Here is a 72,089-nt window from a genome sequence, read left to right as displayed (position 1 = left end):
TATTTGAATAGTATATAGTTTTTTTTTACAGAATATTGCTTGGGCACTAAAACCCTTATCTTAATTATAACAGGAACAGAACGTATAGGCTATGCAATGTATAACTATACATTTATGTCTCGAAATCTTTGAGCCATGAGGGAGGTTTGCGCATTCTTGACGGACGTTCCTCAGCCTGCGAAAAGTTATCAGCTTTATAGAAGGAGGTTTCCTCCGCAAGATCAGGTGCAGGATCAGGCATCTGAACAGCTCGTGCCAATTGTGAAGAATACCATTTCCTTCCATCCTCTAGTAAGTAGGTATTCGGACCCACTTGTTTCTCAATTTCAACAGGATCAGAAAATTTGCAGTGTCCCTTCGGCACATGAAAGGGCTTGCGCACTCGCACCCTGTCCCCCTTTTTGAGGATAACCACTTGTGCGCCACGTTTTGCGTCAGTGTAGCGCTTCATCTGGGATTGCTTAAGAACAACTCTTTGCGAACAGCCGCTGGCTGGAGAATGCTGGCAGGGGAATGAAGGGCAACGTTCAGTTTTGTTCTCATCTTCCGGCCATGGAGCAATTCAAATGGTGAAGCTCCTGTGTTGGCATGTGGAGTAGAGCGGTAAACTTGAAGAAAGTCTGTAACAGTACGCTTCCACGGCTTAGATTGTACTATAGCCGACTGTACACAGTCCTTAAGAACTCTGTTAAAACGTTCTATGGCACCATTCGCTGCTGGATGATACACAGCCGTGCGAACTGCCGCAATACCTCTTTCTCGCAGAAAGGTTGTGAACGCATCCGACGTGAATTGTGGCCCATTGTCCGTAACTAACTCTACCGGGTAACCATGGCGACTGAAAATGCCATTGAGAAAGTCAATCACAACCCCCGTCGTCACAGACGATGTAAAGGCAACTTCTGGCCATTTGGAATAGTAATCGGTTAAGGTGATAGCGTACTTACAGTCCCAAACAGCAGTGTCAAACGGACCAACAATGTCCATGCCCAGTTTACTCCACGGTGTATCTGGAAAAGGTACCGGTTGGAGGGGGGCGGTAACAGTGCGAGCAGATTTATCCAGCCTTTGACACAACTCGCACGAGGAGACCTGAGTCTGGATCATCTTATCCATTCCAGGGAACCAGTACAGTTCGCAGTACAGTACCAGTTGTCCGCACGATTCCCTGGTGACTTTCGTGCGCGAGAGCTATTACTGTATATCGCAATGTCACTGGAACTACTAGACGGGTGTCCCTGAACACCACATTTTCCTTGACACTCAGTTCATTCCTCACATTATAGTAGGGTTGAAGGTCGGTATGCACAGCTTTTACAGAAACAGGCCATCTTTTTTCGATTTGAGTGCACACAGCGGTCAGTTCAGGACACGAGGCTGCAGCAGTTTTGAACTCGGATGGTGAAATCGCAGTCAGGGCAGTAGACAGTAAAGCGACAAGCTCTGGCTCATCATCAGTGTTAGAAGCAGAAGTGAGAGGAAGAGGTAACCGTGACAGGCAGTCAGCAACATGATTTGATGAGTCCGCTCAATACACAACGTCATAAGTGAAGCACAGAAGGCGAGCTGACCACCGAGCAATGCGCATCCCGGTACGTCCAGCTCCCCGCGTAGACAGCAGTGTTGTCAGCGCCTGATGATCAGTGCGCAGAGTAAAACGTCTGCCCCAGAGGTATGTGCGCCACTTCTCGACGGCCCAAACACACGCTAAAGCCTCTTTCTCCACAGTTGAATAACGCCTTTCGGCTGAGGTTAAGGTTCGTGACGCAAATGCTACTGTGCGTTCACTGTGATCTGGGTGCATCTGCGATAATATCGCTCCCAGACCATAATCTGATGCATCAGTGGACACAATGATTGGTAGTTCTGGGTTAAATAGAGCAAGTGCTGAACTGTCCAATAAGCATTTCTTAACATCCATGAAGCTCTGTTGGGCATCATCAGTCCATTCAAATTCAGTATCCTGGCGCAGGCATGCATGCAACGGCTCAACGAGAGTGGTAAATTAGGTATAAACTTATTATACCAGGACAACATACCCAGAAAGGAGCGCAAACTGGTGACATCAGTTGGGGCTGGGGCCTGCATTATTGCTTGCAAATGTTCTCCATCAGGTTGGATACCATCTCCATTCACCATGTGTCCGAGAAAGCGCAAACAGGACTGGCGGAAATTACATTTTTTCTCATTCATTCGTAGACCAGCCTCGCTTAGACGTTTGAGCACACCCTCCAAAGCAACGTCATGTTCTTGCTGTGTACGTCCGAAACAGATGATGTCATTTAAGTAATTCTGTACATTGGGAACACCTTTGAGTATTATTGACATCATTTTCTGGAATGCGGCCGGAGCCGATGCGAGACCATACGGAACACGGCAGAAACGAAACAGCCCGTCATGCGTTATAAACGCTGTAAGGTCACGGCTATCTGGATGAAGCGGAACCTGATGGTAAGCGTTTTCCAGATCAATGGTAGAAAAAACAGTTGCACCTGACAAGGCAGCTAAGGTCTCATCCATGTGTGGCAGAGGGTAAGCATCCACTATAATAGCCTTATTGGGCTCCCGCAAATCAACACACATTCTAATTCCTCCCGTCTTCTTTTGTACTACAACAATCGGTGAGATCCACGGTGAAGCATCAATTTTCTCTATTACACCTGCGCTGAGAAGGCGGTTCAGTTCATCAGGCACAGCAGCACGTACTGAGAAAGGAAGACGTCGCAGTTTTTGTCGCACCGGTACAGCGGAGGGTAACACCTTCACTTTATGCATGAACCCTTTCACACAGCCTGTCGCAGGTGCAGAAGAAGAAAGCTGCATCACCGGTGTCAGGGGAAGTAAAGCAGGTAAGTCGGAGACTCATGCAGGAATGATTGTATTCCCTTCTATGCAGAGGTGTAGAGCAGATATCAAGTCCATCCCCATTAGAGCAGTTCCTGATTCCACAATAAAGAAGGTGGCAGAGCATGCGGCATTGTCTTTAATAACAGTAGCTGGCATACAGCCGAGCACATTAATAGGCGAGCGTGAGTACGTAACTAGTCGTGCGGTCGATGGCTGCAAATGTGTACCTTTGAAGTTTTTTTCATACACAGATCGAGGCAGGACTGATACTGAAGCGCCAGTATCCACGATCAGTTCCATATTTGCAAAGGACTTGGGCGTCTGAATGCCCACAGCACACTGGATTTTATTCTGCATGCTGGATCCTTGAATTAACAGTAACGTGTACTCGGGTAATTCAACTTCTCTAACTGTGTGCGTAGGAGCCGAACGACACACGCGTGCAAAGTGTCCTTCTTTTTTACAGTTTTTACATATTGCTCTTGTAGCCGGGCACTCCTTTGCATTAGCCAAGTGACCACTAGAACCACAACGAAAACATGAGCGTGTATTGGCTTTTGAAAAAGTATTCGCGCTGAATGTGGTTCTTTGCTGTTTGCGCTGAATGGCATTTTGTTGAACTTGGACAGCTTGCACAGGAAAACGCCGTTCTCCGATGGCCTTTGCTTGTTCTGATGCAGACTCAATTTGGGTCGCAGTTGCAATAGCTTCTGCCAGTGTAAGGTCAGATCTTAAGAGCAGTCTCTTGCGGATTCGGGGATCTGACACATGCTCAATGAGTTGATCTCGAATCATGTCATTTGTATTAGGAAAATCACAAGTTGCAGCTAACTGTCTCAGTGCAGCAATATAATTCACTATAGACTCGTGAGCCCCTTGCACTCGTTTCCGGAAATTATGACGTTCTACCACGACATTTATGGCAGGGGTGAAATGTGTGCTCAATGCAGTGATAGCAGACTCCAGTGTATCTCCAGTCTCTGGTAAAGTAAAAAAAATCCTTTGCCCTTCGGTTCCTAAGCAATGAAGCAGCAAGGCTCTTTTCCTTTCCTCTGGCCAAGCATCACCTGTAGCTCCCACGACAAGGAGATAGTTGCGGAACATCCTGGTCCACGTTGTGAATGGAATGCTGGGCTCACCCGGGCAAGGCAGAAATAATTCTGGAAATGGAGCGTTCAGTGCAGCCATCGTCACGCAATATAGATGCAGACCACCTCGTCGCCAATTTGTTATACTGTCAGTTAACTTTTCAAAACAATAAAGAAACGATGGCACAAGAATTCTTGGATGCTCACTTTTTAATCCAGATCAACTGACTCCCTGTGTCTCTACTGTGTCTCCTTTTTCATCCCCTTAACCTCTATTCCCCTCTAGTGTTCAGTTCTTGTAACAGCCGTCTATGTAGACACAACACAGTGGCCCTCCAGGACTGAAGTTGCCCATCCCTGCCCTACTATAATACACCTTGCACGCTACTCTGCAGTGCAGTCAAAAACTGCTTCCCAATTACCAACCCACACACTTGTTACTCAGGTGCTCCAATTATACTGAGTCACAGCGCCAGTCAATGGACAACAAAAACTTTTCAATACAACAAATGACTCCTACAAAGAGAATAGCCTTTAAAGGCACACTATGTAATTTCTCGCCGCTAGAGGTTGCTTATTCAAAACAAAGGCGTAGCTTAATGACGCTTTGATTTCGCTGAATCATGGGAGTTGTTGTCTTCAGCTCTACAGCCAGTGGAGAATACGGCGGGACTCGGGTAGAAATCTTATTCATGGATGACTGGTAATCGTATTAACATTTTGAAAGCCGTTGGGTTGGAGCGGAACGAGGCGCTGGAGTGATTGCTAATAAGAGACAAGCGCGACACACACGGCTCAAGAGCAGAGAAGCTTTTATCAAGCGCAGACGCCGCTTCTGCTTCTTCCGGTCATGAGTAAGTGGGGTAACGCAGCGCTGTTTTATCATATTAGATAGATTTGAGTGTGATGATTTTTATTATTTTTTTTTTTTTTTGTGATGAAAGTTGTTATAATGCAACTCTGTGTGTTTGCTCGGCAGCTACTATACCGCGAGACACTTGTTGCACACTGCAGTGAGCTAGATGGATATTAGGCATGGTAAATCTAGTATTCGCGGTAAATCAAGAAAACCAGATTTAAACAGAAAGACTACCTTTGTTGAGCTGTATAATAATGATTAGTTTTCTGTCGATAAATGTATCCAAACGGTTGCTCATCTGTCTAATAAAACACAGAATATATTAAAATGTATATAAAAGTCTTTGGTGTTTTCACGTAAATCGAGGGTAACACGGGTATGATGTCATTGATAGGCGACGCATGGACACGCGCCGTGTCCTGGTTAAAACTGCTTGTTTATCTGGATTTAAACATTCTTTGAAACATCTGGGATAATGTAAGGACACAAATCAACAAAATATATTACATTGTTCTAGTGGTTTTTGGATATTTTAATCCAAAAATCTTACATAGTGTGGCTTTAATGTGCATTCTAGGATAACTGTGATAGACATGTTGTTGCTCTCATGGAAGTATCATCATCATCATCATCACACAGAAGCAGCAGCTCTTCTCTTCTCTGAGCAGATCCTCACATGATCAACCAGAAAGAAAACAATGGCGATTCCCACCAGACCAGACAGAACCAGTCGAATCAGAGATTCACTTCACTTAAGAAGGTACAAGCATTGGCTTATACTTGTGTACAAGGCCATAGTTGGCCAGCTTCCTCTGTATATGATTAGTCTATTACTGGGTATAATCTGCGTTCAAGTAGATATATTCTTTTAAATGTTCCCTTAATGAAGACAGAGTTTGGGAAAACTACTTTTATTTATAGTCCACCAACTGCTTGGAATGAGATTCAAAGATCATTGAAACGTACTGTATTTATTTCAATCAATGAGTTTAAGTTATATCTCAACCAAACATTCCAAACTGTCTGCACCAGTTCTTAACTTTTAATTTTGTTTTATTGTTGTGTGTGTGAGTGTGTATGTGTGTGGTTAGTGTATGTGTGTGTTGTGACTATTGTTTTATGTACTTAATTTTACTTTGTCTGTTTTTATTATGTTTACTCACTGTGTGCTGCTACCTTGGCCAGGGCTCACTTGTAAATGAGATACCTATCTCAATGTGATTTTCTTCCCTGGTTAAATAAAGGTATAAAAAGATAAATAAAATACATATAAATCAATGAATAAATGAGAAAACAGTGGGACTCACCATGATCATGGATTGAACTGACCGATGAGGCAGTGCTGATGACCGGCACAGAAACTGGTGCTTCAGGGAAAGAGAACACACATAAATCACACAGGAGAGGGCAGTTTCAGGTCATAATAGAAAAATGTGGCCTAATATAAAATTTGCTCTTAAGAAGGGTTTTCAAAAAAAAAAAAAAATGTTACAAAAATCCTTAGGACCTGCTTTATTTAAAGAAGATGAAAGTAATTTTAAATGCTAAGGTGACAATAAATGTCAAAATCATTCTTAGATTCTTAACACTAATATTTTACTCTAAGTCTCTCTATACTGGCCCAGAACGTGACACTCTAGTATTTAGTCTTGTATTGGCTGCAGCTAAAACTTACCATATACATCAACTCTGAATGTTCTCCTAGAGATGAAGTCATTGATGGTGAGTTCAAGCTTATAAAGTCCAGATTCACTGGCGCTGATGTTCCAGATGGTCAGTGATCCGGTCTGTTGGTTGAGCTGCGATCTGTCAGCGAGTCTCTTATGAAGCGATACTTTACTCTGATACATCTGTGCTATTCGGGTGGTTTGGCTGCCAGTTGTAAAAAGCCACATTGTTTCATCCTCTCCTTTTAGTTCAGGAACTCCTGTTTGCAGAGTCAGATCGTCTCCCTCCATCACTGTCTTTAACTCATGCCACTCACCATTCACCAGACCTGAAACAATATGAATGAGGGTTAAACATGAGTTACACTGAGAGATAGTAAATGAGAAAACTTTCTTCAACAAAACATCTTACAAGGTTCCAATGATCACCTTGCAATGATTGGGTGAACATTTTTTGGTCCTGAGACTTCCCAAAAGATATAGGCACATGTTTTAATATTTAGACCACTTATGTGAAGAGAGTTTTAACCAGTTGTAGCGTTTATACGCCCACGTATAAATATTATTAATTATTATTCATAACGGAATATGACCAATAATTAATATTTTAATTATTTTTAATTATCTTCAGAATTTACTGTAGCAGAATCAATAGTATGATCATTTTATCAGTTCATCCAATGAACAGAAAGCATAAACAAGTATTAACTCTAGGAAATATAATATCTTCCTGGTCAAGAAAGAATTAATCCCCAGCTAACAATAAATTACGAAGTAAATTAAGGGTAACAGCATAGGTAACTTAAATCGAAGTTCAAGACAATAAATCTGATAAGCACATACACGAGTAATCTCTTTTCAAATACAAACAATACTTTATTGATTATATAGACTACTAACACATAAAGCTAATATCTAACACAAACACACGCACACACACAAATACACATTCATACGCGTTGCAGAAAGGGATAGAGTGAGGAAAGAGTGGGTTTAAGAGTGAAAGGATGAAATCTCACGATTCCATATACACTAGACATGACCTGAACAAACCATCAATCATTAATTTAACCCTTCTATCGTTTTAGGCAGGTTATTAAAGTTATATAAATACACCAGTTAAGATTTTAGCCTGCATGGAGGTACTTGCGTATTTGCTTTTGGGGATTCCCTTTTTGTTGCGTGAAAGGGGTTTTCCCGGTCCGTTCGGTCTCCTCGTGCCTGATGTCTGGATCACGTGGTCAGTCACGTGGTGTGCTGGCGGAATGAAAGTCTTTGTTTGAAGCTGGCTTTGCAGAAGAAACGTGGCTCGAAATCTTGTCGCAAAACTTAACTTAGAACCGACACTCACAACGAAAAGAAATGAAACTAAGAAAAGAAAGGAAATTGAGAGTAGATGATGATGGCTTGAATGAAGCTATTTAACCCATGTTCTTCAGATCTTGATTTGGGTTATTTCGTTTGCGCGTTTACATGGTTCCTATAGAGAGAGAGAGAGCTTCGAGAGCAGCGAGAGAGAGAGCGAGAGAGAGCAGCGAGAGAGAGCTTCGAGAGAGAGCATTGTTTTTGGGTCTAAGGTTTTAAACTAAAACTTTGTCCAACCTCCAGGATGAGTTCTGGCCAATTAGACACTGGCTGAATTTAGGAGGTGACGTTCTTTTCAGTTCTGATCGTAAATCATGCTTATCTGTGCTCTCCTTACTAACAGAGAGAACAGGGGCCACAGTTTAGACATGATTTCTAATTAAAAGAAGATCAAAACATATTACACCGATATCATTCAAGCCATCTTGCTAGTTGTGTTCGTAAGATAGCATTGATATGAAACAGTACACACTTTCATTCATTCACTCCTTCTAATAGTTAATATAATAACTATTACCTGAATTAAATGGGATCAAAACATATTATCTTATTAAAATATACATATAAGTGGTGGAAACAACCCAGGATTAGGTAGTTGCATGATTGTTTGATCATGAGTCCATTGAAAATTGTTCTTGAATGATTTTATGTATAGTTATTGATAAGAATCAGTTCTCTGGTGAAGAGACAGAACTCTGTTTGTTCAGAGGTCTTAATGAGGCGGTGGTTCAGGAATGTTGTCGGGGGTTTCAGTAACATCTGCTGGTGTCGATTCTTCTTCTAAAGGGTCTTTTGCAGACTCTCTGGCACCGGCATGGGTGACTTATGGCTCTGGTCTTGGTGATTTGACTCTGGAATGTGCGGACACTGTCTTTATCTTAACCAGTCCTGGTAGGCCATAACGCTAGCCATTGACCAGTGATGTGTTAGTGCCGGGGGCTCCTTCAATTAGTCAGACCGGTGATGATCATGAGACGTTCTGAACAAATCTTCCCCCCTCAGTCATCGAGAAGTGGAGAATTTGAATTAATATTCAAAAAGAAGATTAGTTGGTGGTTGCTTTCTACCCATTGTCGCTACATATCCCCCCTCGGTCAATGATGTGTTGAGTAGAAGACATCGGTGAACGCTGGAGAAATGGGTAGAGGAAGCAAACACACACAGCAAACAACAAGACAACACCTCCATGACTGGTCACTTTACTGGTGCAGGACATTAGATTACCTAGGCATAAACAGGTTCACTCTCTCAATGTAGTTAATCACGTTGAATAAAGTTTAGTTCAATCTTAGGACCGTTATCCTAGTTCGTTTTGGGACGGTGATTAATCAATTTTGTGATTAAATTTGATTTGTTTGTTTTATTCTCTTCTAAATTGTTCTAGGTTTGGACCAATTTACCTTTCAATTTGTGATACGAATGATGCAAGGAGTTCTCTGGCTCACATTCGTTTTAAGGTGACTTACAAATATTAGGCGTGGTGTGTCAATCCTATTATTGCGACCTTGACCCTTATAGGGTGGACAGGCATTTTACCTAATAAAAGAAGAAGGAAAGGAAGGAAGAGGTAAAACAAAACAAAGCAGTTGAGTGTTCCTGGTATGACTTATAACTACTGTTGCGCAGCTAAGGTGTCAGGTATCACGATGTAATGAGAGGTGTTCTCAGGTGTACTTGTTGGATGGGTAGTTACCATGTTTCCTATGGTAAGTGTAGCTACGTTGTTAAGCTAGTTCCTGAAGTTAGTTTTTACCTGTGGGAGAAAACATGTTTGTTGCGTGTTTTGCACGGTAGAGGTGGTTAACTTCTATATGTTAGTGAGTATGTTAGGGGTGTTGTGTAGTGTATGCATGTATGCATGCATGTATGTATGTATGCATGTATGGTCAGATCTGTTTCAGTCTGTTTTGCTCCCCCCTTTGCTTGATGGCTTAGCTTTGATGAGCTTGTTGCCTCTTTGCCTTGGAGAAAGGATCTTCTGTGATCTGCTGGGGGTCAAACCAGTAAGGCAGGAAGTTCTCTGGCAGACATGGGGAGGTAGTTTGGCATGGATGCGTGAAGCTGTAGTGCGAAACTTGGTCTCCGTTGTTGCATTCCTCCGATGATGCCTTCTGGTTGTGACAGCCTTTCTGATCTTCTGTGCTTACTGTTGTTGCTGTAGCACACACATGGTTCTTGAGTTGGAGCTCGTTTGGTGGTTTCTTTATGAGTGATGGGTAACCAGGATGGTGTTTTCTGGTACCTCTGGGTGTTTGTCAGTGGTTGACTGTGAGAGACCACTTTGTTCTGTGTTGTTGTAGAACAAGTGGTTGTCATCTTCATTATGAAGGTGTATCAGATGAGTCGTGGGTCTTCCGTTCCATCGCTAGTCATAGCAAATTTGACTCATCTTGTTGGTCATCCGTGTTCAGCCTGCTTCCTAGGAACACTTCCAGTTGCCTCATTAGTGGCTCCATGTCTTTTGAGGGTAAACTGTCTTGTTATTGGGCATACTCAGTGCTGTGCTTAACTGAGTGGTGCCGAGGTGGGTTTCCTGAGAAGCGTGGCTGGTTCCATGTCTTTTCCATGCGGTTGGTGTGGTAGCTGTCATCGGCATGGGAGTCACGTTCTCTGTGCTTCTTACGAAGAACTGTGGTGTTGTCATGCCACTGGTTGTCTTCCAGTGCAAGGCTTGTGTCTTGGCTGAAGGAGTTTGAAATTGTGGATGTTTTCAAACCTTTCTTTGAGGACATCTTCTGTTTGATGTGGGCCTTGTGTGTCAGGTCACGCAGCTGTTGAATTGTCATTGTGTCTGCGCAGGCCTCGAGACCAAGATAATAACTCAATCCGGGGTGCAGATTTCTCAGGAAGAGGTTTTTGAAATTCACATCCTCTTCATGTTCAGGTGAGTTATGTGCACCAAAGAAGGCTTGTCGAAAACGGTGGTAGTAGGCTTGAGGAGTCTCTTGCCGACCTTGTTTAGTTTCCAAAGCGATTAACACACCATGTTCCGACTCTGGGCCTGTGAATTCTTTAATCAGTGTCTCACATAGCAGCTGGTAGTTTGACTTGACATGAGCAGGTTGTCGGTCTAGGAAGCTTCGTACCTTTGGAGTGGATGTCGATCTGAGGATGTAAAACCTGTCTCTGTCAGTCACATGTGGTCTCACCTCTAGGTGGAAGTTGATATCTCGGATGTGGGCCTGGATGTCTGGGCCCTCCGTGGAGTTCAGGTTGAACTGAGTGATACTCTTAACCAGCTGGTTGAGATCTTTACAGGTCATCCCCTGTGCAGCTTTGGAGTCTGCCTGAATGAGCTCTCTTTGTTTGTTGGCAGTGAACAGTTCTGTGGTGAAGGCTGGTGACCTTTCGGGTTGTGGCCATTCACTTCTTTCACTGTATGCCAGTTCTTGGATGGAGGACTCTGTTCTGCTCAGCAGTGGTGATGCTGAGGGAGGTCTCTCCCTTCTTGGCTCTGGTTTCTGTTTGAAAATGTGCTGGAGTTCATCTCTGACCGTGTAGAGCTCGTCGTTGACGTCATCTCGCTGTTGGGTCAGATGGTCGATTTCAGCACTGCACCTTTCCAGGTGGTCTTTCAGAGCAATGATCTTAGAGTTCTTGACTTTAATGTCAGCTTTAGCTTTCTCTAGCTGGTGTTCAGCAGACTGGAGTTGGTTTACCAGGTGCTTCTGGACAGTCTTTAATTCTTGTTTGTCACGTTCAGTGACTGCAAGGGCTTCTTGGAGCTTGTAAACTTGCTTCTTTGTTTCTTGCTTCACTTTGTCGGGCACTTCGAGTTCGACTTGAGCTTTCACTTTGAGCTGGTCAGTGCAGAGTTGAGTGTGCATCAGCTCTCTCAGGAACTCAGTGGTCTGAAGCTTGAAGTCGTCCTGGACTTTCACTTCCAGCTTGTCTATGCGGCTCTGGGCACGTGTCAGCTCCTCCTGAAGGTGGGTGATGTGCTTGTCGCTTAGTGTCAGCTGGGCTGTGAAGGCATTGCTTAGGGAACAGATAATCTTGGTTAGTTCCGCGTGGTTGTGGTTCTGATTCTGGCTTGAATCATGTGTCAGGAATCTTCTCAGCGTTATGATTATTATTAAAAATAATAACAGTTCAAATGTCTTTGGTGTGAGGCAGTCTGCAATGCCTCCGAGCCAGGCGTCCACGTCAGTGGGGTTTGTTGTCCACGACATGTTGGCACGCTGGGGTGAAGAGACTGACACAGATCTGTGTGGGGTGTAAGCCTATATGTGGTTGAACAGCTAAGTGTCGTTTCAGTGACTGTACAACAATAGTGAAGTGTTGTAATGTCTAAGTGTTGGTCTCAGTGTAGACAGGTAGGTTAGTGATGTGGAAACTTTGTCACTCAACTAAGTGAGGGAAAGAGAGAAAAAGGTTAAAACAAATCTCAATTGAAAGGATTTTTTTTTTTGAAAAGCTGGTTTAAACTCGTGATGTGTCACTCAACTGAGTAAGGGGAAAAAAGAGAGAGAGGTTAAAACCAATTTCAATAAAACAAGAAAGAAAATTCTTAAGTAGGAGAAATATTATTTTTCTCGTAAATGCTTCCTATCGGTGAGAATCTGTTTCCAGAAAGGTAAACAATATTATTGCTTATGTTTACAAGGAAAAATAATACAATAATAATGCTGATACCTTTTTCCGAGTTTTACAGGATTGACACCACACACCGTCAGTTGGACCGCTTACAGCTGGGATGCTATGAAGGCGACGGTTGCTCAACACTGGTCTCTGTTAATTGATCTTGGATAAGATGTTAAATTGTAAATTGCGTTTACAAAGACAGAGAGAGTATGGAGAACAAGAGAGGGTTTGATTACAAATCAAATACCTAATAATTGTTTTCTTTGGAAAAATTATCTTTCTCTTTCTTTAGACTCGATTGATGGTTCTTCCAGGTTTGTTTCCTACAAATGTGAAGGATGGGAAATCAGGACAGAACAGGAAGGATGTAAGAAGGAAAGGAGGGAAGGAGATTGGATCCACAAATGGCTCTGGAGCCTTTGTCGAACTACAAGTATAGAATTGATAGTTGCCAACCAACTAAACATTCAAAAATAAAGCTTTGTAAAGAGAGGGTTATCTCTGATTTATTTGAAACTTGTAGTGAGATACCAATGTCTCCTATTGAGGCTCAGGTGTGTCGCTCCACAGCGACAAAAAGAGGTAAATGGGTAAAATAGAATGGTTAAGTTTATAACCACAACTTGAGAAGGAGGTTACAACGCAATAACAATAAATGAGCAAGTAGGAGTCTAACAATATTTGAAATAGGGAAATGTGGGTTGAATAAGTTTACTTAACTTTCAAAGTTCAAAACGTATTCACCTTAAGTGATTAAATCTAAAAGAGTAATTTAGAAATTATGAAAATTATGAAATTAGATTTATTAAAAATAAATCTAGAAATCATTAGAAATTACCTGTTTAGAAAAATAGATTTTCAATTTTAATTTCCTTTTTTAAATCAAATTAGAATTTGACAATTAATAATCATAAACCAGTATTTTCTTTTTCAAGTAAAATGCAGGTAAACGAAATTAATAATTGCAAACGAAATTTCCTTTTCACTGAAAATATGGGTAATTAAAATATTAGACAGGTAAAATAAGAAAGAAGAAAAGACCAACAGGTGTAAAAATCAAGGTGTTTAAATGGTTAAATCACTTTAACGTTGTTCAAACAGACACTGTATTTAACCACTGATGTTAATACAAACGACAAACGTAAATAATGCTTAAGGCTTTAGCATATAGGCCTCACTGTAAACAACTGCCTAGGTTAGGTTAGCTTAGCCAAGGGTTAGCAGCTAGCTTAGCCACCAAAGGGTTTGTTTACACTGTGGTCAGGGCTTTGCTGTGGCTCTGATCATGCGAGGGTCAGAGTTCCCCCGGAAGCGTTGGTTAAGACTTCCGTGTCACGATTGTAACTATGGCGACAAAACAACGCTAGTGGGCAAACATGTGAATTGCAGTTTGTAAACAGTAATGCATGTTACATGAAATGTCGGCACATTTCAACAATGTTCAAAGAATATGCACGTCGATCATATTACGTGAAATGTCGGCGCATTTCAAAAATACAAATAAAGGACACCACTTGTAGTTTTTACGACGTGGGGCTTCACTCAGTTGTTTAAGAGTGAGATTAACTTTAAAGGGCAGCTTTGCGCTGTAATAGATGGAACAATAGCGATCTCGGCGGATCGTCTCTGTGCAATGTTATCTGAGCACACAAAAACAACAGGGTTCCTAACTGTTGGTTAAGTTTCAACGTCAAGCTTTACTTGAACACAACTTTAAATAATTCCTATTCAACTACACTCGGACATACGCAGTGTTTACGCGAGAATTAATTGAACTGACACAGATAAGCTTATAGTTTATCACGGGGATTGCCGTGGGACACAAACGGACAACCTGAGAAATAAAGATCTGTGAGGAGAATATTCGTCCTTGCAGTGGAACACGCACTGAGTGACAATCAGATAAATAAGGAACGTTAGACGAGGAACACGCTCATCCGTCCTTTACATGGTTATTTTAATTACTGCAGTTTTAATTTCATTCAGCTCTCTGACTGATACAAACACACATAACGTTATAGCTATTTGAAAGACTCTGGAACACGCAGACATCTTAAGCTATAAGTATTTCAGAAATTGAGGGACACGCTCAATCCTTACCTTATCATTGTGTGAGATCTTATATCTTGGGTTATTTTACTGCAGTTTAAAATAAAATAAAAATAGGCAGGCAGCCTAGACTAGAGTAACAGCTCTCTCTGTGTATTCACATTCATTCAAACAGGGCGCGCGGCGCTCGCTGCATACGTCATACACACAGACTCGGAGGTTCGGATCTCTCCCTTCGCATACTATGAAAATATAATTACTTCGTATATATGCTTACAATTTAGGTTAAACTTCCCGCATTCTTCTCCACCATTTAAATGTAGCGTTTATACGCCCACGTATAAATATTATTAATTATTATTCATAACGGAATATGACCAATAATTAATATTTTAATTATTTTTAATTATCTTCAGAATTTACTGTAGCAGAATCAATAGTATGATCATTTTATCAGTTCATCCAATGAACAGAAAGCATAAACAAGTATTAACTCTAGGAAATATAATATCTTCCTGGTCAAGAAAGAATTAATCCCCAGCTAACAATAAATTACGAAGTAAATTAAGGGTAACAGCATAGGTAACTTAAATCGAAGTTCAAGACAATAAATCTGATAAGCACATACACGAGTAATCTCTTTTCAAATACAAACAATACTTTATTGATTATATAGACTACTAACACATAAAGCTAATATCTAACACAAACACACGCACACACACACATACACATTCATACGCGTTGCAGAAAGGGATAGAGTGAGGAAAGAGTGGGTTTAAGAGTGAAAGGATGAAATCTCACGATTCCATATACACTAGACATGACCTGAACAAACCATCAATCATTAATTTAACCCTTCTATCGTTTTAGGCAGGTTATTAAAGTTATATAAATACACCAGTTAAGATTTTAGCCTGCATGGAGGTACTTGCGTATTTGCTTTTGGGGATTCCCTTTTTGTTGCGTGAAAGGGGTTTTCCCGGTCCGTTCGGTCTCCTCGTGCCTGATGTCTGGATCACGTGGTCAGTCACGTGGTGTGCTGGCGGAATGAAAGTCTTTGTTTGAAGCTGGCTTTGCAGAAGAAACGTGGCTCGAAATCTTGTCGCAAAACTTAACTTAGAACCGACACTCACAACGAAAAGAAATGAAACTAAGAAAAGAAAGGAAATTGAGAGTAGATGATGATGGCTTGAATGAAGCTATTTAACCCATGTTCTTCAGATCTTGATTTGGGTTATTTCGTTTGCGCGTTTACATGGTTCCTATAGAGAGAGAGAGAGCTTCGAGAGCAGCGAGAGAGAGAGCGAGAGAGAGCAGCGAGAGAGAGCTTCGAGAGAGAGCATTGTTTTTGGGTCTAAGGTTTTAAACTAAAACTTTGTCCAACCTCCAGGATGAGTTCTGGCCAATTAGACACTGGCTGAATTTAGGAGGTGACGTTCTTTTCAGTTCTGATCGTAAATCATGCTTATCTGTGCTCTCCTTACTAACAGAGAGAACAGGGGCCACAGTTTAGACATGATTTCTAATTAAAAGAAGATCAAAACATATTACACCGATATCATTCAAGCCATCTTGCTAGTTGTGTTCGTAAGATAGCATTGATATGAAACAGTACACACTTTCATTCATTCACTCCTTCTAATAGTTAATATAATAACTATTACCTGAATTAAATGGGATCAAAACATATTATCTTATTAAAATATACATATAAGTGGTGGAAACAACCCAGGATTAGGTAGTTGCATGATTGTTTGATCATGAGTCCATTGAAAATTGTTCTTGAATGATTTTATGTATAGTTATTGATAAGAATCAGTTCTCTGGTGAAGAGACAGAACTCTGTTTGTTCAGAGGTCTTAATGAGGCGGTGGTTCAGGAATGTTGTCGGGGGTTTCAGTAACATCTGCTGGTGTCGATTCTTCTTCTAAAGGGTCTTTTGCAGACTCTCTGGCACCGGCATGGGTGACTTATGGCTCTGGTCTTGGTGATTTGACTCTGGAATGTGCGGACACTGTCTTTATCTTAACCAGTCCTGGTAGGCCATAACGCTAGCCATTGACCAGTGATGTGTTAGTGCCGGGGGCTCCTTCAATTAGTCAGACCGGTGATGATCATGAGACGTTCTGAACAAATCTTCCCCCCTCAGTCATCGAGAAGTGGAGAATTTGAATTAATATTCAAAAAGAAGATTAGTTGGTGGTTGCTTTCTACCCATTGTCGCTACACAGTGTTTATAAAACAAATTGCCGACCATCCCTTTAAATGATATACTGCTAAACACTGATGCTGGCTAAACGATCAACTTCACGTCGTTTCTCTTAGTAGGATGAAAATAATCTTACTTAAACTGTGATTAATATATATACAGAAAGCGATCAAAGAACAATCCCTTTCCAATCGCCCAAGCTGTCAATCGCACAGCGCGCGTTTATCTGGACACTTGCCAAAATTCGTTATGAAATCAATGACGCTGTTACGCTGCACAACGAATCTCTTACTGTACTTACCTCATGTTTGCATTGGTGAAATCATTAGTGAGAGTGCAGAAACCAGGGGCCAATGTTTCAGAAAACATTGAAGCTTCCCCGGTCGCCGCCATTAATTAGCAGACCATCACCTGCTGTTAGCATTCCATTGACTCCCATTCATTTTGGCGTCACTTTGACAGCGAATAACTTTACATCTGAGGCGTTTAAAGACTCCATTTGTCCATCATTTATTTCTAAAGAAACATGAAAATGTATAAAAGGCTCCATTACCTTGTATCTTACGTTATGGCCCGTAGAAGCAGTTTTTGTAAAAATAGGCTAACGATTGCGTCATAACCTGCGACTCTCTGTCGCACAGTAGAGAAATTACCGTATGGACAGGAGGAGAAGCTCGCGGGCAATCGGGGGGGACGTGGAGGCAAAATGACAAAATAATTAATAAGAATACTTAGCAAAAGTTGTTCCTGCTCCTAGCTCATGGACACCTCCTACTCATACTCTCTGTCTCTGCAAGTTTCGGAAGGGAATGATTCAGATTTCTCTTGGCACAGCTACTAGAAGACAGACGGGTTGCTCACGTCACATCTACGTCGTCAAGCTCAGTTTGAGTCTGCGCAGTACGGTCAGCCATCAGGAAGTGAGTGCTTCTAATTGACTTCACTTTTCTCCGTTGAAACCTATGGGGTCGCTGTGTCCATTTATTTTACTGTCTATGGCAAAAACTGCGTTACAATGATAAGATCTTCACTCACGAGATCAACAGGCTGTCATCTGCTCAGTGCTCATCACTGCAACCTTTTATGTTATGGGAATAGATCTAAATACTTAAAAAACATCTCACGATTCGTTAATATCGATAGCTGTAATAGTAAAAACGTATAATAGCTGTAATAGTAAAAAAATTCGAGAGAGTTCCACATGTAATGCTAGCTATTTCCTATGCAAGCATGTCAGCCAATCACAGCAGTGGGCGTTTACACTGAAGTCTCACAGCCAATCACAGCAGTGGGTGTTTACACTGAAGTCTCACAGCAGCCAATCACAGCAGTGGGCGTTTAAACTGAAGTCTCACAGCAGCCAATCACAGCAGTGGGCGTTTAAACTGAAGTCTCACAGCAGCCAATCACAGCAGTGGGCGTTTAAACTGAAGTCTCACAGCAGCCAATCACAGCAGTGGGCATTTACACTGAAGTCTCACACAGACACGCCCCTTCAAACAGAGCGTTCAAATCAGAGGTTAAAATCAGGCTAGGAAATATGCCTTTTATTTCTAAATTATACCAACTTTTGATCTAAAAACATACTAACATTATAACTGTCACTTTTTTATATGATTTTCAGTGTGGCAAATAAACGGGGAGTAATAACAACTGATTTCTAGACTTCTTTATAGAGATTTTTACATATACAAAGGAATTTCTACAAAAAATTACATTAAAAATGATAGATGCTTCTTTATATTTAAAAGATGATACTTGCTAAATTAAACATATAATATAGTGAGGTCGTGTGACAATGAGGATTGAAATGTTATTGTTGCATAATGAATATTTCACATATTTGTTTAAAAAATGACTGTACAGAATTATGTTGAAACATTTTATACAGCCTAAAAACAAACAAACAATAACAAAAATTAACCTTTTTTTTTAATGCACTGCCTTAATTACACATGACAAATGTCACTAGTTAACACTATAGAATCATTAACACTATTTAAATAATATTCATTAATTCTAAAAATTACATTCAAGGAGTAAAAACAAACAAACCTAAACTAAAAAGTCATATTGAAAATAAATAAAATATAAATAAAACTAAATTAAAAACTCTAATAATGCGGCTGTAAACTTACTGTATATGCTGTTAAAGCTTGCAATACAAAAAGTACAAAGCAAACGTTAAAAAGCTGTGGCAGGAAAAGGTCATATCACCATCCCCTACATATATGCTTTTATCATAATTCTATATTTACATTATGCCGCTGTCATGACCACACCCACATAATGAACTATTTAGTTTTTCATGAAACTAGTGACAAAATGTCTACATATAAAACCAAAAATAATAATTTCTCATCCTCATTAAGTTTCATGTTTCTCCAGACTAACCAATGAAACTTGAAACAATGTTGAGGTTTCAGAAAATGCTGTTCAATACATTAAACAATGTTAATCAATAAAATATATTTAAAAGATTTATCCTACCCTCCACACTGATGAAAAATACAATGAAAACCCAGATGCTGATGGACATTATGAACAATTATCAGGTATTATAATAAGTTGTGTTGTAGCTCTTGATGATGAACCTCGACCTGATCTGATGAACATTCAGTGAAGATTTAAAGTCTCTGTGACTTTCATCAGGAAGTGACACATTGACCACAGAATCAGATGTTACTTGCTAGATGGGAGGTAAAAACCTTTCAACAAAGAACTTTAATTACAGCTTTTCACGAATACAGACCATACCCACCAGTCAACCAATGGCTTTACACCTCCACTGCATGCATTTCAGTCACTGTACAGTTTAAAATTAAAGTTAAAATGTCTTAATTTAAATAATGTTTACAGAAATTTTCATTAATTGTTTTAAAGAAAAACACTTTTTTACAGGTATTTCCTGAATTATGATCAAACATTTTTACTGTTAAATGCAGATTGCAGTTAACTATGAGCTATAGCAACATCACTCATGAGCTAAAGTAATCTAGACCACCTATTCTTAACCATAGGGTGGGCCGCGAGCGCCACCTGGAGGGCCGCAATTTTTTTTACGTTTTTCACCTGTGGGCCGCGAGGGCCGCGGGACCAAACAAGTTATCAATTGAAGACACCAGAATGACCACTGTTATCCATGAGACAGTTACAGTACACCATCCCACCACTAGTGGCAGTAAATTAATGTCTCAGTCAGGGGCCGATCACACCTAACGCGTTTTTCAGGTTCGAAAACGCGAGGGGCACAGCACTTAAGCCTGGTTTATACTCGACGCGTCCGCACGAGCACGAAGGTGCGCGCGGCAAAAATGACGTCATCGCGGAGTGGGCGGTCGCGCGCGTTGGGTGCGCAAGGGCCCATTTCGCCTGGCGGTGTGCACGGCAGATTTTGTAACAACGCGCGCGGCGCCGCATCCGAAGATGAACGACTTCGAACCGAATCTGGCCGAGCTCGAACTTCTCACCACACTGGCACCCAGTTTGCACGTCTAAATGAGTTGCTTACATTTTAAAAATGAGCATACAATAGCATAAAAAGTATTTTTAAAGAACATAAAGGTCCATGTTTAATAAAAATGTTCACGAAACTTAATGAAATGTTTAGTGAAATTAGAAAATATGTAAGAGATCGTTAATTTAGTTATGTTGTATGTACACATTCTCATATCCATATATTTTGTTTTATTGTCACTAGCAATAATCTCAGGGTTTACTGGGTTTTACAAGATTCTTTTTGTAGTGTGGTATTGGTGGCCGTGTACTAAAATAAACATTGTCACGTGTGTATAGCTTTCTTCTTCTCATCGCTGATTCCTGATGGTTAGAGGATAATTACTGGAGTCGCCCCCTATCGTTTCAAAGAATAGTACAACGGCGAGCGCGTCGAGTATAAACGCCTCGTCCGTTTGCGGAGGTGCGCGCGCAGTCTGCGGAGACTCGCGCTGCGGAGCCGGGCGAAAGTATAAACAAGGCTTTACGGTGCGTTTCCACTGGCGCGTTGCGAGCGGAGCGGAGCGAGCGTTTTCAATTCATTCCTATGGAAGTCGAGCTTCACGCTCGCGCAGTGCATTTTGGGATTGACAGCGGACCGGAGAAAGCGTTGAGAGCGACCGAGAGCGTCAAAAGGTTGGGCAGTTCTCGACTTTATGCAAATATCAAGCGAAAAACGCGGTCGGCAGCCAATTGCTGTGAGGTTCGGGATGTGACATCTGTTTTGAGAGCCGGATTTTATGCTGGATTTAGTGCGTAAATCATTTTGTTTACAAATTAGACGCTTTGCAGTTGTTATATATATGTTAAAGATTTTATTTTGGATGTGTTCATTGTGATTATATTGGCTGGGTTTATAAAAGTTTATAAAATTGAAAGGATCTTTGCTTGGGGCATTTGGAAACAAAGCTTGTCTATTTCTAAATGTAATCGCGTGCATCGCTGATCATGATTACTATCCATGTGTTGAAAAAACTTATATTAAACACACTCGGAACAGACACACCCCAAAGCGGAGACGTTACAGCGTTGCCAGCGGCACTGAGCGGACTTTTGCCGCTGTAGTGGAAACGCACCGATCGGCAGCCAATTGCTGTGAGGTTCGGGATGTTACGTCTGTCTTGAGAGTTTAAACATATGCAACCCAGATAGCACACGTACGTCGGGCCGACGTTGGCCCGATGTACAAAGTTCCATCGGCACGATGTCGCTCAGAGATCGTTTGCTCATCGGCAATATGTCTCCTCGACGTCGGCCTTTGATCGAAAATGATATCCGGCCGATGTTTGAACGATGCAAAGCTGTAAATCTTTTGGCAGCTCTGCATGGGTTTTATAGGACCTTTATTTATAGGTCGGACCTTTCGGGCTACTCTTTACATTAGACACCGTGCGCTGCTTTCATTGACGCACGCACACACACACAGAGCGGAGATCGCGCTGCAACACTCACTCAGCAGCACAAAATGTAGTCAACATTGCCCCGAGACTTAAATTGATAAAATAGCTTTGATACTGAACACATGCAACTTTCATCCCTCAAAATGGCCATATTCAAGAAAAAAAGTGGAGTAGTTTTACACTTCCATCTTACCTCGCACTCTTTTAACGTTAAACTGATGAAACACATGCTCTGCTTCTGTGAACAGTAAACCCCGCCTTCTATGATTTGATTGGCTATCTATTTGGATGGTCGCTGTAAGGTAGACCAGCCTAAAATGTAACTTTTAAACCTTTTTGCCATCCTAAAAACAGAGTGGAGCAAGAATTTCCAATACTGAATTTCCAGTTTGGCCATTTCTAACTATTGACATACTATTGTTAATATTGACATAATTATACACTGCAAAAAAATGCTTTTCTTAGTATTTTTGTGTTGTTTCCAGTCCAAATATCTAAACATTCTTAAATCAAGAAGCATTTACTAGAGAAGTAAAATAACATAAGAAATTCTATTTTGTTTTCAGATAAACAAAGTAATTTAAGTAATTTTTGCTTAAAATAAGATAAATTATCTGCCAGTGGGGTAAGAAAAAATAATCTTGTTTTCCAATTGAATCAAGATTATTTTTTCTTACTTCTTGATTTAAGAATTTTTAGATATTTGGACTGGAAACAACACAAAAATACTAAGTAAGAAAAGCATGTTTTGCAGTGTAGGACTTGTCCCCCTCAATGTCTATGTACATATATACAGCCCTGGAGTTACTTGACTATCCAATATGAAAAAAGTAGGCTCTACTGACATTGAAAAATATCTTCTTAATTTTGTGTGTAACTGTCTCTAGTATAATGAACAGACACAATTCAAGTTAAGACATTTTAATGACACCAGAAAGAACTCCAGGAGAAAAGGGATCAAAAAGGAACAGCAACAATGTAGAGAAGGATTCTTCCTGGCAACCTGTAACAGAGTGAAAAACATTGAGAAAAAGCAGTTAGGACTAAAGCTAAGAATAAAATTGTCATTACACTGGATAATATAATTAAAAATCTAACAACAATCAAAGGTACATCAGCTGGCAAATCATTTAATAGTTTAATAGGTTTAATAGTCTATTTAAAGGGAATGATTGTAGTGGGGAGTTTGCTCAAACTATGGCAGTGATACAGCGAATAGTTGTCCGCGGTGCGCTTTCAAAGGCCAGTGTAAGCATACTGTCAGTTAAATTGTAAGTAGATGCTAACTGTTTCTCATGGGTTCGTATGGTATTTTAAACATTTACAGGGGTAAGTCTGTGATTTTATTGCCATCCGAATCCATGTCAGTGTTTATTTTCACCCAACCCGCGTACATTTCTTAATTGCTTTTATAAAGAACACCGCTTTCTCAGTTAACGCAGTGAAGCAGCCCCTGCACGAGATTGATTCTCGAGCCATCAATATCAGCAGATTCAGCAGCATCGCCACGGGCAGCACTGGGTAACGTCACACGGAAGAAGGAATATCTTTAGCAGCTTTCTAAGGTATGGTTCGGGGAACACGCCTATAAATGGTATTCCTTTAGTTAAGTTATACCTTAAGAGTCTTCGTAGCACGCTAAGAGACAACGTTATCGCGAAACCCAGCCCAGGTGTTTATGAATGAGACACTGAATTAATTGGTTTTAAAAGTGTTTGAATTAATGATTCAATTGAGTATCTTTTTTTTAAGTAGACTAGAACATGTTATTCTGATGTATGTTATCGTGATCTCCATTTTAAACAAAACAAAAATGATTTTAAACCAAATAGATTCTCAGTTTATCCTGAATTAGGAGCCGTTCACATATCGCGTCTAAAAACGTGTGAAAAGCGCTCTCTCCTTTCTACAAGCACTTGCGCTCCCGTGGCGTCTGTCGTTGCTATGCAACCATGAACTGCGCTCTCCATGATGACAAGGAAGTATCAGCAAAGGAATAATTGATTTCTAGCCCTTGCATTAGCTTTACTACTAGATATATTTATGGAGATGATAAATAAAAACTCGCCCTGTACAGCTATGATCGGCTGTTCGGCCGAGTTTTCCATGTTGTTACGGAAAGGCCAAAGCTGATCGGTTGGTTTTTGTCACATGACCAGCGGTGCTCTTGTGGCATTCTGAAAAGTTGAGATGTTTTCATCTCGCTGTGGCATATGCGTGCCTGGAAAAACGAGCACGCTGCATCGCATGCGCGTCACTTCTATTATGGTATTACCGGTGTTGTCACACTTTGATTAACCGGTGGGGAAATATCCGAACGTATGACTTACAGAAGGTACAATTAACTAAGAACGTTTCGGGAAACACGTATTAACGATAAGGTACAGCTTAAGGTATAACTTAGGAATGATGTAGCTTTAAGAAGATTTGGGAAATCCAGCCCTTATCATAATTAAAAACGTGTTTCCTGAAACGTTCTTAGTGTTGCGCTTTTATTGAGCAGGTCATGCAATAACATAAATTAGTTATTTACACCAATAATGTGATGCGGCTGCTGGGCAATCTAGTGAGTTTTGGAGGTGGAGCATTGAAGAAAGGGGTGTGTTTGTTTGGGTTCATTCCAAATATCAACAGTGTCCAACAGCGTTTTTGAAATATCACTTACCCCACCTTAATATCTGGCAGTTTTTTTATGTCCATCTATAGTTGCCATCATCTGAAGTCTTCACAAGTGAGGCTGGATCCAAACTGGAGCTGCTATAATCTCTAGTGAACTTGCTGAGCATCCTGATATAGAAACAGGGAAACAACAGGAGAAAGATTAGCATAGCTGCAGTTCATATTATTTCAGGCAAAAGATGATCATGTGCACTTTTTACTATTTCATCACATATTAACTGTAAAACAAGATTATGAGATGTGTTAATTGAATGCTTGGCTAAAGAGTTGTGTCTTTAGTCTAGATTTAAATTGGGAGAGTGTGTCTGAGCCCCGAACATTATCAGGGAGGTTATTTATGTAAGTAAAAGAGTAGCAAAACTCTAGAGCATAAAGATGTGAATTTGAGAACTTGTCCCCTGTAAAATACAAGTCCAAAGTTGAATTTAGAGATTTGCACTTGCAGAACGTGACTTAACGCATAGACAGTGATATTAAAATAAATAAATGATAACTCAGTAAACACCATACTAATTAAAAATAGACTGCTATGTACAGTTAAGCGTTTTCCTCACATAGAAAACTGGTAGAAAAGGCTTAAAGGTCCCATGGCATGAAAATTTCACTTTATGAGGTTTTTTAACATTAATATGAGTTCCCCTAGCCTGCCTATGGTCCCCCAGTGGCTAGAAATTGTGATAGGTGTAAACCAAGCCCTGGGTATCCTGCTCTGCCTTTGAGAAAATGAAAGCTGGTAATAATCATAAATGTTTCTTGAGCGTCAAATCATCATATTAGAATGATTTCTGAAGGATCATATGAAGCTGTGATGCTGAAAGTTTTGATCACAGGAATTAATTACATTTTACAATATATTCACATAGAAAACAGTTATTTAAAATTTGTTATTTCACAATATTATTGTCTTGGTGAACATAAGAGACTTCTTTCAAAACACAATTTTTTTACCAACACAATTAGTGTATGTTTGACATTAGTGTATGTTTGAAGTTTTACTTACTAATCATATGGTTCATAGCGCCTTAGAGATGATGATCCGAGATGATGATCCGCCCAACTCTGCTACGGTGGAGGCCAGGGCATCAACATTGAAGGATCTAGGAACACAACAATCCATTTGTCACAGAGCCAAACAATATTATTATATAATGCCAGGTTTATTACAAGTAAGAAGCTATAGCTAAGCTATATTATATATAAGCTACAGCAGAGGTGAAATGCTCTTCTGAGATGAGTTTCTGAATCTATTTGACCTGCATCTGGGCATGGAGTACCTACGGCCTGAGGGAAGTAGCTTGAACTGGCAGGACAAAGGATGACTAGGGTCAGCTGCCTTCTTTGCCACTCTGTTGGAGTAAATGTGTGAGAGAGGGGGAAAGTTAATGCCTGCAATCTTGCTACATGTCCTAACAATACTCTCTAATCGTTTTTTGTTTTTTGTAGACAAGGAACCAAACCAGCAGATAAAACAGAAGGTTAAAACAGACTCAATAAAACAAGAATAAAACATTCTCATCAAAGTGGGGTCAATGTTAAAATTCCTCAGTCTACTGTAAAAATACATTCGCTGGTGGGCTTTGGCACAAACAGCATCAGTGTGTGATTCAAAACATAGCTTACTATCAATTATTGTGCCATGGTACTTGTATTCTTGTACTATCTCAATAGGTTGGCCATCAATGATAGTGAGGGGAAGAGGGGGGCTCTGTTTCCTAAAATCAATAATTAATTCTTTAGTTTTGGATTTCCTACCTGTATTTCCTACTTCTCTGGCAGCAGCTTTCTTCAGAAATGTTGAAGTCGTGGAGCTTTCCCTCTATTATGGGTTATTTTGTTGCTGCTGAAATCACAGAACATTTTTTTTTTATCAAATTTTGTTTACCACTGAGCTAACATAGTTTTAAACAATTTTATCACTCCATGTAAGTGACGTCACCGTAGCTCACTTCCAAGTAAAACCTTTACAAAACCTCTCATATACACAAAAGAGGTGATTTAAAGCACTGCGGTCAAGTGGGCCGCGCGTTGAAAATACACGGTCAAGCCAGCCGCACATTTTTTTTAGTATGCGCGTCTATTTGTGTACTTACGGTATGGGTGCTGGAAGAGGCCAAAATTGACACATTTTCTGCTATTTTCCATCTTAATAGGACATAAATAATTAAATGTCATGATTTTTGTATTAAATACGACTTTTAATTGTGTTTAATCTTTATTATTTTAATGTTTGTAGGCCTATATATGATTTACATTAATTATTACATAATTTATTCATGTTCATATTAATGTTAATTATTATACATCATTCTTTTTTTTACATTTTCATGATTTTTTTAAGATATTACTTTTATATTTGTTTATTTTTAATTATTTTAATAATTGTAGGCCTATATATGATTTACATTAATTATTACATAATTTATTCATGTTCATATTAATTAATTAATTCTACATCATTCATTTTTTTGTCAATTTTAATGTTTAATATATGATACATTAATTATTATACTTTATTAATTAATGTCAATTTAATTTAAATACAATTATGTAAATTCAATTATTAATGTTAGTTATCATACATTCATTGTTTTGCATTTTTATTGCTGATTTTAATGTTTGTATATATAAAGTATTCATTAATTATTATACATCATGTATTAATGTTTGTTTGTTTATTTATTTATTTACTTATATTTTAAAGTAAATGACAAATATGACACAACAGGCTTTTGGTGCCTTTTAATCTGTTAATTCTCATTGAATTGCCTATGAGCTATACAAACCTGATCTACGAAATATACATTCATACCTGATGTATGAAATATGATACTCAAAACACACACACACACACACACACACACACACACACACACACACACACAGCCATTTTACATATAAAAGGTCACAGTTTTGCCATTTTATTTTACGTTCTAGCACTTACATAATGTCCCATTTTCAAACACTCATATGAGTGACGCTGACTATTACTGTATTTATTTTCTACTGTATAGTTTTGGAGAAAAGTAAAGGCCAATTCACCCCATTATCAAAGTGCATTCTAGCACTTACACCATGTCCCATTTTCAAACACTTATAAAAAGTGTTCCTTCATAGGTTTGCTCATTCTTTCACTTGATTCCTGTTCAGAGTGGCCCTGACTATTACTGTATTTATTTTCAAATAATTTTACTGTATAGTTTTGGAGAAAATTAAAGACAAACTCACCCCAATCATCTAAGTGCATTCTAGCGCTTACACCATGTCCCATTTTCAAACACTTATAAAAAGTGTTCCTTCATAGGTTTGCTCATTCTTCAATTTGATTCCTGTTCAGACTGACCCTTGCTATTACTGTTATCATTTTCAAGTAATTTTACTGTATAGTTTTGGAGAAAAGTAAAGGCCAAATCACCCCAATCACCAAAGTGCATTCTAGCACTTACAACATGTCCTATTTTCAAACACTCATAAAAAGTGTTCCTTCATAGGTTTGCTCATTCTTTCATTTGATTCATGTTCAGAGTGACCCTGACTATTACTGTATTTATTTTCAAGTAATTTTACTGTATCATTTTGGAGAAAAGTAAAGGCCAATCCACCCCAATCACCAAAGTGCATTCTAGCGCTTACACCATGTCCAATTTTCAAACACTTATAAAAAGTGTTCCTTCATAGGTTTGCTCATTCTGTCACTTGATTCCTGTTCAGAGTGACCCTGACTATTACTGTATTTATTTATAAGTAATTTTACTGTATAGTTTTGGAGAAAATTAAAGACAAACTCACCCCAATCATCAAAGTGCATTCTAGCGCTTACACCATGTCCCATTTTCAAACACTTATAAAAAGTGTTCCTTCATAGGTTTGCTCATTCTTTCATTTGATTCATGTTTAGAGTGACCCTGACTATTACTGTATTTATTTATAAGTAATTTTACTGTATAGTTTTGGAGAAAATTAAAGACAAACTCACCCCAATCATCAAAGTGCATTCTAGCGCTTACACCATGTCCCATTTTCAAACACTCATAAAAAGTGTTCCTTCATAGGTTTGCTCATTCTTTCACTTGATTCCTGTTCAGAGTGACCCTGGTTATTACTGTTATCATTTACATGTCATTTTACTGTATAGTTTTGGAGAAAACTAAAGGCCAAATCACCCCAATCACCAGTGCATTCTAGCACTTACAACGTGCCATTTTCAAACACTCATAAAAATCATTCTATTATATGTTTGCTCATTCTTTCATTTGATTCCTGTTCAGAGTGACCCTGACTATTACTGTATTTATTTTCAAATAATTTTACTGTATAGTTTTAGAGAAAAGTAAATGCCAAATCACCCCAATCACCAAAGTGCATTCTAGCACTTACACCATGTCCCATTTTCAAACACTCATAAAAAGGGTTCCTTCATAGGTTTGCTCATTCTTTCATTTGATTCATGTTCAGAGTGACCCTGACTATTACTGTATTTATTTATAAGTAATTTTACTGTATAGTTTTGGAGAAAATTAAAGACAAACACCCCAATCATTAAAGTGCATTCTAGCGTTTACACCATGTCCCATTTTCACTCATAAAAAGGGTTCCTTCATAGGTTTGCTCATTCTTTCATTTGATTCATGTTCAGAGTGACCCTGACTATTACTGTATTTATTTTCAAGTAATTTTACTGTATCATTTTGGAGAAAAGTAAAGGCCAATCCACCCCAATCACCAAAGTGCATTCTAGCGCTTACACCATGTCCAATTTTCAAACACTTATAAAAAGTGTTCCTTCATAGGTTTGCTCATTCTGTCACTTGATTCCTGTTCAGAGTGACCCTGACTATTACTGTATTTATTTTCAAATAATTTTACTGTATAGTTTTCGAGAAAAGTAAATGGCAAATCACCCCAATCACCAAAGTGCATTCTAGCACTTACAACTTGTCCTATTTTCAAACACTCATAAAAAGTGTTTCTTCATAGGTTTGCTCATTCTTTCACTTGATTCCTGTTCAGAGTGACCCTGACTATTACTGTATTTATTTTCAAATAATTTTACTGTATAGTCTTGGAGAAATGTAAAGGCCAAATCACCCCAATCACCAAAGTGCATTCTAGCGCTTACACCATGTCCCATTTTCAAACACTCATAAAAAGTGTTCCTTCATAGGTTTGCTCATTCTTTCATTTGATTCATGTTCAGAGTAACCCTGACTATTACTGTATTTATTTATAAGTAATTTTACTGTATAGTTTTGGAGAAAATGAAAGACAAACTCACCCCAATCATCAAAGTGCATTCTAGCGCTTACACCATGTCCCATTTTCAAACACTCATAAAAAGTGTTCCTTCATAGGTTTGCTCATTCTTTCACTTGATTCCTGTTCAGAGTGACCCTGGTTATTACTGTTATCATTTACATGTCATTTTACTGTATAGTTTTGGAGAAAACTAAAGGCCAAATCACCCCAATCACCAGTGCATTCTAGCACTTACAACGTGCCATTTTCAAACACTCATAAAAATCATTCTATTATATGTTTGCTCATTCTTTCATTTGATTCCTGTTCAGAGTGACCCTGACTATTACTGTATTTATTTTCAAATAATTTTACTGTATAGTTTTAGAGAAAAGTAAATGCCAAATCACCCCAATCAACTGCGGTCAAGTGGGCAGCGCGTTGAAAATACACGGTCAAGCCAGCCGCACATTTTTTTTAGTATGCGCGTCTATTTGTGTACTTACGGTATGGGTGCTGGAAGAGACCAAAATTGATTTTAAGACGTATTTTCTGCTATTTTCCATCTTATTAGGACATAAATAATTAAATTTCATGATTTTTGTATTAAATACGACTTTTAATTGTGTTTAATCTTTATTATTTTAATGTTTGTAGGCCTATATATGATTTACATTAATTATTACATAATTTATTCATGTTCATATTAATGGTAATTATTATACATCATTCTTTTTTTTTTTACATTTTCATGATTTTTTAAAGATATGACTTTTATATTTGTTTATTTTTTATTATTTTAATAATTGTAGGCCTATATATGATTTACATTATTTATTACATAATTTATTCATGTTCATATTAATGGTAAGTATTATACATCATTCATTTTTTATTGTAAATTTTAATGTTTAATATATGATACATTAATTATTATACTTTATTAATTAATGTGAATTAAATTTAAATAAAATTATCTAAATTAAATTAATGTTAATTATCATACAATAATTGATTTGCATTTTTATTGCTGATTTTAATGTTTGTTTATATAAAGCATTCATTAATTATTATACATCATGTATTAATGTTTGTTTGTTTATTTATTTATTTACTTACATTTTAAAGTAAATAACAAATATGACAAAACAGACTTTTGGTGCCTTTTAATCTGTTAATTCTCATTGAATTGCCTAAAAACCTGATCTATGAAATATTAGATTAGATTAGATTAGATTCAACTTTATTGTCATTACACAAGTACAGGTACAAGGCAACGAAATGCAGTTTAGGTCTAACCAGAAGTGCAATAGCAGCAAGTGCAGGATATATACATTCATACCTGATACAATATATACATTCATATACATTCATACCTGATGTATTAAATATGATACTCAAAACACACACACACACACACACACACACACACACACACACACACACACACACACACACACACACACACACACACACACACACACACACACACACACACACACAGGCATTTTATATATAAAATGTCAGTTTTGCACTTGCACTTACACCATGTCCCATTTTCAAACACTCATAAAAAGTGTTCCTTCATAGGTTTGCTCATTCTTTCATTTGAGTATTGTTCAGAGTGACCCTGACTATTACTGTATTTATTTATAAATAATTTTACTGTATAGTTTTGGAGAAAATTAAAGACAAACTCACCCCAATCATCAAAGTGCATTCTAGCGCTTACACCATGTCCCATTTTCAAACACTTATAAAAAGTGTTCCTTCATAGGTTTGCTCATTCTTTCATTTGATTCCTGTTCAGAATGACCCTGACTATTACTGTAATTATTTTCAAATAATTTTACTGTATAGTTTTGGAGAAAATTAAAGGCCAATTCACCCCAATCATCAAAGTGCATTCTAGCGCTTACACCATGTCCCATTTTCAAAAAAATTATAAAAAGTGTTCCTTCATAGGTTTTCTCATTCTGCCACTTGATTCCTGTTCAGAGTGACCCTGAGTATTACTGTATTTATTTATAAGTAATTTTACTGTATAGTTTTGGAGAAAATTAAAGACAAACACCCCAATCATCAAAGTGCATTCTAGCGCTTACACAATGTCCCATTTTCAAACACTCATAAAAAGTGTTTCTTCATAGGTTTGCTCATTCTTTCAGTTGATTCATGTGCGGAGTGACGCTGGCTATTACTGTATTTATTTACAAGTCATTTTACTGTATAGTTTTGGAGAAAACTAAAGGCCAATTCACCCTAATTATCGAAGTGCATTTTATAGCACTAACACCATGTCCCATTTTCAAACACTCATAAAAAGTGTTCCTTCATAGGTTTGCTCATTCTTTCATTTGATTCCTGTTCAGAGTGACGTTGACTATTACTGTATTTATTTTCAAATAATTTTACTGTATAGGTTTGGAGAAAATTAAAGACAAACTCACCTCAATCATCAAAGTGCATTCTAGCGCTTACACCATGTCCCATTTTCAAACACTCATAAAAAGTGTTCCTTCATAGGTTTGCTCATTCTTTCACTTGATTCCTGTTCAGAGTGACACTGGCTATTACTGCTATCATTTTCATGTCATTTTACTGTATAGTTTTGGAGAAAATTAAAGGCCGAATCACTCCAATCACCAAAGTGCATTCTAGCACTTACAACATGTGCCATTTTCAAACACTCATAAAAAGTGTTCCTTCATAGGTTTGCTCATTCTTTCATTTGATTCATGTTCAGGGTGACCCTGACTATTAATGTGTTTATTTATAAGTAATTTTACTGTATAGTTTTGGAGAAAATTAAAGACAAACACCCCAATCATCAAAGTGCATTCTAGCGCTTACACCATGTCCTATTTTCAAACACTCATAAAAAGTGTTCCTTCATAGGTTTTCTCATTCTTTCATTTTATTCCTGTTCAGAGTGACCCTGACTATTAATGTAATTATTTTCAAATAATTTTACTGTATAGTTTTGGAGAAAATTAAAGACAAACTCACCCCAATCATTAAAAAAGTGCATTCTAGCACACCATGTCCCATTTTCAAACACTCATAAAAAGTGTTCCTTCATAGGTTTGCTCATTCTTTCACTTGATTCCTGTTCAGAATGACACTGGCTATAACTGCTATCATTTTCATGTAATTTTACTGTATAGTTTTCGAGAAAAGTAAAGGCCAATTCACCCCAATCACCCAAGTGCATTCTAGCACTTACAACATGTTCCATATTCAAACACTTATAAAAAGTGTTCCTTCATAGGTTTGCTCACATTTTCATTTTATTCCTGTTCATAGTGACCCTGGCTATTACTGTATTTATTTCCAAGTCATTTTACTGTACAGTTTTGGAGAAAAGTAAAGGCCAATTCACCCCAATCACCAAAGTGCATTCTAGCACTTACAACTTGTCCCATTTTCAAACACTCATAAAAAGTGTTCCTTCATAGGTTTGCTCACATTTTCATTTTATTCCTGTTCATAGTGACCCTGACTATTACTGTATTTATTTTCAAGTCATTTTACTGTACAGTTTTGGAGAAAAGTAAAGGCCAATTCACCCCAATCACCAAAGTGCATTCTAGCACTTACAACATGTGCCATTTTCAAACACTCATAAAAAGTGTTCCTTCATAGGTTTGCTCATTCTTTCATTTGATTCATGTTCAGGGTGACCCTGACTATTAATATATTTATTTATAAGTAATTTTACTGTATAGTTTTGGATAAAAGTAAAGGCCAATTCACCCCAATCACCAAAGTGCATTCTAGCACTTACAACATGTGCCATTTTCAAACACTCATAAAAAGTGTTCCTTCATAGGTTTGCTCGCTCTTTCAATTGATTCCTGTTCAGAGTGACCCTGGCTATTACTGTATTTATTTTCATGTCATTTTATTGTATAGTTTTGGAGAAAACTAAAGGCCAATTCACCCCAATCATAAAAGTGCATTCTTACACCATGTCCAATTTCAAACACTCATAAAAATCATTCTATTATATGTTTGCTCATTCTTTCATTTGATTCCCGTTCAGAGTGACCCTGACTATCACTGTATTTATTTTCAAGTCATTTTACTGTATGGTTTTGGAGAAAAGACTAAATGGTTTTTATTTTTGAAGGCATTGTTGTGAAAACATACCATGCTTATTTCATATTTTATAATTACCACGTGTAATTTAAACTTATTTAATGTACAGTAGTTTACAAAATTACATGGAAATACATCATATATACAATGCCTTCTTGCATTTTATGTATTATTGTAATTTTAATTTAGTGAAAACCTTGTTTTTAACTATAAAAAAATATATTATGTTCATCATCCATCCATTTGAGAAGTCCTTTTTTTGTTACTTATTCCTCACCTTTAGTTTAGTTTCTTATGTCTACATTTTATATCCCTGTCAGTTTAGTCTTTTGTTGTTGGTTGTTGTCTTTGTTTATGATGATTATGTCTGCAAAGCTGTTTTTTTTTTTTTACCTTAATCTTCAGTCTATTGAATCTGTTCAAATGGAATTCCTCATTTCCCCTCCTCCTTGACAGAATCATTACAATTATATGGTATTGAGATGAACTCTAAAATTATCTTTCTAAATGAAAACCCACATACAGCAAGTGACAGGTCACAGAAATAAGGAAAGAGAGTTGATAACACAAAGAAAAATGAAACTGATGCAGTGTCATGTCCTTGACCTTGAATATGATCACACTTTTATAAATTCTTTGCTTTTCTATTTCAGAAAAAAAAACTTTGTGCATCTTGAAGAACGTCCTGGTTGCGTATGAAACCCAGAGTACGTAGTCGATGTCGACTGAATGGGATCACGCTAAGGAGCCTGTCTTCTTCGAGCATGTTAGAACAAGCCAATGTGCGCATTGGCGTGCGTGAGACGCATTGCGCATTCCGCCCCACCACGCGGGCATAAATACGGAAGCAGATGCACGCACACCTTGTTTTTCGCTGAGGAGCCGAGCGGAACTCGAAGTCAGCGGTAGTCCGGATATAGTGGCAAACGGACTACGTCCTCCGTTCCCTCCTTCAGGGAATGGTGGGTTGCATGCGCAACCAGAATGTTCCCTTTCAGTCGAGAACGTCAGATGTAGTCGATGTCGACTGAATGGGATCTTTAACCCTGGAAAACGCCACTAGAGCTGCCACCCTCCAGTGCCTGGGTAAAAGCCTCAAGTCCCCCTGCAACTCTGAGGTGGAGAGGGGCGAGGCTGCTGTTCCACAGACCGGGGTCTCAACTTGTGAGAGTTAGCCGAGAAACCAGAGAAAAAGACCCAAGAAGGTAAGGAGGGGACGCAATGCGAATATATCTCCTTGCTTGCCTCAGGGACCTGACGATCAAATCGCACTCCGCTTGGATTTAAATCCACTGCCTCATGATGTGCATCAATATAGAAGCCACAACATTTTGAAGTGGAGGGGACAGCCCTTGCTCCAACCACAAGCAGTTTTTTAAAAGGGAGCACTGAAGTGATCAAACACCTTCGGGACTCAATTCAAGACTCAATTCAACAAACAGGTTCGACTTCTATTAGAGAAGCTCGCATCTTTCTAGAGGGTGCTCACAGAAGTGATGGTCTCTACTGCATAACAATTATTGCAGTAGACCAGAACCTCCGAGTCCCGTTCTTACTTAAACCAGACCTGGAACTTTCCAAGGTCTAGACGCGTGTGCCATCGTGCCACATCCCTGAGAATGTGCTCAGAGGATAGGCTTGTGCACAATTTAGAATTTAATTGAGAATGACTCCTTAATTCCAATTCAATTCTTGAATTTGAATTGAATTTGAATTGATGTCAAAAACAGGATCTAGAATTACAATTTGAATTTGAATTAAAGGAAGCAGAATTGCAATTCAATAAAAGTTCAAAGAAATTCATATACATATTTTAAGTGAAGTGTTTAACAATGAAGCTTTACAGTTGTCACAGTGTCAGGTTTGTGTTTCCCCGGGGTGTCCACTAGAGGTCCTTGTCCCCCACGGTGTCATTCTCTCATGCACTATATTTCCCATCATCCTGTTCTGCCTAATCATTGATCATTGCACACAGCTGTTTCCTGTCACCTTGTTAGTATCTGTGTATATATACCCTGTCTGTTTCAGTCCATGTCACAGAGTCGTTGTCATTCGTCACTACACTTCTGGTCTGTGTTTCCTAGCCTGTTCTTGTTTTGTTTCTTGTTTATTTGTTATTGGACTGCTATTATGGATTTTGACCCCTGCATGGATGACTACGAATTGGATTGCCCTAACAATAAATATGCTACATTTGGATCCACCTGTTTCTCTGTGTCCTCCCGTGACAGAACGACTCCGTCAACTAATGGATCCAGTAGCCTGAACATTTTTCAGGGCTTTGCTTTATTGGCCTGCCAGAATGAGGAGGCCATGGCGCTCAAATCCCCTAAAACCCCTTCCATCGATGACAGAGAGTCTTTTAGGGGAACCCGTCTGGCCAGATTTTCAGGGACTCGTGGAGCCCGCAGGGGAGGAAGTACTAGAGGTGAGCCCCGGACCCACCCTCCACTCCGGTCTTTCCTCGACCATGGGCCGGTGATGCTCAGCCCAGAGCACCCTTCATCGCGGGTCCTGTTCAGCACAGAGCCTGCACCTCGCCATAAGAAATGACGGCGGAGGAAGACTTCCCTTCTCTCTGTCGTCCCGGAGGTCGTCCCCGTACAGGCCGCTGTGGTACCGGAGGTTATCCCCGTGCAGCCCGCTGTTGTCCCGGAGGTCGTCCCTGTGCAGCCCGCTGTCGTCCCGGAGATCGTCCCGTGCAGGCCGCTGTCGTCCCGGAGGTCGTCTCCGTGCAGCCCGCTGTCATCCTGGAGTTCGTCCTCGTGCAGCCCGCTGTCATCCAAGAGGTCGTCCCCGTGCAGCCCGCTGTCATCCCAGAGACCGTCCCGGAGATCCCCACCATCAGCCCTGCCACGGCAAGGAAGGCTGTCTTCCTCTTTTATGCAGTAGCTGTACTGCGTGCTTGGAGGAGACACAGCAGGTCTGCAGATCCAAGGACTGTTCAGGTTATGTCGGCCGGTCCAGAGACTGTTCAGGTCCCGTCTGCCGATCCAGAGACTGTTCAGGTCCCGTCTGCCGATTCCGGAGACTGTTCGCGTCCCGTCTGCTGATCCAGAGACTGTTCACGTCACGTCTGCGGATCCAAAGACTGTTCACGTCAGCCAATTCAGAGACTGTTCACGTCACGTCTGCCGATCCAGTGTCTCCGGACAAGATGGCCGCAGCCGAGCCTGTGTCTCCGGACAAGATGGCCACCGCTGAGCTGGTGTTTCTAGACAAGATGGCCGCCGCCGAGCCTGTGTCTCCTGACAAGAAGGCCGCCGCCGAGCCTGTGTCTGTTCCTGAGCCTGAGCCGGTGTCTGTTCCTGAGCCGGTGTCTGTATCTGTTCCTGTGCCTGAGCCGGTGTCTGTTCCTGAGCCGGTGTCTGTGTCTGTTCCTGAGCCGGTGTCTGTGTCTGTTCCTGAGCCGGTGTCTGTGTCTGTTCCTGAGCCGGTGTCTGTTCCTGAGCCGGTGTCTGTTCCTGAGCCGGTGTCTGTTCCTGAGCCTGTGTCTGTTCCTGAGCCGGTGTCTGTTCCTGAGCCGGTGTCTGTTCCTGAGCCGGTGTCTGTTCCTGAGCCGGTGTCTGTTCCGGAGCGGGTGCCTGTTCCTATCCCATGGCCGCCCGATGGACTGTCTGCTCCGCCCTGGCCGCCTGAGCGGTCGTCTCCGCCATGGCCGCCCGAAGGGTCGTCTCCGCCCTGGCCGCCTGATGGACTGTCTGCTCTGCCCTGGCCGCCTGAGGGAAAGTCTCCGCCCTGGCCGCCCGATGGATCGTCTGCTTCGCCCTGGCCGCCCGATGGGTCGTCTGCTTTACCCTGGCCGCTGGCTAAGCCATCACCTCCTGTTCCTGTTCCCTTTCATGGACCTGGCCCTCCATCCCTCCCCCTGATCCTCCACCGTTCCACCTCCCTCCTGGACTCTTGTTTTGGTTGTTTTTTGTGGGTCTTGGAGCGTCTGGTAGCCGCTCCATAGAGGGGGGGTTATGTCACAGTGTCAGGTTTGTGTTTCCCCGGGGTGTCCACTAGAGGTCCTTGTCCCCCACGGTGTCATTCTCTCATGCACTATATTTCCCATCATCCTGTTCTGCCTAATCATTGATCATTGCACACAGCTGTTTCCTGTCACCTTGTTAGTATCTGTGTATATATACCCTGTCTGTTTCAGTCCATGCCACAGAGTCGTTGTCATTCGTCACTACACTTCTGGTCTGTGTTTCCTAGCCTGTTCTTGTTTTGTTTCTTGTTTATTTGTTATTGGACTGCTATTATGGATTTTGACACCTGCATGGATGACTACGAATTGGATTGCCCTAACAATAAATATGCTACATTTGGATCCACCTGTTTCTCTGTGTCCTCCCGTGACAACAGTATATGTCAGATATGATTGCATTATAAATCAAGAGTTCAGATGCAAAAGCGCCATCTGAAATTTTCTTCCAGAATGATCATTTTTTTCAAGCTTGTATATTTAAGTTCAGTAATTTCACTTAAATGACAATTAATAGGTAATTTTCATTGCCATTTAAGTGAAATTACTGAACTTAAATATACGAGCTTGATAAAATGTAGCATTTTAGAAGAAAATTTCAGATGGCACTTAGAGGCTTTTGCATCTGAACTCTTAAAATGATATTAGTTTGAACTACTTGTACAGATTACATCAAAAGGATATGTTTTCCCCCAGAAATGAATGTTCAAAGCTCTAGTCACAGAACAAATAATTAAGTTTGATTTATTGTAATTGTATTTAGTTGTATTACTAAGGTAAAATGTTTAATTCAATTAGTTACTAATCAACTTAAAACGAAATTGCTTTGCATTGATAAAGTTATCCAAATAAAGTAATCCAAACCACATTTATAATGGGTAACTAATAACTTGACCGCTAGAGTGAAGGTATGCGTTCACCTTAAGAACTTCATCTTTGTTTCCAAACGCAATGACTTCCGTTTTGTCTTTGTTTAATTGAAGAAAGTTTTGACACATCCAACTGTTTACTTCATCAATGCACTGGCACAGGGAGTCAATGGGGCTGTAGTCGTTAGGCGATAGGGCTAAGTAGATCTGTGTGTCGTCTGCATAGCTGTGGTAAGAGATTTGGTTCTTTCTCATTATTTGGCTCATTGGGAGCATATACAGGTTGAAGTACCATTACATCAATGCACGCAGATTTAACGTTAACGCTAATTTAAACTGTGATGTTAAGGTTACTCATGCAAGTTAGTTCTCATGCCAGCCAACAAGGTTATGAAACCTCACAGTTTTGCTTCATTTTGGTTTTGGAAGAGACTATACATGAGGATTCGATTTTAAAGCCCTCACTGCTACACTGTAAAAAAATTCTAACCTCCCTAACTCAAAATTTTCTAGTGACTGATAACATCTAAATTTTTCAATTTGCCCAAGTTAAATTCTGTAAATTATAAAATTAAATTTACAGAATTTCACTTGGGCCAATTGAAAAATGTAGATGTTATCAGTCACTAGAAAATTTTGAGTTAGGGAGGTTAGAATTTTTTTACAGTGTATAGACTGAGTTCATGAAATCAAGAGAAATGAATTAGGTAAACTCATGCTCATCATCAAACTGATATATTTTGGTTACAAACTTGATCTGTTCTTCTGCAAATGATTATTTTGCTGAGAAATACAACAGATGTGCTGATATTTGTGGAAAAAATACAGTGTGATCCCATTGTCTCCTATAGTCACTGTATGTTTACAGTGTCTCTCATTAAATGACCGAACACATTCAACAACAAAATGCATTTTGATACGAGTGAATTCTTGAGATTTAATGTGAATGGATTGCTGTATTATCATAATATAAAGTGGCCAGACTCTATGTAAAATTACAATTTCTAATGTTTCATTTGCAGATGACTGGAACATACAGTGTGTGTTTATGCTTTTGATCATCACTGAGATAAAACATCAAATGGATAGAATTCTGATATCTATTTTTTTGTTTTTCTGACACACTATTGAGCTGAAGCCATCTTGTGCTCTGTGCCCATTGTCTACATTACACATCTGAAAATTCTGCTGAAATAACCCGGATCTTTTACAACATGGATTGCTATTCTTCTTTTGGAGGATAAAAATAAACTCATTCTCTTGGTAACTAGTTTGTGAATTCTTTATTGAATGAACAAACAAACAATGGGAAAATAAAACTTGTGTTATACAGTTGATTGGCTTCTTTTCAAACTGTGAACTTTCATTTGTAGTGATATGGTCAGGAAGAGTTTAACTTACTGCTACACAGGACATGCATCTCTAAACCAGTGATTCACAACTAAAGGGTACGTGAACCTGTGCACTTAAAGGGACAGTTCACCCAAAAATGAATAATCTGTCATCATTTACTCACCCTCAAGTTGTTCTAATGTGTATGAATTTCTTCTGCTGAATAATAGTAACCAAACAGTTGATGACTTCCATAGTATGGAGGGGGAAAATACTATGGGGCCCATCAACTGTTTGGTTACCATCATTCTTCAAAATATCTTCTTTTATATTTGATCTCTTTAAAAACTATAAATTCCCTTTGGTAGAAAAGTAAACTAAATAGTAGGCTATGTAGTGATGCTTTAGCAATTGTGGGGATGGCCTTTACAGTCAAATGTTTCTAAATAAAATATTGTTTCATAATAATACATAATTAATAATAATTGTTTCATAGCACATAATTATATATAATATAATCGCATATTTTATGGTTAGAAAATAAGAAATACCTATAAATAAAAAATGTTGCTCACTTTTTATGCATGTAACATATAGTGTATGTAAGTTAACAGGTGTTTTTGCTTCTAGCCTGTTAAAGGAGTCCTCCTATTGTCGTCCCATACAAATGGCGTAGAAATTAATAAGATGCAACATCCTAAAAATATACAATATATAAAATAATAATTTATCATCATGTTGTTCAATTGTGAGTGCAACATTTGACTCGTTTATGCTAGCGCTATGCTAATGTTCAGTCCACAAAGTAAAAACACGCGCAAAACAGATAAGTTAGAATAACAAAACGGATATCTAACATTGCAGCATCAGTGAGATGGAAAACTGCACATATACCGGAAAAAAAGCGGTTTAAACCGGCCATGAAACATACCTTTGCTTTGGCTATTGCTAAACACTTTCTCGAACTTTCTTAGCCATAACTTACCTGTCCACGGAAACAACACACTGACTAGCCACACCTTGAGTTGAGTTATTGGCTGAAAGTAAGTGATCATACTTAGAGGTTTAAGGTGAGCAAAAGGAGGAGCCCTTTCTCTCAAAGATTATATAGCAGCTACCGGTGACACGCAAAGCGCAGTATCATACTTCATAACGACTACTTGCGCGAAAGACTAAACATGAAAACTTGAATCACTCTTGCGAGTAATTTTGAGGGTGGAGAGTATTAGAGCACACCCTCCACACACACACACACACACACACACACACAGGCGTGTTCTTTTCTCCATCTTAGAACAAACTTTTACTTTCGATTTTGTTACGAACATGCAGGCTAATGGCGTCCAGTTTAGGTAAGACTCAAATCAGACCATATTAATATGTTTAACGAGCCAAAATACCACATTTACTGAAATCCTAACTGCAATTATTCTTTTCTTTTTTAAATAATACAGTAAATATCTAAATGCTGGAAAATATGTCGGTACAAGTAGGATAAGGCCTGCTTAACGGAAATGCACTTTTCTTCCATCGTAATCTAACGGAGCAACGCAGTTTGTTCGAATGGGTTTTCGTAAGACAGCGAGTCATGTGGTAAATGTGAAATAGCCTTGTCAGAATTAATAATGGGCAAAGTTTGTCACCTCGAGAAATCATAAGGTTGCACAACTTTTTTCAGTAATATTTTGATTAACCATTTCATCAAAGGTTGTACCATTTTATTTTCACTTTAGTAATTTCGCTCATACAGGGCTAGTAGACATATTCCTGCAATATTTGCTCATACTATAAAAAGACGAAGTTTAATTTTTAAAGGTTTTTGAGCATGTTTGCCAGAATAAAAAGGGTTACGGAGATCCACCCATGCGCTTCAAAAATTATTATTTTTTTAAATAGGAATAAAAGCAAGAAATAAATAATAAAGAGCATATTTAACTAACAATATGAGACTAACACGCATTGTCTTCAATATTAGATAGATATGGTCATATACTGCATATACTGCAGCAATTCCAGACAGTAGGCTATATACTGTACATTTCAATCAAAAACAGGGAAAATAAAAATATATTGATTGTTTCTTTTATTTTCAATATTTTCACTTGTCAATATTGTATTCAATTGACAGATTTGTATTAGTCTGCAAAGACAATGCAAATATCCCCCAGACAAGGAATAAAAAAAACATGACTGGCGGTAAAAAAAACAACAAAAAAACTATTGTTCAGATGTAATTAGTATTGATTAAATGAAAAGTGTGTAGCTTACTTATCCCCATGCAGGAAATCAACTTTTTGTGTTTTATGAAAGAAAGAATATAATCCTGAGGTGGAATAACATGTTGACAAATTGTTCTTTTTGTGTGAATTATTTCTTTAATATAGGCTATATAAAGAATTTGGTAAAAGAGTTTGCGAAATTTTAAATTGCATGTTATTTTCTTTTGCAGTTAAAAGAAGACGGGGGAGTTTTTCTCCTAACCGACCTAATAGTAAGTAAACAAATATGATAATTAATAATATTCAATACTGAAAATATCATCAAAACCCTTGAAAAACTGTATGTGTATCAGGGAGGTTGATATATAGAGAAAGGAGGGGGTTAACATTTCCACTCATCTCAGAGGCATTTACTCAGCTCTCCAAGAACTGAAGTATGCAATCTGAAATCTGCCATGCTCATGGACTCATTTCAGGGGCAGACTTATGGGGGTAAATTGATGCCAAAACCATTGAAAATGGACAGACTAAAAGTCACAAATAGATATTACAACTTGTAAACATAAAACACAATCTACAAATAGATAAAAAATCCACAAACAGACTGTTCATGACATACACATATAAAATGCGATCTACAAATAGATTTAAAATCTGCAAACAAACTCTTTATGATTCACAAATAGAAATCAGTGACTTGTACTTGACAACCAGAATTTGAATGAATGCAAAGTGATTTGTCTGCGCATAAGGGTCATTATTTGTTTGTTAATTTGTGTTGCATTTGTTTTCATAATTTTGGCACAACTGTTTCGCTGTTTTTTCCCATTAAAAAATCTACAAATGCCCTCCTCACAATTTGCAAACAAACACAGTCTAACTTGTATTTTCAAACCACTGTAAAAAGACATTCTTACACATTCTGTGCAAAGCTCAGCATGCAAGTGTTGAATCTGTGTTTGCAGATCACAGGGCATTCACAGATCCATCTGCACACGTCTACATATCTTTTTGGCACTATCTTTCTGCAGAGTGTGTGACTACTATCCACACGTGTAGTCAGCCAATATTGCTTCAAAGTGATGTCACGCCCCCTCAATAAGCCCTTTTCAAAATAAGAGCTGACACTTCTCGGATGGGTGGGCTGCCCTTTACCGGGACAAACGTGAAAAACGCTTAACGTGGCTTACTGTACTAAGACAGTGATATTAAAAGACCAAACTCAGTACACATCATATTAATATACCATACTATGTATAAAAAATCAGATGAGCCCAGAAATTGAACGCAACACGTTTAATTACACGTTAAGCGTTTTCCTCCCATAGAAAACTGTTATAAGAAAGCGCTAAGACAGTGATATTACACTTTTGTAAAGGAACACATCACCACCCTCGTCCTTCGGATGAGACGTAAAACCGAGGCCCTGACTCTCTGTGGTCATTAAAAATCCCATGGCATTTCTCGTAAAGAGTAGGGGTGTAACCCCGGTGTCCTGGCCACATTCCACACATTGGCCCTTACCATTCATGGCCTCCTAATAATCCCCTTACATTGAATTGGCTCTATCACTCTCTCCTCTCTCCACCTATAGCTGGTGTGTGGTGAGCGCACTGGCGCCGTTGTACTGTGGCTGCCGTCGCATCATCCAAGTGGATGCTGCACACTGGTTGTGGTTGAGGAGAGATCCCCTGATATGATTGTAAAGCGCTTTGGGTGTACAGTAGTACATATGAAAGCGCTATATAAATGCCTCATTCATTCATTCATTCATTCACCCTTTGGATGTAATGGTGGTTCGCTGGAAATTAACTCCTTATATTTTTCAACGTCATCTAGAATTGCTTCTGCTTCTTTAAGTGTAAACTCTGACTGTTTTTGCATTAAAGTCATTTTTTTATATTCACCTGTGTCGATGTGAATATACAACAAAGGGGAAAAAAAGAGAAAACAATGTAATACAACAAAATATAATATATAATATAATATAATATAATATAATATAGGGTAGAGCTGTGACGACTGAAACGCGGGACGGATGAAACACTAAGATTTCCTTGAAAACCACTCACATGTTCGTCAAATTTCGTTAGCACGTACACTATAAAAAATTTCTAACCCTCCCAAATCAAAAATTTCAAGTGACCGATAACATCTACATTTTTCAATTGGCCCAAGTGAAATTCTGTAAATTTAATTTTATAATTTACAGAATTTCACTTGGGCCAATTGAAAAATGTAGATGTTATCGGTCACTTGAAATTTTTGATTTGAGAGGGTTAGAATTTTTTTACAGGCTACAGCACGCAATGCCTGCCGAAAACATTTCTTCTTTAAGTCGTGCCGTTTTGGAGTTAAAGCCGCAAAGCTGTTTTTGAGTGCGGTAAGTGAATTCTTTCGTGCTGTACTTTTTTTTGACTGACAAGTTGGATTTATTGTTTCATGTGCCATTGTAATGATAATACGGCAGGTGTATTAGTACTGCAACACACCCTTAAAGCGGGGCTCAGTAGTTTCGGGATTTCTTCGCTGTATTCTCGCTTTTTGCTCGCAGGTTTCTCTCTAGAGCTCCCCCCACAGCTTCGGAATAGATATTTGACAACACTGTTGTAAAAACTCGTTGGCGATTCTCAGACACCAGAGGCTAGCAGATCAACGACATCAAAGCAGATGGGATATTCTTTAAAACGTCTTCTCATTCGGTTTCAAACAGCGTGAGGGAGCGCAATAATGACAGCATTTTAGCAGATTTCTTTTGGCCGTAAAGCAATTGTTTACATCGCGAGACCTGATATCACGCGATACTTCGTGACGCGGCGGCCAGCGGCCCGCCGGCTCAAAGTTGCAAGTGCGTATTTTCCGCTCACGGGCACCAGGGGGGTGCGAAACCACCACCATTCAACCCGAAATAAGTAACCATTCCAATGACTCCGAAGCTGTTCAGTTAAGGTAAAAAAGTTACTAGATCACCTTTAAGTGTGCAATATAAGAGTTTTTTAGTTTAAGGGCAAAAGAGGTTTAAATGACAGGAGGCTGTCACAGTGTCTGGTTTGTGTTCCCTGGGTGTCCACTAGACTGAGGTCCTCTTCCCCACGGTGTCATCCACATTATGAACTGCATTCCCCACAATCCTTGTCTGTACCTGTAAAAAAGCCCATGTTCAGTTTATGTTCATTTATTATAAGGGCTGTGCAGCTATTATGTTGGTCATTGATTTGAATGTGAGGAGGCGTGGCTTAAGCTGAGCGGATCATTGTTTCGGTTTGGATCCTGAGGGAAAGTTGAAGTCCTGCAATCTTCCCTGAAAGGCAGTAAATACGATCGATTAAAATCTCTTTCTGCAGCGCCTTCACTTTGTGAACTGCAGGAAAGAATATTTGTGGTCTTCATTGGCAGCGGATGATGGTATTAAACTTTGTGCTGAAGTTTCCATGGTGACGATTCTTGAATGTGCGTCATTGAAGATTGTGAGTTACATTTTGAGTAAGCTATTCATTATATTATTATTGTGTCACTTATTCACTGTTTAGCTTGATGTATGGCTGCTACATTATATTTTATGTTATATGAGAGTGTGCCTGATTGTGTGAGATATTATATTAATAGTGGCATACGTAATCAACCATTATTGAGAATGAGGAGATGTCGTCACGCCACAGCGCCCCCGCCCTCAGAGACCGCGTCATCCTCCCCTTTCCGCCATTTTGGGAGGATACCCGCCAGCACCGTTCATTGTTTGTATTGGTAGTAGAGGAGGTTGTCGCACTATTTTAGAATGCCTGGAAAACACTGCTGTGTAAAAAACTGCTCCAGTGTCTCACACGATCGTCATGGAAACCGTAGGAACCATGTGTTACAGTTTTTTCATATTTTAAAATTTAAAAGTAAAAAAAAATAATAATTTTTGTTTGGCATTGGTAGTAAGTTTCTCCCTGTAAGGACCCTTCTCTTTTGCCGTATTCTTCTCCATTTCTTCTTAATTTTCTCGTAATTTCTATTATAATTCCTCGAGCCGTCTTTCCTGCTCCGTCTCTGTATTGCTCTTGCACTGTTGCCCCTGGCAACCGATAGCGTATCCTCCCAAAATGGTGGACGGGCTCAATTCGTCACGTGACAGCAAGCTACCTATGAGTATGTCCTCATTCTCAATAGAGTTGTAACGTCTCAGCAGTTCTGCCGTGTTAATTGCATATCTATACAGTTTTCTGATACTGATTGCATTATTTGTTTATTGTAGAACCACATTTGAGAGTCATACATCGAGTAATACACATCCTAGGTCTACTTGTATTTATTATCGCAGAGGATTCATCATTCATTGGAGGGTCTGAGACGACAGTTTCACATCACTAATAAGTTACATTTCGAAGAGACTAACACGTACTCTTATGATCATTGGTTTCACTGCCAAATCACAGACCAGGTGTATCCTTGAAATTCAACTCTGTTGAAATAATTCATTCAGGCCTACGCTCTTCATATACATTTATGTGATTTTTTGACTGTGAATATGTACACATTGTATTTGATTTGTTATCCAACATTCTTAAAGTAAATAGAACAACATACTAGTAAGTCTGCCTGCTCTTCGTTACTCTCGTAGTCATTGGACATCAAAATGAGGTAGGGGGAGACCGGGGATGGTTGTAACAATTTTGACCGTTCTGTCTATAGCTTGAAGTACTTTGAAGTCAGTGTGTTCAAAATGTGATCCAAACTAGTTACAAGTGTCTGCTATTAAATTACACAGCTATTATCTTTGCAACACAAACAGAAAATGCATGGTTTAGTTTCAAACACGAGGAGTGAAATGTTACAATTCACCCCATAGTCTGGGTTAGTTGTAACATACCCTGGGGTGAGATGTAACATTATGATATCCACCGGGGTGATATGTAACATAATGAAATAAGGATTTTGACAACAAAAATATTTTGAAAGGTTTTTATTCAACACTGACTTTTCAATAACTGATGTGTGTGTGTGCCACTCTTAGTCTCAGTGTGTTTGTCACTCTCAATCATAGTAATTGGCCATTATAAATTGATCTTGAACACAAACATTGTTTGTTTGTAAGCATGTTTGTTACTGCCAGTGTTAGTAATGGCCATAATAAAATTGAACACTTGAACATTGTGTGTGTGTGTGTGTGTGTGTGTGTGTGTGTGTGTGTGTGTGTGTGTGCGTGTGCGTGCGTGTGTGACTGTTGTTTCTCTGTCATAGTAATTGACCATAATAAAATGAACTTGAACACTTGAACATTCTATTTGTGTAAGCATGGTTGTTACTGTAAGTCTATAGTATTGGCCATAATAAAATTTTGTTTCATTGTTGTTACAACTAACCCAGAGTCTTGTTGTTACAACTAACCCAGAGTCATGTAGCCATGAACTAGCTCACCTTACAGCTAACAGGCAAAACATTAGCACTAACAACTTGCATGGAAAATATCTACACAGACACACAATAAACATAATAAAAGTTTGAGGAGTTTAACTACAAAGCAGAAATTCCCATAACAAAAACAAAAAAAGTAGAAAAAGTAACTTTCTTATCTCGAAATTGTTTTTTCCACTCTAACATGTGCTGTGTCTGCCACAGGGCTCTACTTTATCACATGTGGAATAAGAACTAAACTGAGCATGTGCGAAGTGAATCAGGTGATTTGTAACTAGTTCCTGATTGGACAGATTGGAATTGTTACAACTGACCCGTGTTACAACCATCACCGGTCTCCCCTAATCGACTTTCTGAAACGGTTGGCATCATATTAGTAATTAGTGCAATACAGTTCCTTTTCTACAGTACCCATCACTGTATCATTGCACTCAGCTGTTCCCCATCATTATTGCACTCAGCTGTTCCCCATTATCTTTGTTAGTTCTGTGTTATATATACCCTGCCTGTTTAGTGTTTGTTATGGAGTCCTTGTTTGATGTCTGTGCACTTCCATGTTTCCATGCCTGTATTGTTTTGTGTTTTGTGTTTTCTGTTTTCTGGACTGCCTTTGTTGGATTTTGACCTTTTGCCTGACTTGGATTATGATTTTGGATTACCCTAATAAATTGCAATTGGATCTTACTAGTTTGTGTGCGATCCGTGACAGAGGCGCTGTCAGGACGGTTGAAACAAGTGTTTCAACCATCCCGACCACGCATACTGCCCGTTAAACCTGGTCATAGCCTATTCTGTTCATAGATTCATACTGTTCCTAGACTTGTGTTTCTTTTAATGCAAATTAATTTTAAATTACGCAACACATGCTATCTCTGTAATAATCATCAATTGTCCAATCTTCAATAAATTTCATTTTTTTCGTCTTCTGGTTGACCTCGTTTTCTTCATAATAACAGGCTATTCAATTAGCAAACACTCAATATGACTCAAGGAAGAAATGTAAGAAAATTAATTGTAAACGGATTTGTCTATCTTCGTCAAAATAGCCAGTTAGAAAGATTACAAAATGCGCATAGGGTTATCGCCTATTTTTTATTGGGTGACATAACAAAACTGGTTAATATTAACCTTGAAATTAAAATAAATTACAAAATATGTTTGTAACAATATGTAGGCTACATAAGTTACTTGTCAGGTATTGTTCAGAAAAATAAGCATTTGATGAATAGTTGCCGTTTAAACTTTTATGTTTCATCCGTCCCACCCCTGTGTTGCAACAAAGCACAACTACATTTACATTTACATTTATTTACATTCATTCATTTAGCAGATTCTTTTATCCAAAGCGACTTACAAATGAGAACAATAGAAGCAGTTAAACTAACAGTAGGACAACAAAATGCAAGTGCTATGACCCTGCTCAGTATTTTTTTTTTCTTTTCTTTGACTACCGTTCAAAGTCAAATTTTACTTAAATCATTCTATATTTGTACCGAATAACACATGATACTAAGAGAACACATATGTGAGTTGTTAATCACAAAAAAAAAATTAAAAATCTATCTATAACCTTATCTTAGAAAACGATATTAATCTGAAAAGTGTTTCAACTGTCCCGGCTCTCCCCTAATATAATATAATATAATATAATATAATATAATATAATATAATATAATATAATATAATATAATATAATATAATATAATATAATATTAGGAATACTCTGGTAATTAGTATGACACCAGTGAAAATGAGTTATAGCCTTTAAAAAGGCTTTTTTTAAAGAAATTTCGATTCCAAAAATCTGAATCCAACTGAATGACAGCAAGACCTATACAGCGACTCTAGCAAGGTGACTGCACAAATGACAGGTTGTGGTGCCACTGACAGTGTCTTATATATACCTACAGATGACAGTTACATGCATTTCAAAAGATTACATTGTGTGGTGATTGGGCGATTCAAAAACAAAGATTTGTGATTGGTTGTAGGCAACCATGTGCTCTAAAAAGGGACGTGTTCACAAAAGGGAGATAAAGAGGAAAAGTTTTTTTTTTACTCCCAGCGTTTTCTTATAACAGTTTTCTATGGGAGGAAAATGCTTAACTGTTAATTAAACGCGTTGCGTTCATATTCTGGGCTCATCTGATTTTTTATACATAGTATGGTTTATTAATATGATGTGTAGTGAGTTGGTCTTTTAATATCACTGTCTTAGTAAGCCACGTTAAGCCTTTTCTTATAGCGGTTTTCTATGGGAGGAAAATGTTTAATGTGTAATTAAACCATAGACTGTAAAAAAAGATGGACGGCACCCCTTCACTCTCTTCCATTGGTGAGAACTGAAGCTGCCAGTGTCCCAATATGGCGCTGACATCTTGGGGTAGTAGCACAGTCTAGTAGGTAGTCTGCGCATTAGCGATTTCGGGACCAGACTTGCTCAGAAGTGAGCAGGAAGTAAAGCTGCGAAATCAAGGCCCCGCCTTCACTCTCGGTGTGAAATAATGAATTATAGAAATTTAGATATTAAATTTAAAGCTCCAATCTCCTCAGTCCTCCAAAGATCCCGAAAAAAAGTCTGTTGGTGCTTCAGTGACTACTTCGCTCAGAGAACCTGTCAATCACAGCTGTCAATCATGACGTCACACCACCATTTTTATAGCATCAAATAACTAAAAACAAATTTATTTTAAAAACAAACACTTGAAATTACAGTACAACAGCGTGATAAAAACTACAGTAAATGACAGAAACCACTTTCGGAAAAAAAGATATTTGAAGTGTAATTAAATTGTTTAGTTGGTCTCAGGTCCCATTGAATAGCACGGGGAGGCGGGGGAGGCGATTGAGACGCTTTGGCTTCACTTTTCAGGGCTTGTGCGGCACGCTTGAATTAAATGCGTTGCGTTCAATTTCTGGGCTCATCTGATTTTTTATACATAGTATGGTAGGCTATATTAATATGATGTGTACTGAGTTTGGTCTTTTAATATCACTGTCTTAGTACAGTAAGCCACGTTAAGCGTTTTTCACGTTTGTCCCAGTAAAGGGCAGTGAGCCCAGCCCACCCATCCGAGAAGTGTCAGCTCTTATTTTGAAAAGGGCTTATTGAGGGGGCGTGACATCACATTGAAAACAATACCCCTTTGTAGATCGCATTTTATATGTGTATGTCATGAACAGTCTGTTTGTGGATTTTTTATCTATTTGTAGATCTTGTTTTACATTTGCGGATCATGAGGAGTTTGTTTGCAGATTTTAAATTTATTTTGTAGATCTAGTTTTGTGTTTACAAATTGTAATATGCATTTTTGACTCATAGGGCCCTATTTTAACGATCTGAAATGCAAGTGTCAAAGCGCAAAGCGCAAGTAACTTTGTGGGCGGGTCTCGGCGCTGTTGCTATTTTCCCGGCGGGATAAATGACTCTTGCGCCCGGCGCAAATCTAAAAGGGGTTGGTCTGAAGTAGCTTCATTATTCATAGGTGTGGTTTGGGCGTAACGTGAAATAAACCAATCAGAGCATCATCTCACATTCCCTTTAAGAGCAGACGCGCTTTTTCCTTGGCGTATTGCTATTATAACGGCGGATTTGCCAGGCGCGCACCAGGAGCGGTTCACAGCCGAGGAGAGCAACGCTGTCATCACGGCCGTAAAAGAGAGAGAAGAGACATTGGGGATGGAGAAACACACCCAAATTAGCTTCGGTTAAACAGGCATATAATAATGTGGGTAAATGTGTAAGCTAGATGTATGCTTTTATAATAAATTGTCCATCTATCTATCTATCTATCTATCTATCTATCTATCTATCTATCTATCTATCTATCTATCTATCTATCTATCTATCTATCTATCGTTTGTAATAATATGATTTGCAAAAATTAAAACTGCTGCTTCTGTGTAGATTAGAGAATCAAAGTGTATGCCTGTGTGTGCACGCTATACATTATGGTCAAGCATGTGCCCTTAAAAAAGCATAATGAACAACGCGCAACTGACTTTAGACTAGTTTTTTTCTGGCCAGTGGCGCAATTGTTTTATGGAACAGTAAAAGATAGGGCCCATAGTCTCTTCATTTTCAATGATTATGGCATTATTTTGTCACAACAGCGAAACAATAGTGTCAGAATTCTGAAAACAAATGTGACACAATCTACAAACAGAACATGATCTTCACCTGCAAACAATTCACTTTACATTCATTCAAATTCTGGTTTTCAAGTACAAGTCACTGATTTCTATTTGTGAATCAGGATGTGTTTATTTGTGGATTTTTAATATTTTTGTAGATCATGCTTTATATTTGTGCAACACAAAGAGTTTGTTTGAGGACTTTGTATCTATTTGTAGATCTTGTTTTAAATTTGCGGATCATGAGGACTTTGTTTGCAGATTTTTTATCTATTTGTAGATTGTGTTTTATGTTTCCAAGTTGTAATATCTATTTGTGACTTTTAGTCTGTCCATTTACAATGGTTTTGGCATCAATTTACTCCCATACATGTAGCCTATGAACAGGGCCGGATTAACCATTAGGGCAACTGGGCACTTGCCCAGGGGCCCATGACATCTAGGGGGCCCTGACAGGTAGGAAATACACATAAATTTAATAAAGTTATCAAACTCTTTACGATCTTCTTCACTGCATAAAGTGCATCTACGCGGGTTCACGCGACTTTCCTCCCCGCTGAACGCCAGCGATTACTAATTCGTGAAATGCACTCCCGCTGGTTGAGCGCGGTAAAGTTCGTTTCAGGTTCGATATTAGCAGGACATTTGTTCTATAGGGTCGGTAGTCTAACAAAGATATCAATAGCAAGATTCGTTTTAACATTATGTGACCTAGGCTATATCGACATGATGAAATATTCGTTCAAAATCATTTGTGCATTAATGCTGCATAATTATACCTGAGAATGCTTTGACGATGCTTAAGGGAACGTCTGCCAATTCCACCAACTGCGTTAAACGTAGTCTATAATTTGTATTATTTAAAATTACTTTTAACATTTAAAAACAGACGTTTTCAAATCCCAAAGCTTGCAGAAGGTTCCTAATATCAATACTGACTTTAAAGCTATACAGCTTTCCTGGTAGCCTTGAGTAAATTAACATGTCTATAAGAAAATGATTCATAAAATCATGCAAAACGCAAGCCCCCGAACCCCCCTAACTACGGGGGGCCTTGAGTCTTGTTGCCCAGGGCACAGGAAATTGTTAATCCGGCCCTGCCTATGAACAGCACTAGTAAAATCCCAGGACATCCCTATAGTCTGAACGTTCTCTGCTATTTATCACTCGCATTGTCTGACGTGAATATTCTATTCATTCGTAACGAGACAGCAGTGATTTTACATCGGATTACATTACATTTGACAGCTACTGAGTTAGAAAACAGAGTAAATAAAGTAGCCTAAGGTGATTGCTCCGATTAACATGTAACATGAGAATGAGCGAGTTTGCAAATCATTTGTGCACACATGGTCACTCTCACTCAGCTTGGCTGCAGCGTGACTTTTGTAATTGCGTGGCAACAGTAGACGCTAAAACTATATTATTTTGATCATGGCATGTAGGCTAACCCAGCCAAAATCCATATATTGGCTAAATATAAAAATTGTAGAATAGCTCTGTTGTTTCAGGTTTCTAGATTCTAAGTTTATGTTTATCTCTATATGTCACATTGTACATTTTTGCATTCTGCTCTTTTCGTGTAGATTTCAAGTATTTTATTTCATACAATAATAAATTGATTTCAATCACCATTGGTTTTGTGATGTTATTTGCCATAAATGCGATACATTGACTGCTATAATACTGTGAGATAGTAGTGGCTGTTTGTAGTTGTGGTGGGGCCTACAGTATTTGGGGGCAAATCCAGGGCCGTTTTTTACTCCCAGTCCGTCCCTGACTCACTTGGCGAGTATAACTGTTATTTCTGTGTTCTGTGTTCCAGTGAGTGATTTGAGGATTGTTCTGCTGGGGAAGAATGTAACAGAAAACAGCAGAGTGGGAAACTTCATCTTAGGAAGAGCAGCGTTTGAGAGTGAAGCACCTGCTGATGTAGAGCTGCACATTGAGAAACACAGAGGAAAACTGAAGGACAGAGACGTCAGAGTCATCAACGCTCCTCAACTGCTGCATCCAAATCTGTCAAACTCTCAGATCACACAGGGAGTGAAAGAGTGTGTGAATCTGTCTGATCCTGGACCTCATGTGATCATACTTGTCCTGCAGCAGAACGACTTCAGTGAGAATGACAGAAACAGAGTGAAATATGTGCTGAATGAATTCAGCGATGAGGCTCTTAAACACACTATAGTGCTGACCAATGAGGAAGAGATACACAATGACTGTATTAATCAATTAATAAAGGAATGTGGAGGTGGACATCTTCAGTTTAATGAACAAAAATCAGGATTGCACTCTGAGATGCTCAAAAGAGTAGAGAAGATCAAGGAAGAAGAGGTCCAGTTTCTTATCTGTGACTTGCATAAAGAAGCAGGAGAAGAAGCATCAGAAGATGAAGAGCAGAGCAGATCTAGAAGTTCAGTCACAGCAGAAGAAGAGGGAGATTCTGATCTTGAAGATGATGGAAAAATCAAACAGAGCAACAAAGAGAAAAAGGAGGTTGCTGTCCAAAGAAATACCTTGTGTAAGTTTTGTTGGCAAGAAAGTTAGTTTAACCCACACATACACATCACTCCCTTCAAGAGAAAGACTAAATTGAGAACAAATTAAATAAAATTATACTGATAAATGATAATACAAAAACAGTACTATAATTTTATAATGTCTACAGCAAACTCATACAGTAAACGTACATATACCCTTTTTTAATATATATATATATATATATATATATATATATAAACTTATATTACATTTTCATAAGGCCTATTTATTTGTTTTTTTTTCACCTGTCAATATTGTATTCAATTGACAGATTCGATTCAGTATGCAAAGACAATGCTTGAAGGAAGCCAATAACATAACTGGTAGTAAAAAAAAATATATATATATATATATATATATTGTTCAGATGTAAATAGTATTGAAAAAATGAAAAATGTGTAATGTACTCATCCCCATGCAGGAATTCAACTTTTTTTTTTTTTTTATAAAAGAAAGAATATAATACTGAGATGGAATAACATGTTGACAAATTGTGGACTGACCGAATAGTAAGTCAACAAATATGATAATTCATAATATTCAATACTGAAAATATCATAAAAATCCTCAGAAACTGAATGTGTTAAAAAAAATTATATATATTATTATATATATATATATATATATATATTTGACTGCATATCCATTTGGGGAGACTTGGGAAAAAATTTACTGAAAAAAACAAAAAGAACTTTTAATAACCATTATTATTGTAACAAAGTTAAAGGCTCAGGGAAGAAGGAGGCGGGAACCGTCGAACCATCGCATTGCTCAGGATGAATGATTGACCTCACAAATTCCGAAAGACCAGGAGAGGCTGTGGCTCAGACCTTATAACCTGCTTTTTTTCATCTTTTCTGAAGTTACTTTATGGCTTTTATTCAGAATCTTTAAGCAGAATTTGGTTATGATTCACCTAAGTTACGGTGCTCAAAACAGACACACACAGTTGCTGAGAAAATTTGTTGCGTTGAAAAAATATTTTGGAATCAGATCTCAACACCCAGCAAACAAAGATTAAAATCAGTTTTTAGTTGGCCGTAAAGAAATGTTGGTTTGGAGAAGTAATTTGATGATGTGTTATATACATTTTCTTCATGTCACAATAAAACATTCACATAATTGTCACATTCACATCCAATTCAAATTCACAATATACGTATTTGGTTTCAGTTTGTTTTTTTGTAATTTGTAATAATTCAGACAGATTGCTCTTAAATGTTTGTAGGATTTGACTTTAAAAGACTAGCAGAATGACTCAAGCAGTTTTCTCTTTTTCAGATTCAATAGAGGATTCGGATGATGTGAGGATTGTCCTGCTGGGAAAAACTGGAGTTGGGAAGAGTGCAACAGGAAACACCATCTTAGGGAGAGAAGCATTTGAAGAAGACGTGTCTCAAGAGTCAGTTACTAAAGAGTGTCAGAGAGAGACGGCTGAGATTGATGGCAGACAGATTGCTGTGATTGACACTCCAGGACTGTTTGATACTAAAGTTAGTCATGAAGAGATCCAGAGAGAAATCACCAACTGCATCTCCATGATTCTGCCAGGACCACATGTGTTTCTGTTACTGATACCAGTGGGACGATTCACTCAGGAGGAGGTAAACACAGTGCAGAATATTCAAGAGACTTTTGGTGAAAACTCCTTAATGTACACTATAGTGCTCTTCACCAGAGGAGATGATCTGAAGAAGAAGAAGAAGACCATTGAAGAGTATCTGGGTAAAGCAGGATCTGCTTTGATGAAGCTCATCGGACAGTGTGGAAACAGATATCATGTGTTCAATAATAATGAGACTGGAGACCGTGTGCAGGTGTCGACATTACTGCAGAAAATCAATGACATGGTGGCAGCAAATGGAGGGAGTTACTACACATGTAAGAAGTTCAGACAGATGGAAAGAGAGAAACAAGAAGCACAGATGAAGATGCTAATGGACAAAGTGGAGGAACTGAACAGAGAGAGAGAAGAACTGCTGGCCAAACATGAAGGAGAGAAAGAGAAAATAAAGATGAAGATGGAGGAAGAAAGAAATAATCATGATGCAGAGAATAAGAGAAGAGAAGAAGAATTTGAGAAAAAGAGGGAGAAAGAACAGAATATGTGGGATGAATCTTATCAGAGACTTAAAGAAGAGAGAGAGGAAATCAAAAGAGAGAATGAAAGAATAAAAAGAGAGAAAGAAGATCTTCAGGTCAAACATGAAGTAGGAATAGAAAAGATGAAGATGATGATGGAGGAAGAAAGACATAATCATGACAGTAAGAGGAGGAAGAGAGAAGAAGAATTTATTGAAAATGAAGAACAATACAGAAAAGAGATAAAAGAAAAAGAGGAACAACTGCAGAAACGTCAGGAGGAAATGCTAAAACAGATGCAAGATGAGAGGAGGAAGCTGGAGGAAGAACTATGCAAGATTTATGAAGACAAAATTAAGTTAATAGAACAACAGAAGCAAGATGAACAAAAGAGAGTAAAACAAGTGAACTATGAAGAAGACAGAAGAAAAGAAATGGAGAACATGAAAATCTGCTGCTCTCAAACAGCCTCTTCTCTACTGGTAAGTGATCAATGTAAATCAAGGGTCAGGAGCATTAGAGGACTTAGAGGTTTTATAACCGTTAAAGACCGGGACACACCAAGTCGATGGTTGACCATTGGGCAATGTTGGGCCGTTTTTGAGCGTTGGTTGGCTTACTTTTTTTAAGTCTGTTACTCTTAAGTGTGTTGTACTCTTAAGTTACTCAAGTGTTGGCTCTAGTCGGACGGCGATTCTGCACATCGAAACCATAGACTGTAAAAAAACTGTTGAAACTCCGGCAGAGCCCGTCGGTGAGAGAGATCACTCTGATTACCAGCTTAGCGAAACAGCACACAAGAGAAAAGGAACTGACAAAACCAAACAAACAAAAAAATTAAGAGGAAACACACTACAGACACTTGTCATTCTTGAACAGTTGATTATTTTATTAATAACCAAGAGATGACAATGCCATTGACAACACAGACATAAATGAAAAGCTACACAAATCAGTCTGTTATGAACACTGCTTGCGTTGTATATCCACAGTAATAATGTGGTAGATCCACAGGTCGGATGGGACGAGTAATAAAAAATAACATTAATAGCGAATGGGTCAGGAGAGAGATAAATCATTAATGTGTTTTAAAGATATGTAACTCATTCCATGGTAAAAATGCAACAAACATACATCTCTCTTTTACTTTGTTTTTAACAACAACATATATCTCTTGGGAAAACCAATCAAGGAAAACATATGCCTAGTGCACCTTGTGGTCATTATATAAAACAAAGGAAAAAAACTACATGCGTGATCGCCGACCCCGGGGGTTAATAACATAACAGCTTCAACTCAAAAAATACACACAAGCTTAACATAAATTATTCTGATAAAAGTGTTTAAAGATTAATTTTACACTGAGAATTTGAAAAATTGTAATGTGATAATGAGGTGCAGATATTTAAATCAGTGAAAATTATGGGTTCGGGTGGGTGACAAGTGGATGATTTATTTTTCACAGCCGATTCGGGGGATGTAGAGCTGATCCACTTATCTCTAATCTACAGTTTCAGCTCTTCCGGGTTGGGACACTGACTCTATGGCACAGTTATGTCCTCCCACTCAAGTGTAAAATGCACGGGTTAGTTGTCCGTTGGCTGTAGTCTGTGCGGTGCGTTCAAACATTTTGCCCCCATGCAGGCGACGCGAGGTAATGCCACAATCGGCCGCTAGTTCTTTGGTGTCGGTTTGGTGTGTCCCTACCATGTACTTGAGTTGAGTATATGGACAATACTACAGATTTACAACCTACAAACATAATCTATACACTTGCCTTGCAAGTATAACACACTGAGAATTAAGTTTTCTTCTATTTCAAAGGATAGGGCCCTAAAATTAACTAAATATTTATTATCTACATTTTCATTACCGTAGATCTTCACTATAATATATATGTTTTTTTCTAATTGGTGTATATCAGGCTATTTTATCTGCTAATTTTACACAATAAAAAATTTGATTTTTGATATATTAGATATAAAATTATTTGAATGTGTTCATGTATTTACAGAAAGATGAAACTGAAAAGCTTGGACCAAGAACCAGGGAACAGCTCGAAGAACTCTATGATAGACTAGATCTGACAAAAAGACATCAAGATAAAATGAGAACAGCAGACATTCTTCAAATCACCAAGTCTTCATTTCAGTCTCAGGAGCCACAGGAAGAGAATGAACTGGTAAACTCATTTCTACAAAAGCTGATTAACATGGACTACAGAGCAAGATACACAGTCATAAAACACAGACAGAAAGAAGGTAACAAAGACAGTGCAAACCCTGATATTCACTCAATGGATGTTCAGATGGCCGTGTTTCATTGTGCCGATGGTTTCCTGAAGCAGCTGATGGTGACTAAACTCTCACAGTGTCAGTATTCACTGCCTCTGCTTGTTCCTGATCCATTCACACAACAGATTGAGTTTCCTCTCTGGACATTCAGACAAATCAACAAGAGCTGGAGGAAGAAAGAATCCAATAATGAAATCATCAGTCAAACTCAACCGGTCTACAAGGCTGAGACTCCAATGGTGGCTTTCTTCAGGTTTGGGTCTGGATCTTCATCTAAGTCTCAGCTGATAAATGGCCTCATCAATGAGAAACACGACACGTTCTTCCACAGGAACTGCTCAGGCAGCAGCAAAACCAGATTACTGATGGATGGAGTGGTGGAGATCGCCTGGTACTGCCCTTCTGGGAAAAACACTGAGGCATTTGATGACTGTGTTGCTTTCTGTAATCTTCATGGTGATGCAGCAGCCAATGAGAAACAATATGAGATTCTGACCAGCATGGCTTCAGTAAACGTCCTCTTCTTACCTGATTTTGGACAGAAGAACCAGTACAAGGGTTTGGTGAGATCACTCTTCAAATCTCCTCAGCCTCTCATTTGTCTGCTTACTGACAATGACTGTGATGAAACTGAACTGGGAAATGAAAAATTCATAACTGGTCTTATGGACAAAAAACAATCTGATTTATCTAATCAGATAAGGGAGATGATCAGAGTGAGTTTGAGCAAACAGAAAAGGACCTTCAAACTTGAAGATGTGGCCAAACACACAGGAATCAGAGTAGATGAGGAGGATCCAGAGTGCCGGAGAGGGAAAGAGGCAGCGGTTCAGATCATGGGATTACTGAAAGGAAAAGATCCATCAACAGTGAAAGAAACAATCCTGCCCTGTCAGGGGAAACTGTGGCATGACTGGTGTAAAATTAACAAAGAGCTGCATCATCTAGAGGGAGAAAATCTAGAGGAAGATAAAAGTACCAAACACAAGATCATGACAGATATAAGAGAAAAGCAAGGGGCCAAAGGACAGAGTGAGTTCATGAAAACATTTATTGAAACAATAAAATCACAGAGAGACAATGAAAAAACATATTTCCTCAGATGGATGATGAATGTGTTGGATGACTTCACTTCAGAGAAGCTCTTTGATCTTCATAAGGAGTACGATGTGACATGGAATAAAGTCTTAGAATTGAAAAAGACTCCTGACAAACTAATAAGGACTGAACAAGCAAACCTGGAAAAAATATCAGAGCAAATCAGTAGAACAAGTTTTGGCTTGGAGCACATCCTGAGAGAGTTTGGTCAGATCTATGAGTCGTGGTCATCTGTGATGAAGAACAAGAAAGACAATCTGCAGTTTAACTTCTGTTCTCTCCCGAGTCTTGCAGCAGAGATGATGATCTCTGGATTTCCAATGGAGCTGATTGATGGAGATGCTGCTCATATTCCTCTCTCCTGGGTCACTGCTGTTCTAGATGAACTTGTTAACAAACTGGGAAAGCAGACCAGAGTCTTTGTACTGTCAGTTCTAGGGATTCAGAGCTCTGGGAAATCCACCATGCTGAATGCCATGTTTGGACTGCAGTTTGCCGTCAGTGCTGGAAGATGCACCAGAGGAGCTTTCATGCAGATGGTCAAAATATCAGAGGAGATGAAAACTGAGCTGAAGTTTGACTATATTCTGGTTGTTGACACTGAAGGGCTTCGTGCACCAGAACTGGCTGGAAGGTCAACAACTCATCGTGACAATGAAATGGCCACATTTGTTGTTGGTCTTGGAAATATGACCCTGATCAACATCTTTGGAGAAAACCCATCTGAGATGCAGGACATTCTTCAGATTGTTGTTCAGGCCTTCATGAGGATGAAGAACGTCAGACTGACTCCCAGCTGCATGTTTGTGCATCAGAATGTCTCAGATATCACAGCTGGAGAGAAAAACACAGAGGGAAGGAGACGACTGCAGGAGAAACTGGATGAAATGACAAAACTCGCTGCTAAAGAGGAAGTCTGTGATGCAGAAGGATTTAGTGATGTGATTGAGTTTGATGTTCAGAATGATGTGAAGTATTTTGCTCAGCTCTGGGAGGGCAGCCCACCCATGGCACCACCAAACCCAAACTACTGCGAGAACATTCAAGAACTAAAGCAAACTATTCTTACACACGCTTCAAAATCAGATGGCATAATGTTGACGCACCTAAGAGACCGTATTCAAGATCTGTGGGAGGCTTTGCTTAGTGAACAATTTGTGTTTAGAATAAAAAAACACCTGCAAATCGCAACATTCAAAAAACTATAGAGACTAAATACAGCAAGTGGACCTGGAGCCAGTGTTGCCAACTATTTTCAAAGGAAAGTAGCTAACGCCTCCCCTAAAAGTCGCTAAATGTCGCTAGATGACGTCATACGGCAATTAGCATATTCATGACGTCATCGCGGCGTACTTGAGTTCTGCCTGCCTAATGATTTTCTCGTTAAAATCATGCTCACATACTGTGTTTTTATATAACATACTATACTATAATATAATATAACATAATATAATATAACCGAATGTCCAAAAAAGCTGTGCTCATTTACTATATTTTTTTGTCAGACAATAGAACGAGTAGCTGAATGACTATTTTTTTTATATGTGTAAAATTATCTGAAGAGAGAGTTCGGGAACTGAGTGAACTAAGCATTGTGATAGTGATTATTACAAGTGATAAGCACAAGTAATAAAATAAAATGGTCAAACTAAATTCTTGAAATATAAAACAAAAGATAAGTGATAAGTCCGTGAAAACAACACTGCTCATTCACGTCTGTTCCGTGCTGCTGCTCCTCTCTCAGCCATTCACTGAACAGGGTAGACGCAGAGAGAGGTGTGTGGCGGCAAGGAGAACGCAAACCTCGCGCTCCCAGGACTGTGCTGGCAACATTTGGAGGTTACTGATGTTTGTCCAAAAAGTAGCTAGATTTGTTGCTAGTCTTTTTTTTGAAAAAATGTCGCTAAAGGGGTCTGAAAAGTCGCTAAAAATAGCGACAAAGGCGCTAAGTTGGCAACACTGCCTGGAGCCTCCGGAGTGCCATGCTGGACATTAAAAACAAGGCACAAAACAAAATAGAAAATGAAGCAATTCATAGTGTTGAGGAAACTGATCTTCAAACAGAACTGAATGCAAAAAATAAAGAAGTGAAAAAGACAATGTCTGTTGTGAGGGAAACTAAGAGGAAATTAAATGGGGTTCTTCAGCAGCGTCACCTGAAGAAAAAGATGGATACTGAGAGGACACATCATGAAAACACACTCTTTGAAAAGAGCAAAGATCTTGCTTTAAAATTCAAAGAACAAGCGAATGATGAAAATGTCATGTAAGCACAGTTCGATATCTTTTGGAAACAACAGACAGATGAAATCATCATAGACGCTCCTTTAGTCAAAGATATTGACATATTAAAGGATGTGAAAAAGATCCTCATTCAGAACTATAAAAGTCTTCCTTTAGACTGTATGAAAGAGAGCAGTGAGCAGAAGTATATGATCGGTTTGCCAAGCTATTCAGAATATGTACAGCTTACAAACGAGGTAGACGGATGATTTGTCTTGTTTTATCTGAAGAGGATGAAGTCCAGATAAGATCCTTAATCACAGACATCACTGAACACACAGATAAAATGATTCAGTCATATAACATTGCAAAGATGGGCTACAACAACAGCTGCGTTCAACAACTCGTAGATTACATAAAGTGTCATTTCACACAACAGCTCTGTGATGAGCTGGTATTGTCTCTAAATGACCTCACTGGAGTGAATCATGATGATATTGAAGTCAGCTTCGTAGAAGAAGTGATAAAGAAAGAACTTCCTTCTATAATATCTGACATACGCAGTAAATTCAGCACAGAAACTTTTCCAGTAAAGCTGGAACACACATACAGACCAGATGAGCTTCTGATCAATCACTTCTGTGACTGCTGTTGGGTTCAATGTCCTTTCTGTGCAGCGATCTGCACAAACACAATAGAAGACCATCCTGGAGATCACAGTGTTCATTTCCATCGTGTTACTGGAGTAAAAGGGTTTAGTTACAGAGGAACAACAAACCTATCTATCAGTATCTGCACATCAGCAGCAGCCAGTGATCGATCTTTCCATCAACATAGCTCAGATGATACAGTCCCCTGGAAGGAATACAGAAAAGCAGGTCCTGAATATGCATCATGGAGAATCACCCCGGATCTCTCTGAGCTGCCGTACTGTAAGTGTTTTGTGTGCAGATTCCATGAAGATCTGGAAAAGCACTATGGAAAAACCTTTCAGGGGAGTGGCAAGATTTCAGATAAATGGAGAAAATACTTTCAAGAGGAAGCTATTAAGAGTCTGGATAAAAACATTTAATGGAACAATTAACAAGGTGAAATGAGATTACGTCCCACACTTCAGTGAATGAGGCATATACTAAACCAGGGTTTCTCAAACTCGGTCCTGGAGGGCCACTGTCCTGCACAGTTTAACTCCAAACCTGATCAAACACACCTAGCTGTGAGTTTCTAGTGATCCTGAAGAAATTGATTAGCTTGCGCAGGTGTGTATGATCAGGGTTGGAGCTAAACTGTGCAGGGGTCTCATTTATAAAGCGTGCGTACGCACAAAACGGGGCTGGAAACGTACGTACGCCAGTTCCCATGCAAAAGTTGTGATCTATAAAAAATAAACTTGACGGGAGAATGTGCGCACCTTTAAGCAAACTTTGAGCCGTGCGTACGCACATTCTGGAGACAAAGGGAATTGGCGACACCGATGGTGAGCTGGAGTTAAGTGTCTTTTTGGTCACTTTTAGACAGAAAATCTAAAGAAAATTAAACATGTACAGAAAGATAATACAAATATAATTTCACTCACCAAGCCTGTCACTTGAAGCAAATATCCATCCCTTCTTAAATGTCCGCGCCAGCGAGCGCGTTGGGCCATTTAGTGAAGCTGACGCAAATAACAGTTTAAATAAATAAAATAATGATTTAAACTATGTTTTACTTCTGATATAAACATTTTGATTAAATATGCCATTCAAATTAATAGAGTTAAGCACTTAAACATGAAATCATTACTGAGAAGTTACAACATTTTTATATTCAAATTCAGTCAATAGAAATATTTGTTGTGGATGCGATGTTTTTGAACACTTTTCCTCTGGCATGCTGTGTTTTAATGTTTTAACCACATAGATAATTGCTTATCATGATAATACCAGATTGTCTGAGAAAATAGTTTCGTGCAAATAATGCCCAAGGCCTATCTGTTTCCATTAAAAATATAAATCAATTAAAAATACAATTCGGCCAGTGGAAAAGATTGAGAAAAACTTTATCTGAAATGTATTTTATACACTATTTGATTTATGTATTCAAAAACAAGGCAAGGATAGGCAATTACTTGATTTTTATTAATGTAATGTGTCTTGTACCGTTAAACGTTATCACATGGATGAATAATCATATGCAAATGATATGCAGATGAGGATCTGCATAGTAAAACTAGGCGTTGTAAGCTCCATATATGGTTATTTCGGGGAGGAGACGCATGTGCGCACAATCTTCCGCTGACTGGGATTTATAAAGTGAATTCTGCGCAGGTTCTGGCGTACGCACGGTTTTATAAATCTGAATATTTTTTTGCGTACGCCATTTTTGGCTTTCGGGCGCACGTACACTTTTAGTAAGGTTCCAACGTACAGTTTTATAAATGAGACCCCAGGACAGTGGCCTTGCTCAAAGAAGTAGTGCACAGAAGAGATTCAATATTTTAAAGAAAGATATAATCAAAATGTTGTTCAACACAGCAGAAACCGATCTATACTTGAAGACAGATGTTCAAAGAATATACCAAATATGTACATTATTATTTCATTGACTTACTTTAACACTAGTTTGTGTCCTGTGGATGTATTGCCAGATGTATACTACTGCTCTACAAATATCATTCAGCTGTAATAAAATGCATTTCAACATATATGTATACAAGCATTGATTTTTGCCTATAGATTTAAGCAGGACAAAATATTGCTCAGGGGCCGTATTCACAAAGCATTTTATCTTACCACTAGGAGTACTCCTAAATCGCACTAAAAGATTTTAGCTAGGAGTTTTCTCTTAAAAGTTATTCACAACGCCTTTCAGACCTACTCTTAGTAAAGAAAAATGACAACTCCTAAACTAAGAGTGAGTCTTTGTTGCTATGGATGACGTCATTACTCATTCATGAGCTTGACTGAAGTGACCACCTTGATTGGCTGATGATTGTAACGCGGGAATGATTCCAAACCCCTCCCCTACGATGATGAGTGACAGGTGACAGGTCTGAGAATGCGTGCGCTACACAAGTAGTGCGAAGGACGGAAGATGATGAATAACTGAATAAATAGCCTAAATGAATAAAGAGTAAGGAAAAACAAATAGCCTAGTAGCCTAATGAAACATATGGATTGATGCAATATCTTTGCAACATTATTGAATTAATCTGTCACTATATGCCTCTGCCTACGTTTGCAAAGAGAAGAACATTTTAATTTGATTCACAATCAAACGTTACAATTAGTTTACATGCAATGAATGAGTAGCCTATAGTTTTGCTTGTTGTTGGTGGCGTTATTGCATCCCTAGTTATGCCTACAATGCAAAATTGTTGCCTCGTGATTGGAAGCTCCTGTAGCCGTCGCATACGCATTTCAAAACATCGCGACGTGAAATGCCACAAAAAGCGGTTTGTGAACAGGTCTTAGTGAGTTAGGAGCCCTCTCGACTTCTTTTAAGCTGTCCCAGGCTTAGGTGCTACTTTCAGGGCTAAAATGCTTAGTGAATTACTCTTAGTCAAAAAAATTAGGAGTCCTAAAGTTACGAGAGACACGCCCATTATTTTTAGGAGTTGCTCCTAAATTCGCCAGTTAGGAGCTACTTTTAGCCTTAAAATTCTTTGTGAATACGGCCCCTGATGCAGATGCCATATAAACAAATGCTTGAATATAGTTTGCTTGGTTTGTAAAGTACATGCATAATGCATAATATAAATAAATGGTTAAAAATATATATGATTAAAAAAACTGTTTAGTTAAAAGAATCTTCAAAACTTCTGGTTTGAGCAGATTTATTTAGCTTTATGCTTTATTAATTTAGTTTTTTGCATTTTGGCAACATTATAAACTGTTATTAGAAGTGACTGTTTCCATGTAATGTCCATATTTCAGAAATGTACATATACAAATCACGCACTAATAATGTATTCATTTATGGCAGAAACAATGATCTCATTAAAAGCAATAATTACAAGTTGTGAACATAATGGTTACAATATATGGAAAATAGCAGTGGTGCATGTTGATTCAGTTTGATTTCAGTTTGCATCATCTGAAGTCTTCACAGGAGCTGAAATCATCTCTTCACAGGTGTTATAATCATTTGAAGTCTTCATAAGAGTCTGGATCTAAACTGGGGCTGGTGTGTGGGCATCCCGAGGTAGAAACAGTTAAACACATGGAAAATAATTAGCGATGTTGTGAATGTAGTGTTCATAACATTTCAAGCAACGATAATCATGTGCATTTGATCTGATAACTGATAAGGTTAGGAGATACATTATGTGAATGCTTGGTGTAATGTAAATGACTCTGGGTCAATGCGATTTAGCTCAAAGATATACACTGTAAAAAAAAAATCCTAATTTTACAGAGAATAACTAATTTTTTTAGAGTATTTTTCTGTTATTTTAAATTATATTCAAAACTCTGTAAAATTACAAACAATATATGTAAATTAATTATTTGACTGTTAATTTAAGGATTATATCATTAATTACAAATTACAGTGATTCTTATTTTTTTCACAGGACAATTACTGTATTATTTATACAGTATTTTTCTGCTATTTTAAATTATATTCAAAACTCTGTAAAATTACAAACAATATCTGTAAATTAATTAATTGACTGTTAATTTAAGGATTATATCATTAATGACAAATTACAGTAATTCTTATTTTTTTCACAGGACAATTACTGTATTATTTATACAGTATTTTTCTGTTATTTTAAATTATATTCAAAACTCTGTAAAATTACAATAAAATTATGTAAATTAATTAATTGACTGTTCATTTAAGGATTATATCATTAATGACAAATTACAGTAATTCTTATTTTTTTCCACAGGACAATTACTGTATTATTTAAACAGTATTTTTCTGTTTTTTAAAATTACATACAAAGTTGTGTAAATTTACAATAAAATTATGTAATTAAATATGTAGCTCATTATATTAAAGGTTTATATCCATACTAACAATCTAACATATTTCCTTGTCATTTTAAAGTAAATGTTATTAGTTTTACATTTAAATGTATTTTTACATTTTAACTCTCTAATTCTGGATACAAATTTAATGCAAGCAAACTGCACAATTATTGTTAAATTGAGCTTGCTGGTCAGACAGCAGGCCAACAGGGTTCATGATGGAACATGTGGTGGGTTTAGGTCCTCCTGGGAAGTTTGTATATTTTTTTCATGTTTTAAATTAATTTATGAAGCCATTACATATTATATTGTAATATTATAATGCTCATATTTTGTGCAGGCATCAGCTTACTTCATTGTAAATAGAAAAGCCTGACAATGTCACTGCTTTAAGTATTGTAATACTTGTTTGTGGGTGTTCTCGGGGCTTTAATCCAAAAATAACTCTTACACTACTTCCCCCTAATGAAAAGAAACGTCCTCGTTTCCGGATATACAGAACAGAAACAATACATCTGTAACAAAATATGCTTTCCTTATCTTTGCAATTCAAAACAAAACACTTTGGGGGTACAGGAAAAATTCGAGAAAAACAGTTCAGAATGTGAACATACATTTTTTTTTTTTTTAACAAAATACAGATAACACTTTGAATGTGTCAGTTTTTCTGAACTCATTTGACATTACTCCACTCTTTCAACTATACATTACACAATCCCATACTCAAGAATTTTGTTGTATATGAACAAGAATATGTGGAGATGGATATTAAAGACATTATACATCCCTATACCGTAATGGAGGGCGCACCGAACGTCCTGACCTTGTTCTAATGACATTTGCTGGCTGTTCTGTAGGGAGTTCTATACGGGAGTCAGCCCTAGAACCCTCCGAAATTTCAGCCTGAGCCTGAACAGGAGGTAATGTACCATCCTGCCTTTGAATCTGTGGAGTTGGCCTTACAGAGTCATGAAAAACATAAGGTCTGGAGCCTGAGAGTGCTGTAAGTGGAGGGCGTCCCATATGAGGGGATGGCATAACTGGATGGGGATCAGGTGACCACACAGAGCGATAAGGTTTCAGCCGATTATAGTGAATCACTTTAGGCTTTGACCTAGAATCAAGCAGATCTTTCACTTTATATGTCACTCCAATGTCACCAGTCGGTAAGTCCAACCTGCTCAAGACTTTGTATGGACCAGTCCATTTTGGAGAGAGTTTGTGTCTTGACATAGCTGGAAGATCAACCCATACAAGATCATGAGGTTGATAAGCCACATGTCGGACATGACGGTCATAGTAATGCTTTTGCTGTGCTCCCGATGTCTGGATGTTATCTTCAACGGTGGTAAAAGCAGAGCGTAGTCGTCCCAGCATAGAATGTGCATATTCAGCTGGGGTTCCGGATGTAGCCCTGGAAGTTGCTGAGGGTACACCAAGAAGAAAATCAGCAGGTAGGCGAGCTTCTCTGCCATGTGCTAAGAAGAAAGGTGTATGTTTGGTTGAGGAATGAACACTAGTATTGTAGGCAAATTCAACCTGTTTTAAGTGGTCATCCCATTCCCCACCTTTGGTATACAAATATTTTGCAAGTTGATCTTTTATGGACCTATTGGCACGTTCTACCATACCGTCTGACATGGCATGATATGGGGATGTCCGTGTTTTACAAATCCCAAGCAGGGAACACAGTTCTTTCACCAAATCAGAATCAAACTGTCGGCCTTGGTCAGTGTGCAAACTCTGGGGCACACCATGTTGGCTCACATAGTCTTCAAATAAGCACTTGGCGACAGTCGTTGCACGTTGATCAGTAACTGCATAGAGATTGAAGTATTTGGTGAAGTAATCCATTACTACAAGAACATACCGATTCCCTTTCTGTGTAATGGGCAACTCTGTTAGATCTGCAGCAACTTTTTCAAAAGGCATGCTTGTGACTATATTTTGCATTGGGGCCTGCTGATGAGGTGTTTGTGGTCTCCTTGATTCACAAGCTTGACATTGAGCACACCATTGTGTAATGTCCCTAGACATGTGGGGCCAGTAGCATCTCACTAGAGCACGTTGCAATGTCTTTTGTGCACTGAAATGTCCAGAGAGTGAATGACCATGCAAAGTCTCAAACACGTTACGTTGTAGTGCAGTTGGAACTACAACCTGCAAAATCTGTTCACCTGGTGGAGGTCTGACTCTTCGACAAAGGACACGATCTACAAAGGTAAGCCTTTCGAACTCTTTCCAGAAATGCCTGAATCCATTAACAGCCCCTTTGAGCGTTGCATATGGGGGTCTTTTCTGCATTAACACCCATTCAGAGACAATGCTCAAAACAGGGTCATCTTTCTGAGCCTGTAGCATTTCGTCACTATCCATACCCAGGCATGTAACACTGGAAAAGGCAGAAAACGTAGAATTTGAAGGCTCAAACCCAGAACCCGCACCAGAAGAAACAGGCTGAGCAGAAGTAGGATGTGATTCGGCTACCTCAGTCTGCGTCGAAGTAGAAACACAATGGACAGGCTTGATCTCCAAGTCATTGGAAATGTTGCTCTCCCTGTCAGGTCGACGAGACATGGCAACAGCATTGGCGTGTTTGTGACCATGTCGGTGCTCAATGGTCCAGTCATAGAGGTCGATCTCCAGAGCCCACCTTGCTCTGCGCCCCGTTGGATCACCATCCAAAACCATTCTTCTCAGACTAAGCAAGGGCTTGTGGTCAGTAATGATTCGAAAAGAATGACCCATGAGATACTGACGGAAGTGACGAATGGACCAAACAATAGCCCACAACTCCCTGTCATATGTTGACCATCGTTTCTCAGTAGGTGTCAAGATGTGACTGCCATAAGCGATGACACTTTCTTTGTCGTCAACATTCATCTGGGACAGAACACTTCCGATAGCTGTGTTGGAAGCATCTGTGAAGAGCAAAAACTCCTTTGAAAAGTCTGGGTAGGAAAGAATTGGAGCATTGGTAAGTGCATGTCGCAAAGAATTGAAAGCCTCCTGTTCTAATTCAGTCCAAACAAACATCTTCGCTTTCTGAGTTAGAGCATGCAGTGGCTGTGACATTTGAGCAAAGCAGCGAATGAAACGTCTGTAATATGAACACAAGCCTAAGAATGCTCGAACTTCTGTAGGATTTCCAGGAGTAGGCCATTCCTTAACCTTCTGAATATTTTTAACATCAGGCTGAAGGCCTGCAGAAGACACAATATGGCCCAGAAATGTCACTTGCTGTTGGGCAAAAGAACATTTAGCTGGTTTCAGCTTCAAGTTTGCTGATTTCAAACGCTGGAAGACCTCCCTCAAATGTTGAATGTGCTCTGCAAAATTCTTGCTGTAGACGATGATATTGTCTAAATACACAAGACATGTTTTCCAGGACAGACCCTGCAACACTAGCTGCATCAAATGTTGAAAAGTGGGCGGAGCATTGACAAGACCCATTGGCATCACTGTAAACTGATATAAAGAACGACCAGTAGTGAAGGCCGTTTTTGGTTTGTCTGCCTCATTAAGCTGCACTTGCCAATATCCGGATGAAAGATCCATGGTACTGAATATAGAGGAACCTCTAAGTGCATCCAAGGTATCATCTGTTCTGGGTAAAGGATGGGCATCCTTAATGGTGACAGAATTAAGGCCCCTATAATCAACACAAAAGCGCCAGGTGCCATCTTTTTTCCTCACCATAACGACAGGTGCAGCCCAAGGGCTATGACTGACTTCCACAATACCTTTTGCCAACATGTCATCCACCTGTGCCTGAATCACCTCTTGCATCTGAGGAGAAGTACGATAGGCACGTTTTTTAATGGGAATTGCATTGTCGGTATTGATTTTGTGTTTGACCATATCTGTATTACCAAAATCTGTAGGGTTCTTACTAAACACATCACAATACTCATACAACAGTGAGTGTAGTTCATTCACCTGAGGGTCAGAAAGATTCCCACTCTGAATCTCAAATGGAAGAGGCGGCACCTGTGTAGAAGGGGTGGACACATTACATACAGAATCTGAGTGCTGAACAACATCCTCTTGGTTTATTGGGGTGAATTCCCCCAGCTGCATACCTGGTTGCAGAACAAAAGGGCTATTTGTTGGATTCATTACTCGCACTACAGTTTGACCATTTTCAGCTATTGTAAGGGTGCGTGCAACTGCAATTCCATCCAACTTAGATAGATATGGCTCAAGCAACCCAATGTAACCGTCTGCTAAACCTGCATTAACAGCAAACGGGATAAGCTGAGCTGTACAGTGCATCTCACATTGGGGAGGAATGGTAGTAGTTACAGTAATTTGAGCTATGCAATGTACAGGGGCAAGTTGAGATGTGCTTAACAATTGTAAAGTCTGATCATAGAGGCAACATAGCCCCTTACCAACATTCAAGATTACCTCATGCTTCTGGAGAAAATCCCAACCAAGTATGATACCCTGACTCACATTTCTGATGACCTGCATGTCATGTTGTAACGTCAGTGCACCTAATCTCAGGTTAACAGTCACAGTTCCCAGAGTATCTAGATTCTGACCAGTTACAGACTTTGACAGAATGAAATTACCCTTTAGAGGTCTTTTGCACAACGAAGGAATTGCCATACGGGTAGATTCATTAATGAATGAAATACTAGAACCAGTGTCTATCATGATGTGCATGTCAGTACCTTCAACAATGCCATTGATGTGTGCTGTACAAATGTCCTTCATGCTTGTAGCAGGACAGTGTTCAGTCTCTGGATGGCTGGTGTCTGTGGTTGTCATTCGTACAGTGTCTTTGTGTGGGGCTGGTAGTGAAACAGCTGATGTGTGCCCCGCCTCATCAGCTAGTGGAAGTTTCCCTGATGATGGTTGTGATGATCTGGGTAGACATCATGTGGACCACTCTGAAGATCCAGGCTTGGATGCCGAGGTTTGTAATGATGGGCTTTGTACTCCTCGAAGGTGACACGCTTGTGATTAGGGCTTGGACTGCGTCGTTGAAATGATGAGCGGTTGAAAGACATAGTGTCATTTCGTTGTCCCCGTCTGTCATCCTCGTAGTAGTCAGTGCAGACTGCAGTGGAGTATTTTGGCGAATAGCAATCCTTGAACCTCTCCCTACGGTGAGGCGAAACATCCACTCTGACATTATGCTGGTATGTGTCGTCGCGTCGTCTGCAAAGGTCTCTGCGACGGCTGGGAGATCTTCTGTAGCTGTCAGGTGAAGGAGAACAAGCATCTGAATGTCTGGTTGGTGAATGTCCATATGGTGCACTCCATGCCATAGCATATCTCACTGGACTGCGCCGATGTGGTGATGGGGTTTGTCGAGATCGGCTGCGTTCATCATGCAATTGCAGTTTCAATGCTGATACATCCTTACTTAAGTCTTTAACT

General features: G+C 38.8%; 1 protein-coding gene and 1 long non-coding RNA gene across 2 annotated transcripts; one reads left to right on the top strand and one right to left on the bottom strand.

Moving 5' to 3' along the window:
• Window positions 1-22,471: 22,471 nt before the first annotated feature.
• LOC311302147 lies at window positions 22,472-26,122 on the bottom strand. The gene is made up of 5 exons (XR_014629544.1): window positions 25,998-26,122; window positions 25,524-25,591; window positions 25,246-25,342; window positions 24,232-24,353; window positions 22,472-22,569 (listed from the first exon to the last, which is right to left on the bottom strand). It is a non-coding gene; the product is annotated as an uncharacterized lncRNA (long non-coding RNA).
• Window positions 26,123-41,050: 14,928 nt separating this feature from the next.
• On the top strand, window positions 41,051-64,424 carry LOC311302139 (interferon-induced very large GTPase 1-like). Its single transcript, XM_084427778.1, has 5 exons — window positions 41,051-41,104; window positions 42,202-42,243; window positions 53,328-54,026; window positions 55,328-56,610; window positions 58,143-64,424. The coding sequence occupies exons 1-5, from the start codon at window positions 41,089-41,091 to the stop codon at window positions 60,726-60,728; spliced, it is 4,626 nt and encodes a 1,541-aa protein (XP_084283904.1). The 5' UTR covers window positions 41,051-41,088; the 3' UTR covers window positions 60,729-64,424.
• Window positions 64,425-72,089: the final 7,665 nt, after the last annotated feature.

The sequence above is a fragment of the Rutilus rutilus genome, assembly GCF_951802725.1.
Source record: "Rutilus rutilus genome assembly, chromosome: 13".
In the NCBI taxonomy this organism is placed as follows: Eukaryota; Metazoa; Chordata; class Actinopteri; order Cypriniformes; family Leuciscidae; genus Rutilus; species Rutilus rutilus.
This window is presented reverse-complemented; position numbering and strand designations above follow the sequence as displayed.

Bases quoted from the DNA above. Each gene is read 5' to 3' on its own strand.
- LOC311302139 (XM_084427778.1), top strand. The intron at 42,244-53,327 runs GTAAGTAAACAA...TCTGTGTTCCAG, and splicing joins TTCTCCTAACCGACCTAATA to TGAGTGATTTGAGGATTGTT. The intron at 56,611-58,142 runs GTAAGTGATCAA...ATGTATTTACAG, and splicing joins AAACAGCCTCTTCTCTACTG to AAAGATGAAACTGAAAAGCT.